General features: G+C 39.6%; 1 long non-coding RNA gene across 1 annotated transcript; it reads left to right on the top strand.

Moving 5' to 3' along the window:
* The first annotated feature begins 13239 nt into the window (after positions 1–13239).
* LOC120307634 lies at positions 13240–53036 on the top strand. The gene is made up of 3 exons (XR_005556590.1): positions 13240–13342; positions 31119–31256; positions 52925–53036. It is a non-coding gene; the product is annotated as an uncharacterized LOC120307634 (long non-coding RNA).
* Positions 53037–72089: the final 19053 nt, after the last annotated feature.

Below are 72089 nucleotides of genomic sequence, written 5' to 3'. Positions count from 1 at the left end.
ATCATGCCCTTACTTAACTTTTTAACATTAATTAACTTTTAAAAAGATGAAAGATTTATATAATCCAAGGAGAAATCAGAGTAGCAAAATAAGGGCAGGACTTGTTCTTCAAAATCTCAACTTCTAAAAATCATATTTCATTTGTTTCAAGATGCTTCAAGATCAAATGTTTTATAAACAGTACTGAAATCTATTTTTTCCCCTATTGTTTTCTCACAGGTGCATGGTTTGTTTCCCCCCCCCCCCCCGATAAACCAAATGTTGATCCATTGGCTGCAACAAGTATTGACCGATCAGCTTGTTGCCCAAGCCTGACATTGTAAGCTGAGAGAGAGTGGTCTAAAGTCACCCAGCCACTTTTCATACTTAAGGCAGGACTAGAACTCACAGTCTCTTGGTTTCTAGCTCAATGCCTTAAACCACTAGATCAAGCTGGCTCTCATAAACAGTTTACAATACAGATACTGAAGTCAAATTGACTTACTAAGGTCGAAATGAATGTTGTATATCTCTTTAAGGTCTTTTGTTTTTCATATTTTAATGATAAAGACATTTGCCTTCCTCCAAAATTTATCAGGGGCAGACAGAGGACTGAGAATCTGTCAACAAGATTGTTCAGCATCGCTTGTGCTATTCCTATGGACCCAAATGAATTCATTCATTCAACTTAAGTTCAAATCAAATATAAGTCCTATTCTTAGAGAAGACTCAACCGAAATAGGATTTGAACAATGGTACCTTTTCATGCCCTCTGTCTCTGTTTCACTGTTTCTGATTACTTTTATTTTTTTCTATTTTTTATTTGAATAGATATGAAAAGATTCTTTTTGTTCTATCAGCCCAGACAGGTGACAGCACCTAGTCAACATTGGCTGATCTCAAAAATATAAGAAGATTTGTTTAGAATGTGGATGAGATTTTGCATACCAGCAATAGGATAGATTGGAAAGTAAAAACAATAAAAAAGGGTCATGGAAGAAGACCCATGACCCATTCCTTGTTGTCAAACAAAGTGCATCAGTGCATCCATTAAGTCATCAGGAGTTGAACCTTTCCTTAAGGAGACTTGACCATTATTTTATTATTATTTTAGTGTTCCTCTTCAGTCCGATCTTATTATAAGTTTTGATTCTTTTAATATACCCTTCCTGAATAAATGTTTTAAAACAGAGTTTCTTTCTAGAACAAAAACATGAAAGAGGAAGAGGGTTTATTTAGGTTTTGCTCATCTTTTACTTGCAACTTTGTTGTTATTCCTTCCAATCCCGTGTCTCCAGTTACCCCAGCCTACATCTAAATTATTCATTTTACTCTTAGATTTTGAAGCTTGAAATGTGCAAGACTCACAATTCCCTATCAAAGAGAAGTATTCTGTCCATACATGCAGCTGACATTTGATACAGTTTTGAGCTGTATCAAAACTTTTCTTCCTCCCCCCCCCTTAACCTATGGACTCGATTAACTAGTCTGTGCTCTCAACTCTCTTCTTCCATTTTCTCTCTCAATTTTTTTCTTTGCCCAATCTAAGGTCATGCATGTCCCAGATTTACCATTTTTATTTTATGTATTAGAGTTTTATCTCTCTTTATTATTTTATAAGTAAGTCAAGATGGAAAACATACCTAGTTCTAATTCTCCAGGATCCAGGAGAAGAGCTTTCTGTGCTGTAGCACCAGCCCTCCCGGACCAGCCTCCCTGCCCTCTGGGGTGAGGTTTGCCAATACCTTCCTGTCATTTTGCAGGGGCCTGAAGATCTGGCTTTGCTAATTGGCCAGAAGACCCAATAAGGGAGCTCATCACCAGAGGTGGCTACTGGACTAACTAGCTGACCCCACTGTCATGGTTCTGATAGACAGAGACAAATAAAGCAGAACTCCAAGGCTTGCAAATTCCTCAAAGAACATGTTTATTAGTTACAAAGTATCAGCATGGTCAAGAGAGAAACCAAGTCTGGATACATATGTAACAATTCCCCAATACAAAATTAAAAGTCCCACCCATAAAACTATGCAAGCAACTACATTCCCCAATATAATTATTTGGTGGGCTTTTTTTGCAACGCCCAGCCTGCAGTTTTGGGAGCAATCGATGACCTTGGTTCCCACGGGACTAAAAATTATTTTGACTAGCGAAGCATCTGGGCAACCCGCCTCCCTCTGTTCTATGTGGCAACCTAGAATGAGAAGAAAAATGGCTGTACCCATGCTCATTTATAGAGTTGACACCCACCTCCCTTCTCCATTTCCTGTCTCCCCCTCCACCCAACTTCTTTAATTTCATATGGTTATATTTCCATTGTTTATTTTTATTGTTTTATTCCTTTGTTTTGTTTACATTTTTATTTATTCTTTTTCTGTTTTATTGTAAGTCACTCAGAGTAGCCCTATGGCAAGAAGGGAAGCAAATAAATAAATAAACACTCCTTTCTCCTCTTATTTTCCCCACAGCAACAGTCCAGTAAAGCAGAGGTCCCCAACTTTGGCCACTTTATGACTTGTGGACTTCAACTCCCAGAATACTTCAGCCAGCCATGCTGGTTGAGGAATTCTGGGAGTTGAAGTCCACAAGTCATAAAGTGGCCAAGGTTGGGGATCCTTTGCAGTAAAGTGATTTGGGGCTGAGAAAGAATGACTGATCCAGTTTTTCATGACTAAAGCGGGACTAGAACTCGCAATCTTCTGGTTTCTAGGCCAACATCTTAACAGTGACTATTAAGCCAGACTGGCTCTTCATGTTACATGTTGGCTTCCCACACAGTTTGTTGAAACCCTAGTACCAACACTTAATGTGCAATATCTACCTCCACAGCAACCTTCCTTTAAAGTTCCAGGTCAATATTTACCCACATTTGGTGGTTCTGTCTATATATTCTGCCTACTTCTCTTGTCTAGCCAGGTTAGAAACACACATTTCCAGTGCATTTCCTCCACTGTGATTAGGGGTGTAAAATAAAACATCATACCATTAAATAGACACACAACATTGCATTTCTCTCTGTGAAACTGCCCTGCTTTAATTTTAGTTTGTTACCAAGGAAAACTACGGTTTATTCCCTGCTGGGGTTGTATCCTTTGAGTCACTGTATTTTTGTTCCCTGTTACTGGCACATCCCTTGTCTTTTGCATCATGCTGGGGGCCTCCAACTCGGTTTTTGTCACTGCCTCTTGGGTCTCTCGCCTCTTCATTATTTCCTCAAGCAGGTTTATTAAACCGTGCCATATATTACCTTCCCATGGCTCCCCCTCCCATCTTATTATCTTCTATTGCTTCTCATTTCATTGCTTTTGTAGCATTATATCCTTGTCTTAATGCTATTTTAATAGAGTTCTTGTATCTAATTTCCTTATCATTAAGTTATTGCTGTCTAACTCATTGAAGCTGTTGCCTGATGTTTCCCTTTGGGGGCATCAACAAAATGTCTCTGGAATTATTGTGCAAAACTGTAGAAGAGAGGGAGAGAACATCCCAGCACATTCCTTTTTTCCCGAAATATCTGTAAGATCAAAAAAGTCAAGATGGCAGTTGCACTAGTGCCACTGAAGCTCTGCTTGTTTTTTATTTGCCTCGACTCACATAAAGCTTCAATCACACTTGTGCCTGCTCTGTTGATCTTTTTGCCATACCTTGCACACTTTCCTACCTGTATTGGGGTTCCTCCAATCTTTTGAACTTACTTTCCCCTTCTTTTATCTCTTCTACAACCCCTCCCTCCCTTCGGTCAATTTCATCTTATTTTCCTCAAGAAAAACAACAGTTTTGTCAGGTTTTCCCTTGATCTGACAGCTGCCAATTAGTGGAATCCCTGTTTTATTTGGTCTCTCAACCTCTAGAATTCCATTGTGGCCTCCCTCCCTCCCTCCCTCCCTCGCTCCACAGTTTTTGCTCCTTCCCTTACTGTGCTGAAGGACTGGTGGAAAGGTTGGTTTTGTCGCACTCGTCCATGCACACATGCACACAAACACACATTGCTCTTATTCTTATTCCTTGTTGCAAAAGCAAAATGAGTGGGGTGAGAAATGAGAGCAGGGTGCTGGCTGGATCGCTGTTTTCTGCACTTCCGTATTGGCTACCCCATGGCCTTTCTATCCTACTTTGCTTCATCCTTCCTTGCCCCAGAAAATAGCAGCAAGGATATCTGTTGGTGTAGAGATGCTGCAAAGGATAAGATCAAGACCAGCATTTTGCAGTCCCTACAAGTACACAGCCCTGGGATGCTCATTTGAGGCCCACAAAAACTTGCGAGATCTACCCACTTCTCTTTGCCACCCAGCTAATTAGCCATTAACTAGTGACAAAGAATGGGTTCCCTTTTCTTTGCCACTACCAGTGAAAAACATCCATCTATTAAAGCCATGCATGTCATAAGAACAGAGAGGCAGTTCTTATAGGGCAATTAGGGTGCAGTTAAACTCATAAATCTAGAATGGTTCAGTAACAGTCCTCTTCTAGTGTTCAGACCAGTTAGCCTTGGCTGTTAGGGAAAAGATGATCCCACAGTGTCACGATCCCAAACAACCTGTCTCTTAGAGAGATTTTCCACCATTTAGAAATTACTGACAGAAACCTGGAACTTTAACCTGGGACTTTATTGTTGATTAAGTCATAGGCCATATCATAATACAGAATATAAAACATAGAAACATAGAATAAAATATAAAACATACAGAATATAAAACATTAATGAAAACCATTGAAAATGGAATAAAAGAAGCAGATTAAATAAAAATAATAAAATAAAGAATGCAGATTATGTTTCTGTGTCACCCCTACCATTTACCCATACCAGGCCCATAAATGCAGATCTCAGTTGAACTATTTTATTCAAATGAAGGGCCTATTTGTTTTAATATAAGGGTCCCAACAGATTGTTTGTCTAATGTGCAGTCCAAAATAATGTCCTCTCTCTTTATATTCAAACCCAACAAACATGGAAGTCCTTGGAAGGCTGTGTTAGAATACTGGTTTAAAAGAAAGAAAGCAAAGCAGTCAGTCATGATTATTACTTGAGGGGGAAACTGTTAAGTAATTCCAGGTTATAGTTTTGATTGGAATTTTTTTTAAAAAAAGAAATCCTGGAAGTAGGCCATGAAAAAACATTTTTAACTGTTATAAAAAAATAACCTTTACTCTTAGAGAACCCCTTCATTGGCCATTTCAATGCTATTTGTAAAAATCCAGAGAATAGCCAATTGGAGGCCACCCTCTCCCCCTACAAGGAATTCATATCTGGGTGGGTTTCCTATTATCTATTTGACATGACATCATTAATTCTCCTGTTTTGTTTTGTTTTTTGAAAAAGAAGGCAAAAGGTATTACCACAAAATTGTTATGTTCTCTGGTCATCAGCCTGATTTTTTTCTTAAAGACTAGGGTTTTTTTTTTGAGATGGTGTTTATTTTTCAACTTTAAACACAATGGCATCCCCAGCCAGTGTTAATTGGCAAAGCATTATTATCCATACGCCTGGTGGTATCATAAACCAGCAACCCGTGTAATAAGAGACTTGCTGAGGATGTGGTTTTCTGGATATAGTTTTCTAAAAGCTGCCCCTAAAAACATATCCTTCCTCTGACTAAACACAATTTTTGTTTGAAAGTCTTTACCCTTCCCTGCAGCTGCCACTCCTTTATTGCTGTTAGCAGATCATTCAGTGGTATTTGTTTGGGGGAGATAGCCCCAGATCTTTGTGAAGTACAACTCCATGTTCAGTACTAGTGGGTAATTACAGCCGGAAAAAATACATCTCTTTCCTTTTTTTTTTTTTTTTCAGGAGGAGGAAATGTAAGTGATCAATCTTTGCTAGAAAGGAGAAAAGAAGCGAGTAGCACTGAAGTGTTGATTGCTTACAAGCCATCCCTTCTAGCTAGGAACAGACTAACTAAACATTATGTCTGTCTAAACATTATTCCTGTTACTTTTCCTTATTAAAAAGCCTGTAATTCTAATTACGCCGACTGAAACTTGCTTCTAAGTAAACACCACTTAAGATCTTGTTATGGGGAATACAGTACTATATATATGAATCATGTAGGGATTACAATTTAAGTCTGTTTCCGTCCAGTTGCAACAAAAATAATGGACTACAGCAAGGGTATGATTTTATCCAAGCTTTGTTGCCTTTTTCTAAAATTGTTTCCTGTCCTCCAGATATACAACTTTCTGGGTGGAGATGTAAGATTAAGTAGCCTGGTGATAGCCAACATCCTCTCCCTCAATCTTCTCTTTGAGTCATAGTATGCTATGCTATGGTAACTATAATGGGAAATTCTTTGCAGGGATACAATATTTACTCTCAGCCCACACTTCAAGGACTGACTCTGAATAGAGTATTGTGAAGTAATAGAGAACAGGATTATTGATGATTAAAACAATGGGTAGTGCTTATTATTTATTTAAATCCTCCTCCCCATTCTTCAATCAAAACATCTTGTCAGAACAATTATCGATAATCAAACAAAAGACTGATGAATAAGAAAAATGGAAGATGCTCTCATGTTTGATCATTAGATGAGAAAAGGCTACTAGAGTTTGCTATTACTTTTTGCTGCCATCTATTTCTGCCTCAGGGTTGTGTTGGTCAGGGTATTTAATATTGATTTAAAAACACAACATCACAGATTCACAAATTCACAGATATATGCTGAAAGGGATCACAAGGATGATCACTTCAGCCTTCTGCCTTATTCAGGAGAACCATGCTTAAGCAATCCTTGAGAGATACCTATCCAGCATCTTTTTAAAAAACCTTCAGAGATTCATAACTTCCATAAATAGACTGTTCCTCTGCTATATAAATCTCACGATCAGGAAAGAGTGAAACAGTGAAGGAGGAAAGGGAGGAAAATATTCAGATAGTTCTCAAAATTCCCAAAATCACAACATGCTTATAGCTAACAGGTGATGGAAACTACAAGCAGTTTTTCTCTCAGGGAAGCACATGAAATCTCTCTGCTTCTCCCACTCAGCAGCAAAATAAAATAACTCCTGGTTAGGTGGGGATTAGGAAGAATCTAGCTGATTAGAAAGCTGCTGATTTTAACTCTCATAGATTTATTTTATGGGGCAAATAGGAATTTATTGATGGGTGCCCATTTTTCCTCCATAATCCTCTGAGAATGATGCTACCATATGAGCATGTATATCAGCCCTCCATCTTTCACTAATAATCTCTTCAATTTCCCTTTAGTTGTATCCCAAAGGAAACAAAGATTTTTTACTTTGGGAAGAACAGGAACTAGAGTTAGTGAGAGCAGCTGCAGAACAATGGAAAAATATGCAGAAGAAATAACACAAGCACCTTCTACCCCCCTTACTATAATAAAGTAAACTCAAAACTCTCAAAATAAATCCTAAATATATTTTAAAGCTCCCTGAGCATGAATTTTAAAAACAGAATCTCTTCTTCAAGAGACAGGAGGAGAGATTTTATTGCAATAGTAAGAAGGCTGAAAGTGGGGTTGTATAGGAAATAGCACTAACCCACTGAATCCCCAAACTACAGAACAAGAGTATATCATGGCAAGATTGCTGAGCAAGTTACTCCAACTTCATGCACCATTTTTACTCTAGAAATCATCTATGATTCAGTTGACTGTCTTGAAATCAATGATGCCTCTGACCTTATGTGCAATAAGAGTCACTACCACCAACACCACTACCATCATATACAGAAACATGCTCGCATTTCTTTGATTTCTGACCTGGTACTTGGTAATTTGAGATCCAGAAACATCAGTATGTATCTCTTGACAAACTTGTTTCTGACAACAACCACAAGAAATCAGAGAGCACTTTCTACTTTGTTTATTGAAAGACTTAATAATAATAATAATAATAATAATAATAATAATAATAATAATAATAATAATAATAATAATAATATAAAATTGGAAGGTACCTTGGAGGTCATCTAGTCCAACCCCCTGCTTAGGCAGGAAACCCTATACCATTTCAGACAAATGGCTGTCCAGCCTCTTCTTGAAAACTTCCAGTGTTGCAGCATTTACTGCTTCTGGAGGCAGATTGTTCCACTGGTTAATTGTTCTAACTGTCAGGAAATTTCTCCTTAGTTTTAGGTTGCTTCTCTCCTTGCTTAGTTTCCACCCGTTGCTTCTTGTCCTACCTTCAGGTGCTTTGGAAAATAGCTTGACTCCCTCTTCTTTGTGGCAGCCCCTGAGATATTGGAACACGGCTACCATGTCCCCCCTCGTCCTTCTCTTCATTAAACTAGACATACCCAATTCCAGCAACTGTTCTTTATATGTTTTAGCCTCCAGTCCCCTAATCCTCTTTGTTGCTCCTCTTTGTACTCTTTCTAGAGTCTCAACATCTTTTTTACATCGTGGTGACCAAAACTGGATGCAGTATTCCAAGTGTGGCTTTACCAAGGCATTGTAAAGTGGTATTAATACTTCATGTGATCTTGATTCTATCCCTCTGTTAATGCAGCCTAGCACTGTGTTGGATTTTTTGGCAGCTGCAGCACACTGCTGGCTCATATTTAAATGATTGTCCATTAGGACTCCGAGATCCCTCTCACAGTTACTACTATTGAGCAAGGTACCCCCTATACTATACCTGTACATTTGGTTTTTCTTGCTAAATGTAGAACCTTGCTTTTTTTCACCATTGAATTTCATTTTGTTAGATAGTGCCCAGTGTTCAAGTCTGTCCAGATCCTCCTGTATCCTAAGCCTGTCTTTTGGCTATTCCTGCCAGCTTGGTGTTGTCTGCAAATTTGATGAGTTCCTCATCTATCCCCTTGTTCAGATCGTTGATGAAGATGTTGAAGAGCACTGGGCCCAGAACAGAGCCCTGGGGCATCCCACTACACGCTTCCCTCTATGTAGATGCGGTTCCATTGAGGACCACATGCTGAGTACAGCTGGTCAGCCAGCTATGGATCCATCTGGTGGTGATGCTGTCTAACCTGCATTTTTCTATCTTATCAAGTAGTAGGTTGTTGATCTACTTTGTCAAATGCCTTACTTAAGTCCAAGTAAATTATATCCATAGCATTCCTCTGGTCCACTAATTTTGTCATTTGGTGAAAGAATGCAATAAGATTTGTCTGGCATGATGTGTTTTTGACAAACCCATGCTGGCTTTTAGTAATGACTTTGTTTGCCTGTAGGTGTTCACTGATTCATTGTTTGATTATCTTTTCAGAATCTTCCCAGGTATTGAGGTCAGGCTGATAGGTCTATAATTTCCTGGGTCTTTCCCTCCCCCCCTTTTTTGAAGATGGGAACTACATCAGCTCTTTTCCAGTCTTCTGGTAGTTCCCCAGTGCTCCAGGATCTTTGAAAAATATAGTTCAGTGGTTTTGAAATCATATCAACCATCTGGTCCTGGTGATTTGAACTCGTCTAGGCTGGACAGGTGTTCACTTACCATTTTCTTGCCTATCTTAACTTGTATTTCTATTTTGTTTTTTAGGGCACTATTTTTGATAGGTTGGTCTGTTTTTTCCCTTTGTATAAAGACCGATGTGAAAAACGAATTAAATAGTTCTGCTTTCTCCCTGTTGCTTGTCACCTTCTTGCCACTTTCACCCACTAATGGGCCAATCGTTTCCTTCACTTTTTTCTTGTTTTTTACATGTTGAAAGAAGCTTTTTTTTCTTATTTTTGACTTTGGTTACAAGCCTTAGTTCATTTTGAGCCTTAGCTTTCCTCACTTCATCTTTGCAGGCTCGGGCTATTTGCTGATATTCTGACTTAGTTATGTGTCCCTCTTTCCACTGTCTATACTTGTTCTTTTTATCTTTCAATTGATCAGAGAGTTCTTTATGCAGCCATGCTGGTTTCTTTTGAGAGCTGCTATTTTTCCTCTTTGTTGGTATTGTGCTAGACTGGGCCTTTATTATCTCACTTTTCAAAATTTCCCATGACTCTTGAGTTGTTTTCCCCTGGAGGATTCTCATTCATGGAATCCTTCCCAAGCCCTCTCTAAGTTTATTGAAATTAGCTCTCTTGAAGTCCAAGACTCTAGTTTGACTGTGTTCTATTGCTTGTGCTTCCATAATGTTGAATTCCAGTATTGCATGATCACTTCCTCCCAAGGTTCCTATGGCTTCAACACCTTCTATCATTTCATCTCTGTTAATGAGAATTAGGTCCAAAATGGCTAATCCCCTAGTTCCCTTCTCTATTTTTTGGGAGACAAAGTTGTCTGCTAGGTTTTTCAGGAATCTGTTTGATCTTCCACTTGGTGCAGAGTTTGTCTCCCAGTTGATGTCAGGGTAGTTAAAGTCCCCCATTACTATTGTGATGTGCTTCCTACATAACTTAGTTAGCTGACTAGCAAAAAGTTCATCTGTTTCCTGTGTTTGGTTGGATGGCCTATAGTATACACCTATGGCAATGTCGTTTCCCCCCCCCCTTTTATATTGACCCATATGCATTCAGGACAGTTTTCATCATTGTCGTGCTCTGTTTCTGTAGAGATGTAGTTATTTCTTATAGAGAGAGCAACTCCACCTCCTCTTTTATTAGGTCTGTTTCTTTTAAATAATTTAAATCCCTCTAGCTGTGTGTTCCATTTGTGGGTTTCATCCCACCATGTTTCAATGGCAACAATATCATATGTCCCCTCATTAACCTGAATTTCTAGTTCACCCTGTTTGCTGTTCGTACTCTGTGCATTTGTGTATAGACATTTGAGTCCTTTATGACCAACCCTGTGTCTACTTACTACATAACATGTGTGGTGCCTGAGTTCCCCTAATGTCTTACCACCTATTTGGTTAGTGCACTTTGTGTGGCACTCGCTATTAAGAGCTTGATTTTGCTTGACAGCAAGGTTGATGTTCTTGTCCACACACACATCTATGTTACATGCACTGATAGCCCTATAATTTTTAGATTGCCGGGGACAGGGATGTTCTGTATCAGTTAGCTCACTGTCCCCAAGCTGACTGTCTTGAAATCAATGATGCCTCTGACCTTATGTGCAATTAGAGTCACTACCACCAACACCACTACCATCATATACAGAAACATGCTCGCATTTCTTTGATTTCTGACCTGGTCCTTGGTAATTTGAGATCCAGAAACATCAGTATGTACCTCTTGACAAACTTGTTTCTGACAACAACCACAAGAAATCAGAGAGCACTTTCTACTTTGTTTATTTGAAAGATGTATATAGCCACCCACCTTATATGTCCTAAACTTGGATGGCACACATAACAATGATAAAACATTTTAAAAAGCTAACCATAAAGTGAGAAAAAACCCTGATGCCTCAAAAGCAAGGTCTCCTCCATACATCCATGTTCAATTTCACTAGATCTCAGCCTCACTCAACCCACACTTGTGGGAAGGGCCAGCTCTTCAAGTTCTTCTAAAAGACAAGAAGGGTGGAGGCCTCCTAGATATCAAAGGAGTGAGCAGTCCATAGGGAAAGGGCACCCACAGAGGAGGAGCACTTCCTGTGCCCCAAAAGAATAAAACATTTTTGGGAAGGAATCTGGCACATACCTCCCCCCATATGACCTAGTAGGACAGATAAATATCCTCAAGGAGAAGCAGTCCATCAAATAACCTGACCGCATGACATTCATAGTTTAAAGGTGATAACCAGAACCTCACCAACATCCCTTATACTTTACTACTTTTAACCCAAAGGGACCCATCCAACCCAGTGGTGGGTTTCAAATATGTAAACAACCGGTTCTCTGTGTGAATGCCACTTCCGAAAGTCCATTCTGGGCCTGGGCAACAAAAAATTAGCTGCCAAAGAGGTGCGAACCAGCTGAATCCCACCACTGATCCAACCCAACCCAAATAAATACCAGACAGAAAAGCTCACATTTCTATTCGTTATACTGTATAGTCTTTCCAGGAAAATCATACCAATTCCCCCGATTGTATGAATTTCCTGCCTGTAGCAATTCTGGTGAATGTCAGAACCATCCTGCTAGATCAGAAAAGCAAAGATGGATTTAAAAACCGAGTATCTGTTCCTATCAGCTGTCAACAATAGTTAACCTTCAGAAACTCATAAGTACCACATGGAAAGAACAAAACCCCGCATGGCTATTTGAAAGAACCGTTTCCTCCTCTTCTTCCCAGTTTCTATGCTTCACGTCCTGCAGGAGATAGCCTCCCTTTGCAGTTCCTCTCAATGGCTCTAATCAAATGAGCAGATCTGAACTTGAAAAGGATGCCTTTTCTTCAAGAGGTGGCACATTTTCTTTCTTTTGTGAGGAATGTAGGTGAATGGATTTCTGTTTCTGTAGTGAGGAATGAGCAATGAGCTTTTTTGTTCTCATGCAGAACATACAGTTTATATATTATCCAACTTCTTGGTTTTTGCCAAGAAGTTCCTGGAAGGTCAGACTTTCACTGTCACAACAATAGATTTGAACTCTCCAGGAATTCAACAGTCAGTTTTCTGTTCAATGTCTATAGAATGATTCTGCCTGGAGTATTCCAAATGCTTGTCAGTATAATACATTTACCTCCTAAGTGGGAAAATGTGGCTATTAGTATGTTGCAAGGTAGTCTCCAGATCTTGCCTAGAGTGACCTAAGAATGAAAGTACAACTTCAAGATGAGAAAGTATGACTCTTACAAGAAAACACATTGGAAGATAAATTAATCACCCAACAGAATGAATGAAAAGTGAACTTTAAAAGAAGCATACGGATGCTGTTTCTCACAGAAAAACAAGTGGAAAAAACTATGTTATAGTGTGACGCAGAAGTGCATGCTAATGAGAAATGTGAAAGGAATGTTTCACTAATGAAGTAAAAAATCAAGGGAGATTCACAAAGATAGATATGGAGAGATATAATGGAGATGTTGCTGTAAACTAGACATAGTTATGCTTCCCTTCCTTCCTGCTTGTCTTCATGTCTTAATTTCTCTATATTGCTATGTTGTTACTCCTCTTCTGTCTTTACTACAAAGACAAAAATGTGACATATATATTCTTACTGATCTGAGAATCTTTGGTTCCTGCCTTCCCAATTTCAATCCTTCTGTGGAATCATGAATCTGGCAGCTTCTAGAGGAAAATTACCAAAATATTTGCCAAATTTTGCCAAAGGAATTACCCATGAGGGAGAAGATAGACAAATGACAATACTTTTGTGACTACATTAGCATGCAATACATACTTGCATCAGACATTGACATGTATCCAAGACGACGATTTGTGTGATGTTGTCACTGCATTTATGTCATTGTGCTGCCAACATCACAGTTTTCTGTAGACATTGTTGATGGCTGGCTTAAACTCAGGGGCTGGAAGGCAGTGTCAAGTGAGAGGCCAGTGTTTTACAAAGATTATGAGACCAAGCCAAAAGTAACTAGGATGAAGACTGAATTCACTGGTAAGGTTGCCTATGAAATCTTCTCAAAAGATTAAATTCAGAGTGTGGGAGGCTGGATGAAGCAAGTATCCCCACAAATGAAATTACAGTATAATTTTGCCAAAACCTATGATTGCAAACAAATATTTACATTACAATTACATGGTTGTACAATGATCAGTGTTTCATATAGTGAAAGAAGAACTGCATGATTTGAACCGCACTACAACTTACATAAGAAAAGTAAGCTTGGTCATCCAAAAAGAAAAATGTTACTTGTTCTGGGGGAAGCAGTGCTGATGCATGAGCATGCCTAAACTCAGTGTGGAAGAACTTCTTTTTCACTTTGCTTAGCCTTAGATTAATCTTGGTACTAAGAACTGGGCTGTTTCTGGCAGCTGAAAATATAGTCCTATGACAATTTAACTTTAGTGTGACATCAGTGTTACTAATGACTTTTATTAGGACCATGAATATTGTGATGGTTATAGGGGAAAGCTGTGATGCACTGAATGTAAAGTTATTAACTACTTCAGAGCAAAATATAAGATGAAGGAATAACAAATTGCCCTTTTAGAAATCTGTCATGTTGGAAATTTATTCATTAGACCAGGAGTGTTTAACTGGCAGCCCACGGGCCGGATGTGTCACGCACAGGCCATGCCCACCCTGGCTCCGCAAAGACAAAAAACACCACAATATGTCACAATATGACATGTGACATGATCAAGTTTCACACAAGTGCATTAGACGATTGGATTTCCAGATTGGATTTGGCTAACAATGTCTATTTTACAATTCAATATAAGCAATTATAGCTCATTAGAGTACTGAAATAAAGCAGGGATCAAAATAGTTCATTATTTGTACAGGACTATTTCCCCACATAATATAAATAATACAGATCCTGCAAATCTTCCACCAGGTTGAGAAAGTGCTTGCCTGCAAAACCTGATACTATGTCATTTACATCACTTTTAGAATGGCATTTTATACAAGTGCTTGTTTCTGTGTTTCCTTGCTGCTCTCTGCCTGTCTTGATTTTTGCAGTCCAGATCCCATAGCCCTATACATGCAGGAGATAGGAGATCTTGATGGCCAGCCAGTTCTTCCCACAGTCCAACAACTCAGATTTTTAAGAATGCAAACACGGGTGGGAGTAGCCATTCACCCTTTTCTTATGAGAATGGGGATGGGGAGGACAAGGAGCTCAGGTTATGAGGCACTGACTGAATTGTGATTCTTGCAATCTCCCATTCATCATTTGGAAGCCACTCCGATAGCTTTACAATGTTTTCTGCCAATTCTCAGGGCTCCAAGTTCAGCAGGAATGAAGATGATTGCAGGATTGAGGAGCAGGAACAGTACTGCAAAGAAATGCCCAATAACTATGATATAGGCCAGTGGTTCTCAACCTGTGGGTCGGGACCCCATTTGGGGTCAAATGACCATTTCACGGGGGTTGCCAAACAACACAGTCCGTCATTTTCCCCCTTTTCCTTAGCTGTGCTACTCCCTTTTATTCTATTGGCTTTTGAAAGCCAATAGAATAGACTCTCTTGAATAGAGTCTAATTCTATTGGCTTTCAAAAGCCAATAGGAATTGTCCAGGCTGTCTCTGCCCTGCTGAGCCCGCCAAAAGTCCCATTCTGCAAACGGTGCTGCAAGTTGTCTGCAGCAAAGGCGAGCTGTCTGGAAGCTTCCACCTCTCCCTGCTGAGCAACTATTAAAAATGTAAGTAAAAGAGGGCCAGGGGTGAGAAGTGGGAGGCCAGCGGGCACAGGGAGGGTTGCTGGCGCGCGTGGGGCCCGGCGGGTGCCTTACCTCCCTTGGGCTGGGCCAGCTGGTGGCCCAGCCGGTGGTCAGCCTGTGCCATCCCTGCCGCTTGCCAGCTACGCCTCGGCCAGCACAGGTGGCGGCACCACGCATGCGCAGTGCTCCCGGGCAGGGAAAGTCCTCAACTTATGACCGGTTGGGTAGTCCTCAACTTACAACCGGTTGGGGGTTGCGGCATTAAAAAGGTTGAGAACCACTGATATAGGCAATCTAGTGCCCTCTAGAAATTTTAAATATAATTCCGAGACTCCCCAACTACTGGTCATTGTCATGTCTTCCTCTGATAAGGAGGATTTGACATCTCTTCAGGATCAGGAATGCAGGAGACAAGAACACCTCAGCCAATTCTTGGTGGGGGAGGAAACCTTGAGAAAACCATTTCTCATAAAGAAAATATTGCTCACAGCTCAGGTGATGAACTGGTAGTAGCCACTCCTTCTCCGGGTCTTAGAGAGCAATGGCAACCTGCAGCGACTGGAATGAAGTCAAAGTGAATATCTGAAGTTCATTGCTGGCAAGGACAGAAGTTCTCCTGCAGGATAATTAGGTAACTCATAGAGAGGATGCCCTGCTTTGCAGATTTATGTCTACCCTTTGACTTCCCACAGCGATACTTGCAACTGAGCTTCTTCCCTGAATAATTTGTGAATCTCTATTGTGTAACTGTAACCATGAAAAAGGACAAGACTTTTGCCCATCTCTTCTCAACATCTTTTTCGGAACAAACTGCTGCCATAAAACTCTATGAAGTATCTAATTTTGAAGTACAGGCTATGCTGTTAGTAAGCGGCTATTAAACTTGGATGCCCTCCTCAACTTCTCTTTTCTTTCTCTTTTCTCTTGACTTGTTTATGGAGATTCTCAGTCATCCAGGTCATGGATGTCCCAAAGGTGCTTTTTCAAAAGGCAACTGGACTTTCTTTGTTTTTCCTTGAAGACATTTCACTTCTCATCCAAGACGCTTCTTCAGTTCTGAATGAATGGTGAAGAATGGAAGGATTTATATTCCTTGCAGTCATCTGGTCATTTTCTTTTGACTTATTACTAAAGTAAATCATAGTCACATGACTACATGCCTATAGACAAGTATGCAGACAAGAGCTCTGGGAAGTTTGAAAAGGCCTCTGTTTAAGGTACTGCCTCTCCCTGATTATGTCTGTCTGTCCCTTGAGATCTGGCAGAAAGACATGCTCCAGGTTCTGTTTATTAGGATGTGCCATCTGGCAGGACTCAGAAAGTCAGTCTTTTCTGTCATGGCATTTGCCCTTTGGAATATCATACCCCAAAGATTAGATGGGCATTGTTGTCTTTCCATAAAGTCAAAGATATGGTTGTATCACTGAGGCTGGGGATCTGGATGTGTGGCAGATATTGAGAGGCAGGTATTGATCTGTTGCTGGTTGTTTTACTTTTTACCTTGACTGCTGATTATACCATATACGCGATATTTCTATTATATGTTTTATCGTAATTTTAACTGCTGTTCAGTTAAATCCAGAGTCATGAGTTTGAGATGGGCAGGCGTATAATTCATTAATTAAATTCAAAGGTGCTAAAGTTGCCTGGCGATGGTGCTGGATTTAGAATCTGAAGCTAACTTCATGGTATAGCTCATTTTAATCTACAACACTTTGGAGGAATGATGGTTATAAATATAGTAAATCCTTCTCACTCAAGAAATTAATTAATTAATTTGCTAAGTACACTACTACCTGCTACCCGTTTTTTTTAGTTATAATAAAAATCCGTTAGAAATATCAAATGTTTTTAAGTAAACTTAAGTCCTTTAAAGTCATTTTAAATATCCTGAAAGCAGCTTTAAAGGAGTTTTAAACACCATTTCCAGTTTGCAGCAAAAGCTTAAAAGGCTTGGTGGCATCTTAACTGAGGATAGAGGATATGCTATAACTGGCATCCAGATACTGAGAATGCCATTTCTTAGGCTGGCACATAGCAGGTGCAACACCCTTTGAAGGACACGCTTCCTGGGTTTGGAAATATTGGCACTTACAAAAAAAGAAGTATTCAGCACAATATTCAGGTCCTATGGCTTTACTGTATATGTTATTACAATTTTTGAACTTAGCTTGGTAGCAAATTGGTATCCAGAACAATTTCTTAAGAACATTGTGGCAATGTTTTGTTGTTGTTGTTATTACTGTTGGATGTATGTTTTTTTGTTTTCTCTGTTTTGCATTTTATTCTTGTTGATAAAACATTATATATATCTGGTGTTTGTCATCTTCCAGCTGGTGTTTTCAGCTTCGTGCTTTGAGCAGCACGAAGCTGAAAGCACCAGCCTGAAGATGATGAATGTGACTTCGTCGAAACGTCGCCAAGACACTTCCAATTTTACGCGGGAGAAAACCCGAACAACCAAAGACCTACACACACACACACACACACACACACATATATACACATACACACACACATATAGATATATAAACACTGTGGCAAAAAAGCAAGATTCTGGTAGTGCCTAGTATCTTTCTGATAGCTACAATGCTTTGGTCTATCAGAGTTTATAGAACAAATTCAAAGTTAATTCATACGCAGTATAAAGCAATGATCTAAAGTTTCCCAGTATATGGATCATAATGACAAGCTTACAGTATTCTGTTCATGACCAGCCAAAATGGTGAAGTAGACAGAACTAAATGATGAAGTAGACAGGAAATTATTTGTTCCAATGCCTCTGTTGATAGTGATTGTTCTAAAGTAGAACAGTAGAACCAGATTTTACACCTCCTCCTTCAGAGAGAAGGTAATATGGTTCAAAAATTTAACCTTCCTAAATTCCAGACAAGGGCTTTGCCAATCCACAATGGCTCAACTTATTAGCTTTGGTGTTGCCCAGTATCACAGGTCTGGATCTGACCATCCTTTTATTATGATGCCAAGTGTTACCGAAGGGGATTTGGCTGTCATTGGCATATTGATTAAACTTTATTCCAAATCTTGTCATTTTCAGATACATTTTGGTAGTATTTGAGTATTATTGAGAATTATCATGGGGACAAAGTATGATCACTTTGTGGGAGATAGTGTCATACTACTGTCCTCTAGATCTAGCTTTGCACAATGGAACACAAATTACTGAAACCCTGTACTAATTCCTAATCCACAGAGCTAACTAGAAGAATTCCATGATAAACAATATCAATAGCCACTAAGAGATCTAGAAAGATCAGTTCATCTATTCTTAGCTTGAACAAGAGGAACAAAAAACTAATAAAAGGTTCTAAAAGCGCTCAGAAACATATCATTTTATCATTGTAATCACTTGAATAGATATTCATTTTCCTTAATACATGAATTGTTTTTCCATTGCATAGCAGTGCTTAAAACTGAGTTAAAGAAGTACAAGTCATATCTTTTCAGAGCCAGCAGTGACAAACTAAAGCTAGCATATTCGGGCTGCAAAAATCCAGATGACCACTAGATGGCAGCACAGAGATCAGGAAAGCTATTTTGTTACATCTAATGATTTTCTAGATCGGGGTGTCAAACTGCCGGCCTGCAGGCCAGTTTCATCATATCAGAGCTGCGCCCACCCCATTGCCGGCAATGGAAGCTCCGATACATTGCGCAACGTCACGTGACGTCTTGAGTTTGACATGTCTGTTCTAGATCCTTACATTCAGATATGGTAGCCTTACTATATGCATCAGTCCACTAAGATGCCCGAATTAATTATTTTGGAGATGGATAAGTCTTTTTCTACCACAAGAGACTTAAAGTTCAGAATGTTTCCTTTATCCCTGAAATTCAAAGGCAATTATATTACTCTCAAAGAAGCAGATCTTTTCAATAAAAATCCACTAGCATCATTGACTTCATATTAAGACTAATTTGCAGCTGACCAACCACTTTCATTATAGACCTTTTTCAGTTTCTGTTGTGTAGCATAAATGCTAAGGTGAGTGGCATTGTAGTGCATTCTCATCTGACCTTTAAAATTATTAGGATATTGATAAATGTGAGGGCTTTCAATGTTTTATTGAATACACAAAATATAGGGGCACAATGTGTCTCCTACAGATGTAACTGGCTCAAAAAACATATGTGCCTGTAATTTTGGGGGAAAGTTTGGAAATCAGCTCATAATACACCAAGTTAATGATGCTTCCTCTCCATCTTAAGTCCAAGTATATTATAACAAAGGTTAGCAAAGTTATTTCTGTGTCACAGATAGAAAATCCCAGAAGTGCTTCTCCTTTGTTGCTCTTTTTGTGACATCAGTGCCTCAGGCCACTTCCCTGTTCTTGCTTAATGGAAGAGCTGAACTTAAATTCTTATTTCAAATCTATCCCACACATTCAACTATTCTATATCTTAACTTCTTTACCCCCAATAATGCATCAAACCTATGTTCATGTATCAAGTTTCTTCACATTTCCCTTGGTCATCTTTCTTTTTGTGGCTTTTCTCGGTGTCAAAATTTAGTGGTATTTTAATCTAGAGCAACTCTCGTTTTGCTTTTTCCATCAACATTGCACATACAAAAGCCATTCGGCATGATCACTGGATCTCACTTAACCCATAGCGAAAGTTCAGCATGTATTCATCCCCATGAGGGCAGCAGCGTGGAATAAGAAATTTAGGACTACTAATTTGTCACATACAGTTCAAACGTGAGAATCATGCCATTTTGCACTAATTATTTTAGGTATTTATAAAATTTACATGTTTAGATAATTAAATCCTACTACCAAGCAGACAATTATCTCAAAATCTAGGACACTTGTATTGGCATATTAGCCCTTGCAGAATAGCCTCCTCCAGGTGGCCCTAGACTTGCAGTGGTAAGGAAAATCCTGGACTGTACTGAGATGGATAAATTTGATGTCCTCCAGAGGTTTTGCTGCAATTCCTATCTGCTCCAGCCACTATAGGCAAGGACATGGAGTTGTGGGAGGTAATTCAAATCTTCTAGAGGACGTTAAATTACCTACCTCATTATGAGCTTCCTGAGAACAAACTTTAGACTAGGGAGGGCTGAACAGAAATATTTCATCTTTCTTTGGAGACTGGGAAATAAATTGTGTCTGCCTTCCTGGCATAATGGATCAGAAAGTCTTATGGTCACCAGATTTGGAAAGCAGGTCAGAATCTGTCCTGGACATTTTGTTTACTTTTCCCCTCCATCTCTGTGTCAGAATAGAGTCTATTCTCTCTGTCACAAGCTGAAGCACCTCTGCATTCTCTCAATGGTTGCTTGAGCTACTCTTTTCAATTTTGCTCAAAATTGCCAAAACGGTGGCATCTCTGCCAAATTCATGTGCCAGAGAAGTAAAAAACGCATTCAAATGCAGTTTGGATGTGGGCTACTGGCCTTGGTATAAACAATCTATTTATTTTAATCTCCCCAAGCCTTTGTTTGAAATGGATACGTAAGGGGAAAATAGAGATAAATTATCCCTATTCTTCTAGGCAGAATGCAATGACCCTGAACAGAGGCAAGCAGAGGAGACTAGCTATTGTTCCCATTGCACAATGCCTGCCTGAATCAAAACAGAAAGAGATGAACAAACGCTAATTTTTCCTTTCTGCCACAAGATACCAGAGTGAAAATGCTAATGGCATCTGCAGAGGGCCTGCGATAAAAAGTCTTGTGTGTTTGTGTGTGCAAACGTGGTTGGGTTTGAACTGAGAGATAAGCTTGCAAACAACGCAATTAGAATAATTAAAATGCTAATCAAAGGAGGGCATCCAGCTGAATGATTCACAGACAGTGAGGGGTGGGGAAGGTGCAATGTTGGAAAAGAAGGGCAAGTATGGCATTCGCTTTATTTTTGTAAAACACCAGAAAGGAGGCAGGCAGGCACAGAAACCTCAGATCTAGGGATGTCTGAATTCCAACAGGAAAAAACTGATGGTGTCTGTTCAGGCAGGAGGGAATTCCAATCTTAGAAGGATGTTGAAACCACATTCAAACAACTAGACTGGCTAATCTCACATGGACTTTGTTGATTTCTGTCAACTGACATTTCTCCTTGAATGAGGTCTGTATAGTCAACTCAGTTTCAATGACAGCAAAAGACTGGGTTTATATAACCTAAACCCAGTTAACAAACCCAGTTATTGTAGCCACCTATCATGTTAATGTGATGGGCTGGATGACACAATATCCCAAGATAACGGGAAGATCCCCAAAACAGACTGAAGCAGAAACTATCTGACCCTTTGTTTATCTTAGTGCAGCCAAACACTATCATCTTATGAGCTGGGTTCATTCCTGATGGATTGCATTAGGACCTTCATCAAAACATAGAATCATCTCACAAAATCATATGGCAACAACTAGGATTACTGGGATCCTGAACCCTTTGGTCTGTATAGTCAGTCATAATGTTGGCCATTGAATAAATAGCCTAAAACTGCAATCCAACCGAAATATAACCTGATAGTTTACACTCCCTCTTAGCTACAAGAATGCAATCATAATGCATTTGCTATTGGCTGGACTGCATGCTGTCCTGTGATTAATTTTGTTTTCATAATCATTGTTAAATTGCATCTAAAGCACCAATCAAAATATAGACATGAACGAAAAGAAATCACAAAATCTCCTTTGCCACTCTTTAATAATGTTGGGTCTGTGACTGAAAGGATGAGCAAAGTCTGTTAATAGTATCTAATTCACATTAATGTGATTCAGTGCTCTCAGAGTACACCCAAGCCATTGTTGAGATTAAAAATTCATTATTTATCACCCTATACAAAGACTTCCGCAAATACTAATGGGCATCACTGTTATTTTCTCATGACAGATGGATAAAAGACTAACAAATCTTGGACTATGACTTCTACTGGGTTCATTTTACAGTCTTCTAATACTTGTTAATTTATAGAGTGCACAACAATGAGGAAATATAAGTGCTTAACATTGTGATAATGACTGTAACAGGCTGGCTTATGTTGCTCAAATAGATCAAAACTGGAACATTTCTTAGAGCTATGCTGGATCAGAGCCAGCTCTGAGGGGCCTACAGCAAAATCCTTCTTTTTCCTACATTAGTGAGCTTACCAGGCAATGGTGGAGAATAGCAAATAGTCCTTTCAGTTTCCCATAATGCTTTTGGTAAATAAACGAGACTTAAAGGCTTAGGTTGAACAAGTGCCAGTACTCGCAGTCCAGACTAGAAGTATGATCTCCAGTTGTTTTTCAAGACATTGAGGCTGATGGAGAAAAATGCAGGCAAACATGAGAAAAATTATAAGCCCAAAAGATTGTTTTGTGGAAAGGATTTCTGATCCAGAAACAATAGGCTTTGTATTAAAAATCCACAAGAAATTGTTAACATGAGATCTGAAGGTGGATCGAGCTTGCAATTAATTTCTTAGATGTATGAAGTGAAAAAGGGATCTCTTCATTAACTTACATGGCTTCGGTGTGTTAATCAAAGAGCCAACCTCTAAAAAGGTTCTTGGACTGTCCATCAATAACAACATAACAATAATTCCTGTTGGGAATAACTACAGAGAAATACAATAAGGGAACAATCTATTTGCTGTTACATATCTTGACTGCAGCTGGTTTACGTTCACGCAAAAATGGAAGAGCAAAAAAATTCCCACAGAGGAAGAGATCCTATATAAAATATTATCATGTGCGGAAATGGACAGGCTCACAATGGTATTGAAAGACAAATGTAGATCAGTTTATTTCGAAACCTGGGATAAATTTTATTGCTGGAGGGATTCGAGGAGGACGGTTGGGATTATAGGCTAGCGTTAAGATAGAAATATATGTAATTTTAGAATAAGTATTGTATATAAAATTTAGATATATATTCAGAGATGAAGAATCGATTGTAAAATGTGGAATAATTTGATAAGAATGTATATACTGGAATGTCACGTTATATCCAATGTTTTGTTTACTTGTATTATAAATAAAATTTTGAATAAAAAAAGAAGATAATTTAAATTGTAAGAGGTTGCTTCTGAAGTTGGGAGAACAGCCACATGACTTGTAGAGGACTGAAGAGTTGCAAACAAGTCTGCTGATTATAATATTCTTATGTACCTGAAGTATGCAGGTACTCACAAGTATGCAGTCTCTCCAGGTATTATGCAAGAGGTGTGCATATTATAAGAACTACTGTATATTTGATGAGTATCAGCTGAGGAAAAAAACCCCAGGAATGAATAATTCTGTAATTGTCTTTAATTTGCATCCTTTCCCCCCAAGCTTTCTTGTTTCCCATCCAATTCTCTAGTGAAGAGGAATGTTAATTGTCTGTGATAATCTGTATGAGGATTCCTTACTATTTTCCCATGACTTAAGGTATGGAAAAAGTAGTAGCTTCTTGGGAAGTTCAGATTATACAATTCTGCTATGAATACTTTCTGAATTCTTCAGAAAGACAAAGCAAAAAGCTTAAAACCTTTACCCTAAATAGCTCACTACAGGATCTAGGATTGCTGGCCGGTGGGCTGAATTAAAAAGATATAAGCAAATAAGCTAACATAATGTGGGTGTGCATCCTTCCTTAGTTACTACTGAAATTAAGGGCTCTTCTTCATTCCTCCAGCTTCTGAGTCTTCTGAAAATATGCCAGCGACATTTATTTTGTCCTGATAGCCAAACTCTATTCTGCATCATTGATTAGCCCAGCAACTGCTGTTGTCCTCACAGATGTAATAGGGAGTCTTCTAAGTTTAATGGATTCATTTTGGTCTGTTTGCCCTCCCATCCAATCTCACCTGTTAGTGGGAAAAACAACCACTCTGTGGTGGGTAGCTTGGTGACTTTGATAGGGTGCAGGAGACTGGAGTCAAGTGTCAGGTGTCTCTCATGGTCTAAGCCAAAATTACTGTGGAGAACAGCATCCAGAGATAATTGGAGGGTATATCATGACGCAAAATGGCCAATAGGAACTGGGATGTTCCCAATCTATAATGACATCACCATCAGCAGGGAAGTATCGTAGATTGTGTAGCAAGATTTATTTGGAAGGAGAGGGAAAACACTATAATACTTGATACCGTATATGCCAGCGTATTAGGCGACCCGGCGTATAAGATGACCCCCGTCTTTATACCCGGGCCACATTCTTAGAACGTCGTCTTATACGCCGGAAACTACCAGTATTTCCGGCGTATAAGACGACTCGGCGTATAAGACTATCCCTGTCTTTGGTGCCGATTTCAGCGCTCGCAGAAGTTGTCTTATACGCCGGCATATACGGTAATTGGAATGACTGAATTGGACTTTAAACTGCCTCCATAATACTAATATCATGATATTTCCTCAGAAATGGTTAATGAGCATTTGAAATGTTCTCCATTTCAATGTGAGGGACTAAATAGAAACTGACATAATTCCAACCAGAGCTCTCACTTCTTCCCTCATCTCAGTGCTGCTATTCAGGAATGTGAGGATGACATGGGGTAAAGAGTGAGAAATCTGGTTGAAATTATGTCAGATCCTATTTACTCCACACATAAGAGTCCCTCACATTATGGGGAACACTCCACCTAATTCCTCCATCAAAGGCCAAGATTTTCTTTATATTTTGATGATTTATCCTAGCTTATGTTCCCCTCAGTTTCACACAGGTTCTTGGTAAATCAGGCCTGCTTCCTCATAAGATTATAATTGTAGAAAGATGGATTTCTTCCCTGCCTCATTACTACCAAAGCAGTTTTTCTACACTTTGGCTCTGTTCCATTATGGTGGAACTTTGCCACCTAAATCACACAGCATCCCATTAGTCTCCTGATTTCAGCTCATTTTCCCCCTCAGGGCTTGTTCTTTCTGCTTTAATGCTTCTTCTTTCTCCCAAGTCTTCTGTTCATCTGTTCTTGATGATCTATATCTTTCCTCAGCTGGTGCCCCTAATCATTCATTTTTTTTCTTCAAACCAGCTCTCAAAGACTTGGACTCAGCTGTTTAATTGGCTCTTAATAATAACTGATTGATTGGATGTACAGTTCGCTAAAAGACCGGTGCATGTGCAATATTAGTTTTGAGGGACATCTTACAATTGGCTGAAAACATTAGACTTTCTATCCCTAAATTTGTATAAAAAAATAAATGAAACCTCCACAAGCTAGCACAATTGACTATCACTATAATCAATTTTACGTTGATTAATATTTGCATTTTACTTTGAGACACATTTGTCCACTAACTTGGCTTCTGACAGAATTTATAAGAAAAATCCTTAGAACAAAACTCAGCAATTGTTTGACATGCCAGTTTATAATAGCTCAGACATTTTTAAAAAATGGCACATCATCTTTGGAAATTTTAGCAGTCTCTTCTCCAAATGTTGCTCCTAAATGCCAAAATATCACAAGATCTCAACTTTCTCACTCAAAATCCAAAAAGATTCTCTCATAAAAATGAAAACTCTCATGAAACTCAGTCATTCCCCCCCCCTAAAATTAAGTTTAGTGTTTCATTTTCATTTTAAGGCTAAAACATGGCAATATTAATATTTTCTGAAGTCCATATACAATTGATATTGCTATTATAACATAAGTGATCTTTTACATTAAAATTTAACTTTTTGAATAAGGATTGAAGGAGGACAACTGACCTGAATCTCAATGCAAACAAGGTGAAGATGCTTTAATCAGCCAAATGGCAGTTCACAATCAACTTGTCTTGTTCAAGATTACATTCACTTTGAGGATTAAGATATATACCCAGAAACAGCCCTGATGCCACCCAAATGGCAAGGTCTTGGTAGTGATGAGGAATACATTTACACATTGTATTAAGAGTAGCAACAGAGCTGGAAAACAAATGAACAGCTCATAATGCAAGCATGATCAGAGTTGGCATCAAATAATAATAATAATAATAATAGTAAAGTTGGAAGGGACCTTGGAGGTCATCTAGTCCAACCCCCTGCTCGGGCAGGAAACCCTACACCATTTCGGACAAATGGCTGTCCAGTCTCTTCTTAAAAACTTCCAGTGTTGGAGCATTTACTGCTTCTGGAGGCAAGCTGTTCCACTGATTAATTGTTCTCACTGTCAGGAAGTTTCTCCTTAGTTCTAGGTTGCTTCTCTCCTTGATTAGTTTCCACCCATTGCTTCTTGTCCTGCCTTCAGGTGCTTTGGAAAATAGCTTGATTCCCTCTTCTGTATGGCAGCCCCTGAGATATTGGAATACTGCTATCATGTCCCCCCTTGTCCTTCTCTTCGTTAAACTAGACATACCCAATTCTCGCAACCGTTCCTTATATGTTTTAGCCTCCAGTCCCCTAATCATCTTTGTTGCTCTTCTCTGTACTCTTTCTAGAGTCTCAACATCTTTTTTACATCGTGGTGACCAAAACTGGATGCAGTATTCCAAGTGTGGCCTTACCAAGGCATTGAAGAGTGGTATTAATACTTCACGTGATCTTGATTCTATCCCTCTGTTAATGCAGCCTAGCACTGTGTTGGCCTTTTTGGCAGCTGCCGCACACTGCTGGCTCATATTTAAGTGATTGTCTACTAGGACTCCGAGGTCCCTCTCACAGTTACTACTATTGAGCATGGTGCCACCTATGCTGTACTTGTGCATTTGGTTTTTCTTGCCTAAATGTAGAACCTTGCTTTTTTCACCATTGAATTTCATTTTGTTAGTTAGTGCCCAGTGTTCAAGTCTGTCCAGATCCTTCTGTATCTGAAGCCTGTCTTCTGGAGTGTTGGCTATTCCTGCCAGCTTGGTGTCATCTGCAAATTTGATGAGTTCCCCATCTATCCCTTCATCCAAATCGTTGATGAAGATGTTGAAGAGTACTGGGCCCAGAACAGAGCCCTGGGGCACCCCACTACACACTTCCCTCCATATAGATGCAGTTCCATTGAGGACCACTCGCTGAGTACGGCCGGTCAGCCAGCTACGGATCCATCTGGTGGTGGTTCTGTCTACCCCACATTTTTCTATCTTGTCAAGTAGTAGGTTGTGATCTACTTTATCAAATGCCTTACTGAAGTCCAAGTAAATTATGTCCACAGCATTCCTCTGATCCACTAATTTTGTCACTTGGTCAAAGAATGCAATAAGATTTGTCTGGCATGATCTATTTTTGACAAACCCATGTTGGCTTTTAGTAATGACTTTGTTTGCCTCTAGGTGTTCGTTGATTCGTTGTTTGATTATCTTTTCCAGGATCTTCCCAGGTATTGAGGTCAGGCTGATAGGTCTGTAATTTCCTGGATCCATTTTTTTTCCTTTTTTGAGGATGGGAACTACATGTCCAGACACCAAAAAACATGGAAGAAAAAAAAGAGTTTTTGTAATTATGTTCCTTTCAGCTCTGGTTTATGGCCAGTTCAGCTCTTTAAGAGAGCACCTGGCACCTGGCAGTGCAGACATACTCATTTCAGAGGCATTTGTGGAAAGGAAAGTTGAAAGGTGAAACCTGAAGTATATTAATTTTGGTTTTTAAGGGCAGGAGATGAGAAGGCTGCTACGTACCACGTCCAGCAAAGTTGGTGCTAGCAAAGTTCAGAAAGAACTGAGTCATCCTCTCTGTTGAATTTATTGAAATTCCATAGTTCTTTTTGTGAGGATCCATGAAATCCTATACAATTTAGATCCAGCAAGCACGGTACAAAAAAAGGTGTTGGGACTCTCGAAATACTAGCTATTGGTCTTTAGAAATTCAGAAGGAGATATTGGTTCCAATATTAAAAGCTTTCTCTGTAGCTGTTCCTTAGTTGTAGAACTTCCTGCCGTCCAAAATTAAGGTAACTATTTTTTTTATTTCTTTCTGTTGAAAAAGGTTTTTTTTTTTTTGTTCTGGCAACATAACATTCTATTTAGAAAGGTATACTCGATAGACAGTGTTGTTTCATTAGTGTGCTTTAATTTGTGCATTAATTATGCTTTGAATTTTGATTTTTTAAAAATGATTTGATTGTTTAACTACTTACTATTAGCTTTATTGGGTAGTGAAATTGCTAGTGAAAAAAATGAGCATAAATTAAATAGATAATGGTTTCATTAGTAGACAGTTGTGCAACAGTGAAACTTTTTTTTTTAATACCACTACAGTTAGAATGCCATGATCTACCAAATATGGGCATGAGTTAGAACCTTTGCTTCCACTCCCCTATGACACTGGATACACGGGAACAACACAGCAAGTTCTCCTGCAGTGCCTGTATTACACAATCAGGCGTACCAGTCTCATCCTACCATTGGTACCATTAAATATCCAGGACACACAAGACATTTCTACACCTCCCTGCTGTTTCCAGATACTAACCCTGTTACAACACATAATGTTGCCAGAATCTGCACCACAGCCCTTAAAATCCATCAGATTTTAGATCAAACCTGTGCCATAAACTAGGCTTAATGAGCAATTAGTCTGTTATTTGAGACTGTTCTGCACTGTGATGCATTTAGATGATATATTAACTTTTATGCTTCCCTATATACATCTAGTGTTCCTACCCCTCCCTTTAGGTTATTTTTTAGAATCTTGTTTTAGGTATACTTTTTATATCTTTCAGTTTTTTCAAAAATAGATTTTGATGTATCTTTTATATGTACTTTTCATATCATCCCTCTCTCTTTATACTGGTCTCTGACCGTATTAAAGATTTGATCTGATTTGCTTCCACAATTTCCACAATAGTCTTCTCCATTTGATAATCTTCCATCTGAGAAGATTATTCACTAAATACACCATCTATGCACTTTCACAGTACAATAATATGCCACTTTAGTTTAGAGTTAATGGTGATGTAACTAAGACTGAGAAGTAGTGAATGGTTCAGGCATAACACCAACAGGTAATGAAAGAAGATGAAGAGTGCTGAAAATCCTCAGAAACTCAATGAGAAAGACGTTCTCTGAACATGACTTCAGTCTAAGTCTTTCTAGTCCAAGCTGAATGTTTGGCTATCACAGGAGTTTTCAAACGTGGCCATTTTATGACTCATGGACTTCAACTCCCAGAATTCCTCAGCCAGCGTGCCTGGCTGAGAATTCTGGGAGTTGAAGTCCATGAGTCATTAAAGGACGGAGTTCGAAGACTCCTGGGCTACCTAATATCAAGTACACACCATACAGATTATACTAAGCTCTAATGTGATTTGCCTGATTTTAAGAATGTAGCCATTATGTTTTGCTAACTATGGTTTATGATAGAAAGTGCTATCTGAGTTATGCTATATTCAACAACCATGACTTAAGTCAGGTCGTGAACTTAGCCATAGTGTTGGGATAGAAAAACTGGCATCCAGATAGTGTTGCATTATAATAAACATCTTTCCTGACTATTAATTCATCTGTCTACAAGGGCTGATTAAAGGTGAAGAACAACAGTTTTTGGAGAATTAAAAAAAGAACTTTATCTTTAATGCAGAGGATCCTGGGAACTGCACTAGGAAATCCTCTGTAAACTGTTATTATGTTATTCTGAAGAGGAGGAGATAATACAAAACTCTAGCTGTCCTGTCATGAGCTGTGGTGGCACAGTGGTTAGAATGCAGTATTGCAGTCTAATTCTGCCGACTGCTAGCAGTTTGATTCTCACCGGCTCAAGTTTGGCTTAGCCTTCCATCCTTCTGAAGTGGGTAAAATGAGGATGCAGATTGTTGGGGGCAATACGCTGACTCTGTAAACCACTTCAAGAGGGATGTAGAGCACTGTGAAGCGGTATATAAGTCTAAGTGCTATTGCTATTGCTATCTAGCAGTGATCCAGATTTTTGCAGTCCATATGTGATAGCCCTAAGTGATCGTAATATCCAGCTTTCTAGTTCTCCCAGGCAGATGAGATGTATCTTAGCACTAGCAGTGGCATTTCCCCCCTTAATTATTACTCTTTTCTTTTCTTGCAAGCTTGTAGAAGGAAGCTTGCAAATAGGTGATGTCATCTGAGTCCCTCTATATTTCCATGAATGAAATGGTTGCATAATCAAAAATCGTCTGAAAATGTCTTTTGTTTATTTGCTCTGTTGCTTTTAGATTGCTCTAGGGCACAGCATTCAGAGACATCTAATGGTTGCTAAAAAATATTACAAGTAAAAAGATTGCCATACTTGATAACTTTCAGCTGGATATTTGTGGGTTCCCCCCTCCCTCCTAAATAAGGTATAACCCCACATCTGTGCACTTGCAATGTCCTTGATTGGGAAACAGAAAGAGGTTGCAGCTTGGCATGACCAGCAGTAAAAAAAGACAGCATTGATGTTCTCTCCTGCTGTTTAAGGAATGGAGCATAATCACACTGGAAAGATTAAAAAGCTCCATGGGCTGAATTCTGCAGAGAACTCCCTGCTAGGAACTCTGCATTTCCAGGACTGTGTTCATACAATGTCTGTGGAAAATGCTTTTCAAGCCAATTGTGTGACAATAGAGCTTTGGACTTTAAGCCTCTGCATGGTATTTTCAGCTTCTGCTGTTCCTAGACTTCTCTACACAAGGTTTAAAAAAAAAATACCAGGAAATCAATTTAGCTTTATTAGCTTCATCTTGCTACTGGATAGGATACTATCTCTAAATATAAATTTTCCTTTTTTGGCATTATACTCCAACCTTAGTTCACATGCATTTCTTAGATGAGCAACAAAGATTAAAAAAACACCCCCATCCGATGCCAGCCTAGTGCAATTAAGAGTCTACAGTCATTCATGAGTACACTCTTCCATTCTCTTCCATCCAGAATCTACAGCAGGGTTGGTCACTTGCAGGCTACATGTGTGCCCCCCTCAACTCGTTTCCACTTTGTGCCAATTTTCAGCAACAATAGTAATTATCCCTTGCTGTTCCTATGCTAATTTTGGCTTGCATGATACGCTGCTTTGTAGTAATAAAAATAATAATAAAAAGGATGTCATCACAAATGTTCTCTGCGCTAATGTGTGGGGGTGAGGGGAATTGTTCTAAATCAGCCAGCTTCTAAAAGAAGCTTCTTCTTAAAAGACAAGCTGCACCTTCATTTCTTTTCTTAATGCCAATTCTCATTTCCTTCTTTCCCTTTTATGGTCAGACACTGCAAGAAACATTCTCTCCAATTCCATGCCCAGTTTCACAGAAAAGAAGAAGGAACACGGGGCGTGTTGTGACATGGTACTGGTCTGTACACCTACAGCGACCTATCCATCTCAGGCCAAGTAGAGAGTTTCAGGTAATTAGTGTCACAGACTGAAAATGGATTGGGAGAAGGGTTGGTATTCAGTAGCAGAGAACAGATATTACATACTTCATGTCTAGCAAACATCCAGTCTATAACCCCAGAGAGACACTGTTGTTGACAATGCTGGGCTAGAGAGACACATTGACTCAGCTGGATTAAAAGCAGGTTAGTAGAGAAATCATCATAGAAATCTGATGAGATGAAGATAATGGGATTTAGTTATTTTAGAATACAGGCTATCTAAGAAGATTTTATGAACTTGTCCTAAGGAAAGGTGGAACAAGGAAATGCGTTGTAAAGTAGTTGTGCAAATAATCCCTTTCTGTGTTCAGATGTAGTTCATCCTGTAGCTTGGAGGGGGAACATGGCCCCAATCTATTGCAAGACTCTGTTGAATGGGTGGAAAATGGCCATCATATATAACACACTGAGCTCCTTGACAGAAGAGTAGTATATCAATAGAATAAGATAGTAACAAAATGATTCTGTGCCATGTCCTGTTAGAGGGCTCTTCTCTGCATGTAGTTTAATAAACAAGTAATTGAGGTTTGCTAGCAAGTGCTATCTCTGTTGTCATGACAACCTATGACTTGTGAAATAAAGCGTGGGAAAACAGAGGGGCCAAGTGCTGGCTGAATTGTTAAGAACATGAGAAAAACCTACTGGTTCAAACCAAGGATCTATTTTATTCAGTCTATCCTTACAATGGCCAGCCAAAACATCCTGGGAATCCCACTAGTGGAAAATGAAAGCAATAACTTGCCACTTAAATTTCTCAGCAATAGGGGTCCAAGGGTACACTTTCTCTGATCCTAGAATGTCATCATGCCTACTAGTCAGTGATAATGTTAACAATCAATAACTGATCTAGCCTCCTTTCTAAAAGGAGCAAGCTATGGAGTACGTTCAATTAATATGTAGCAAGAGCAGATGGCCGCATCTAATCAACTGTAACTGTAACTGTAACTAATCTTTCTAAGTTCCTAATAGTGAGGACAATTAACCAGTGGAATGGTTTGCCATCAGAAGTTGTGGTTGCTTCATCACTTGAGGTCTTTAAGAAGAGATTGGACAGTTACTTGTCTGAAATGGTATAGGGTCTCCTGCTTGAGCAGGGGTTTGGACTAGAAGACCTCCAAGATCCCTTCCAGCTCTATTCTGATTGGTTGATTAATCTACAAAAGTTAAGCTGGATCAGACTTGATTAGTACTTATAAGGGAAACCAAATCCATATAATAGGATAGACTGGGAAGTTCAAAAAACATATTAGAAAGCAATGGAAAGGAAAACTATATAGATATGTACTTAATGCAGAAAAATTGTAACATACTATGAAAAGATTTTCTACATTAGATTGTGGTCCTTCTGAATCAATATTTCCACAAAGACCAACCAGAGTTCTTCAAAAATTCCTGTGTGGGAGCCAATAGAAACACATTTCTTGTATTGATGGCTCTTGACAAAGTGTATTCTGTAACATGCCACTTCTAAACATGAAGGCTCCATTTAACTATACTGTAGCATTTATTATTTATTGAGATCTTCCTTGCATTTCTCTGTTCCCTTTCCAACTGTCTAAGCTATTGGCCATCTTGTACCAGGAAATTCCATAACTGAATCTGTGTTGTGATTCCCTTCCTTCCTTCCTTCCTTCCTTCCTTCCTCCCTTCCTTCCTTCCTTCCTTCCTTCCTTCCTTCCTTCCTTCCTTCCTTCCTTCCTTCTGCCAATTTATTGAGTGACATCAAGTTCTAATTTGGGAAGAGAACAAATATAGACAATTTCCCCCACACAATTGATAGCATAAACCCCAAGCATTTTAGCTACTGCCAATATAAATTCTACATTATGTTATCTCAGGTAAGCAGAGAATTTGTATCTCAGACAGAAAATGGGAGATGACTAATGCTGTTTATATGAGATGAGGGCTGAAAGAATTCCTTGCAGTTACATCATTGCTCCCCCCTGCTCAGTTCAAAATAAGGCCTCTGCTCAAACAAAGCTGCCAGCAAGAACGCCATTCAGTCCTTTAAGGTGCCATGAGATTCTTTCATGTATACTTTGAATAGCTCTTTGTAGAAGGTTTGTCTAGAGATGTTCCCTAGCATTTAACAAATCATGCAGACATTACTATCTCATCTATAATGATGGCAGCCCAATCTGTAGAAGAGATATACTTTTATTTCCTTAGAACTCTTGTGTAGCTCCCAGACATTATGCCAAGTTTAAAGCTGAACTCCCCAATTGATCCTAAGTCACAGCTCTGTTTATGTGGAACTGGACATTGTGATGTTAGAAGAAGTGAGAGCATTTCTCTGCATGTCTTTGATGGAATTTTCTAAAGCTACTGCATGTTTGATGAAATTGCTGCCTTTCAACCAGCCAATACCTTAAGAAGCGGTTATAACCTACTTGTTACTAGTAATCTTTTAAATTTCCTTAGATTTCCCAACTCTCTATAGCAAAAGAACCAAAGCAGTTCTTCATTCAATGTGTTAACTGACCTTTGTGAATTCTCATCAGTTTATTTCACAGATATCTCGGATATTTAGGGCTGCACTGCATCATCTTAACTTCTTTGGAGGCCTCGGAATTGAGGAAAGGACTTTCACTCTTCCTCTTTTTCTTCCTCCTCCCTCATGTACTCTAGCACAGAGGTCCCCAACTTTTTGGGCACCAGAGACCAGTTCCATAGAGAGAGGTTCTTCCGCGGACCGGAGGGGGCATGGTTTCGTGTGCTGCCTGCATCCTGCGGATGGAGCGTTGCTTGTTTGCATGGACTGGCTTCTGGCATGCCGCAGCCCAGTGCCGGTCCACAGACTAGGGGTTGGGGACCCCTGCTCTAGCAGCAACCAAGGCAACACCAAAGTGCATGCACCATTGCCATTGCCATTTTTCAAGCAGGCACTGCAGGCATGGATCCTAAGAGTGTTAGCTCTTCTAGATCCTTGACAACAGGAGGACAGTTATTTAAAGCTTCATGTCTTTCCTGATCCTCAAGGAGCCAGGCTTATGACTTGGAAAACTGCCATTCTTGGTCATTATTGATACGAAGAATGCTTTCCCTTGTTTCTGTTTCCCAACTGGGGAATCTCATCCTAGGACTGAGATTTCAAACAAGTGAGAAGAATGATAGGCTGATATTCTGTAAATTACCAAGTTTCAAAACTTTGGTTTTGAACAATCCAGCAAGACTACTAGTGCTCTGACAAATCAGCCATCAATAGACACATACACATTAACAATATTTATATACTATGCAAAAGAGACAATCAACCAGCCAAAAAGGGAAGCACCCTTTCACCAGCAATCAGCACCCAGCTCGGCATAGATTAACTCCAAGGTTAACATCAGACCAACAATCAAATAAACAACACCCTAATCAAGAAATTGCCAAAGAAGCCAACAGTAAACAGCCCAACCAAAGAACCTCTAAGACCATCCCCCACCTACACTGACAGGGCAAGGCACCAGAATATAAACCGAGAGCAAACTGCACTCCTTACTAGTACTGATGATGTTACCTAGTTTGGGTAATGAAACAGCTGCAAGAAAACAAGCAAGGTTAGAGAGCACCAGGGACTCCTCATGTCAATCCTGAGCTACACATATTTTTCTTTATTAGTACCTATATCACTCAAGGTACAAATATATTTATTACTCATAGAACCACTCATTACTGTTGTGGATGATGAAACTGAAGATTCATCAAAAGTTTATCCTATTACTTATTTTTGCTTCTGTGGTCGCAAGTTAAGTTGTTTCCAATTTTTTATTTTACCTTTGCCATCCGTCTGGTAAACTCGCAAGATTCATTTTTCTTGCCAGGCACATGTATACATAACCTGAGCTAGACTGTTGTTTCTCATATAATATATGTGGGTATGTGCATAATTCTGTATTTGTTTATTTATTTGTTTGTTTGTTTATTTATGTCATATTTATGTAGTGTATATTGGAGGTGGTGACCCTTTGAGAACTGTATGCTGACAATAAAGTTATTCTATTCTATTCTATTCTATTCTATTCTATTATATTCTATTCTACATATAAGCATACATACAAAGACAGAGAACATAATTTGTCTGGTCCTGCATTTTTATGAAGATCCTTTAAGGCTAGAATGAAATATCAATAGGTGTTACAAAATGGCAGAATACAGCATGTGTTGAAGTCTGGCGATCTAATGAGGCTTCAGCCTAAAATATCTTTATACTTGAAGCTAATCTGTTACAGCAAATCTATATTAAAATAGTTCTCTGACATCTTAAATACTACTGCTATTTAGTATTTGCAGTAAAGTTGAAATTCCCTGAGGTAAAATGAAGACAGGCCTTTGCCAACCCAGGTGGCCTATCAAATTGGTCTTGAAAGGGAATTGCTTCAGAGCACTGTATTTAAAGTCCTGTGGATTGTATGGAGTGTGAGGAGCACAATTGCTGGAGTAGAGTCAGATAATAAAGGCTATTCTGCCATTTGTAGCAAATGAAAAAAGCAGGCCAGGCACCAAGATATTGAGGAAACTTCTGGAGTGACATAACAGTCCCTAATCTGGCCTTGCTGGGTCTGTTAATATTCCAGGGCATTCAACTCCCCCCAAAAGTGTCTGCATCCTGTTGTGTCTTTTCTGTTGGTCAAACAAAAAGCAGTAGTGTCAGGAATAGGTGCTTAGGCTGATTACCTGACTAGAACTTCTAATGAACTATTTTTTTTTTCCTTTGATGTGCTTGAGTGGCCAATGTCATTTGAAAACAGGTGTAACATCATCCAATACAGTGGTGAGATTAGAGCCAGTTCGCACCACTTCGGCAGAACCGGTAGCTAATTTTTTGTTGCTCGGCCCAGAATGGACTTCCAGAAGTGGCATCCACACAGAGAACTGGTTCTTCACATATTTGAATCCCATCACTGATCCAATATCTTTTTAATGGCCCCCCCATTGTACAGAATATAGCACACAAACTATTGGTGGGACTCCAATCATCAACTCATCTGGATCCCAGAATGCTGGTCCACCTGTTTTCATAACATGTAAGTCCAATATTGCTAATTATTGTATGTTGAAGTTGGATGTATTAGTATAGCGGGAATGATCTTTTCTCTTATATAAATTTTTAGTTGTACTTCTGATGGATTTAGCTTAGTATCTCTAAAATGCTGCTGACATTCATACTGCAATATAACTGCTAGAGCAGAATCTGCATTGATTCAGCTTTGCCAGTTCCTGCATGAGCTACACTGCTGATTTCATTACAACTTTTATGCTTCAGATTTCAAGATTAGTGATTTCTGTTTCACTTCCACCAACAAATGCTAAACCAATAGCATTGCACTGTGCTCCTTTTAAAATAATGTTTGATTATTTACCTCTAGCAAATGATTTGCTTTTCATTGAGTGATAGACTCTCTCTGCAGGCTTCTCCTTTAAATCAGCTTTGCACTGGTGTACGTGAGCTCTGCCTCAACGATAACACAGCTAATTTTGATCCATTACTGTCTATTTGAATGCTATTGCAAGCCTATTCACATTTGATTTTATCCCTGATTGCAGCCTTCTAGCTGCAATTTCAAATGCCCTACCTATGTTAAATCTACTTCTGTTTTAAGTCCTTTTTAAAATGCTTTCTTTCAAAATGCCACCGGTTAACCAATTTCCCAGTGAATCATTTAGTTTTTCACTTGCAGTGTTCAGACATCTGCTTAAGTTCCACTGCATATCCTGCAACGAGTCGCCGTCTTTCTCTTTGCACTTGTGAAATCTGAATGCTCTACCAACAATGATTATTTTGTTGCCAGATGAGCTGGTAGCAGATAGTCCTGATATGTTCCCCCCCCCCCCGGCTGGGTGAATAAACACAGGATGCCTGGTTGAAGTGGAGGTAGAATTTATTCAAAAGCAAAATGAACACACAATTCAGCTCTTGAAGGTGGCCAAATTTTGAAGACAAATTTTGGAAATATTTACAGAGGAGTCCAGTCGTTGTTAGTAGAGGCCTTGGGGGTTCTGCTCTAAGCCCGGGAGGAAACGCCACCTTCCCACCCTATTGTATGTTATACCTATGTGTATTTTTTGTATTGGTTGTGGGTGATGGCTTTGGATCTCGGGAGTTTTAGGGTACGTAAAGGATTTTCATGTCCTGAGATGATTTCCTGTGGTTTTAGTTATATTGCTGATATTGAGTTATTTCCTTATGTGAGGTGCACATAATCAATTGCAGCCCAAATGTCAATCTGGGTGGAAAAGTTTAAGTGGTTTCTTTGTATCTTTGTCTTGAGTTCACTGGTGGGTCGCGGGTGGTTGGGGTTGATGTATGGGTCAGAGATGTGATGGAGGCTTTTATCTTCCAACAGTTCATACATTATTTTCTACTAGTTGTGGAAAATTAAATTATGCAGGTTTTTTTTAAAGTTCTTTAGCTTCTTAATAGGCTGTACATTTTGCCTCCCATTAACATTCAATAAAATGACCCCCTCCCTTTTTTTTCAACAACTATCACACTTGCTTCAAAAATGGTTCAAATCTCTTTGTAAATAATGTACAGTCATCTGTGGCACAAACACATTAATCTTCCTAATAAAAGTAAACAACCTACTGTGCTCTTTTCCTTTTGTCTTTACTCATGGTGAGCCACTGTTTGTTTTTTTTTACTGTTCTTTCACCTCGTCTGGTGACAAAGTGAGACTTGAAAGGCTTTTTTTACAATCCCACTTTGTCATCACTGTTGTCTTTTCTCCTACTCAAATAAAAGACACTGAGGCAGGTTTTCAACTGCTGGCTTTACTGAACTTCTTGAAGACCTAAAGTCCAGTCAGCCTGCAAGAATGAAACCACATACAGGCAAGCTGAGGTAACCTGAGTAATAATACAAAATTACAGGAATGCTATAACACCAATAACCACAATTCCCCCATACAACATACACCTCACCCCAGGAAAGCCTTTGGTCCCTCTAATTCAGTGGTTCTCAACCTTTTTAATGCCGCAACCCCCCAACAGGTCGTAAGTCGAGGACTACTCAACCGGTCATAAGTCGAGGACTACTCGACTGGTGCGGCACTATTTGCAGAACGGGACTTTTGGCGGGCTCAGCAGGGCAGAGACAGCCTGGACAATTCCTATTGGCTTTTGAAAGGCAATAGAATTAGACTCTATTCAAGAGAGTCTATTCTATTGGCTTTCAAAAGCCAATAGAATAAAAGGGAGTAGCACAGTTAAGGAAAAGGGGAAAAAAATGGCGGACTGCGTTGTTTGGCGACCCCCGTGAAATGGTCGTTCGACCCCAAATGGGGTCCCGACCCACAGGTTGAGAACTGCTGCTCTAATTCCAGCAGCCTTCCCAAACCTTACACTAGAAACCAGACCTAACTATGGAGACCAAATTTTGTTTTGGATGCCAGTGCTCACAGAGCATATCCCCATTTAGCCACAAAGCCGGATGACCCATTTTATCTGATACTATCGAAAAACCTGTGCAGTGCACCTCCCAGTCAGACTTCCTTGGTATAAATGAGACGTTGTTGTCCCTGCAGCCAAGTGCCTGGGTTTGGCAGCCTGCCCAGGAGCAGTCTAAATCTCATTCTGCAGTTTGAGGCTTGCAGACAGCTCTTTAACACAAAGAGCCAAGCTGTTATCTTCTCCCTTAGGGCTACCATCCCTTTCACTTCTCAAATGCCAAATTATAGTCTACATTTAATTTCAGTGCCACAGGGAGATTCATGTCAGGGGAGGGCAGCTTCTTCATTTAAAATTGGCTACATTAGATTAACAGTGATAAAGTTTGGGGCAGGGAGGGTTATGGCCAGGGAATTAGACAGAAACAACTTCTTATTTAACCCATCATCTAATTCTGAAGCCTGGTCTTCCCAAACTGGTGCCCTCTGGATGTACCATACCACACACCCAGGAAATCTAGCCAGGCTGCCAGATACTTCAGAGAATTTCCTGAAGAGGAAGCTTATCCTTTGCCTGAGGCTATGATGTGGCATTTGAATCACCAGCTTAGTGTTTGAAAAAGAGCAACATTCCCACCAATGGATAACATTCATAGTATATTACTACAAAAAAGAACGGTGTTGTATCTCCATGAAAAAAATATTGCTGGCTTATTTAGAGTGAGATTCTGTGCCTTCCTTTCCCTGCCCTCCTCTCCTCCTCTCCCTTTGCTCTGTGTTGATTCTTTAACTTAGATTACATGCAGAAATGTTTGCAAGAAGAAAATTCATTATTTGTGTTGCACAGGGAATTTCTGTGAGTGCAAATAACGCAGAGCAGGACTTTTCAGAGGATAGGATTGTTTGCCATGATTTAACATATACACACTGCACATGTGAAGGGGACATCAGCATTACATATGCTCCATAGTCCTGTTTGCATTCAGCCGACCAGTTAGTTGCTCCCCTAGCTAAGGGGTTCACCTTTATACCTCCAGAGAGCACATTCTCCAATGCTCCATGCAGCTGAAGAGCAGATAATTTGCTAAGTCCTCCTAGTCACCACAAATGAGACTGGAAGCTGTCACTTGCTGGCTTTCTCGCCTCATTGTTGTGAAATTTCTTAAGAACAAAATCCTCAGTGGCCTGACTGGAGCTGACAATATTGCGGACAAAGTCCTGGAGGTTACCCACTCACTGTCTTTCTCTTCTGCTGCTCTTTCACCACATCATGTTTGTGTGGTGGTGCTGAAAGCTAAAGTGATGACAGAGCTGGAGTCCTTAGCGAGGCACCATTTTTGCCCGTCTGTCTAGGGTTTTGTGGGGCAATGGGTAATTAATCCCCTGGTCAATGGCTCAAACAATGCCCCATTCAAAGGGGGTTCCTTTACCCAGCCCCAAACAGCCCAGGGTTGTTTGGTTAAAATGAATGCCTTCTGGGTTATTTGGCTAGGTGGGATGTTCACTCAGCATCTTTATGTCTGTGACTAAGCTTGATGAGTGAACAGGACTAATGAATATAGCTTAATGTGTGGATTGATTTTTACATCAGGCAGCAATGCATTTATAGGATTCCTGCACCGAGCAAGGGGGAAGCACATATGGCGGGGGCTTAACATTCATACCACCCCACAGCACACACCCCACCGAATATATTCACACACCCATGGCTCACTGATATACACAAACAGTTGCTGGGAAGGGAAGCTCTTTTGTTTCATCTCCCCTTGATTTCTCATTGGTTTTAGCAGCAAGGCACTGCAGGCTTGAGCAGAGTTGCTGTGAGATGGGAGTCTTTAATCTCACTCTATCGTCGCTCCAGCAGTCTTGTTCTGGCAACTCAATCAGCTCTGCGGTCAGCAGCAGGAACACAGCAAGCGGTCACTTATTCCAGGCCCTGTGCAGGTCACAGAGAAACTGGAATGGCTCCACGCAGGTTAGGTCACACATCTACGAATTAGGTCTCGAAAGTCATTCGTACTTTAGAAATCACTATTGCATAGAGGGTATCTGATCCTGTTAACTTAATATATGCATTTATACTGAGAATTCTTGCCCTGAGTAGGGGGCTCAGAGGACTTCCCAGGTCCCTTCTCAGCCTATGATTCTATGAATGAATAAATTAAAGGGCTTAGGAACACAAAGTGATTTAAACACAATGATGTGCAATCCAGCCAAGTTACATTTTTTGGATTTCAACAGGAGAATTCAAGTGTAGGGATTTATTTAGCTCTCTAGCACATCACAATATTTCGGGTAATATTACAGTGTGTTATTTTGCTCTAGATGCATCACACGTAATGAAATTTTGAAGACATAGTCAGTGTGGTCTACCCTACAGAAACAGTGGGATAAGCTAGAAGTTTAGCTTTTCTCCAAAACACCTGAGGGCAAAACAAGAAGTAACAGATGGAAGCTTAACAAAGAGAGATCCAACTAGAATTATGGAGGCATTTCTTGTCATTGAGAGTAATTAATCACTAGAATGGTTTGCCACTAGAAATGGTGGGTGCTCCATCACTGGAAGTTTTCAAGAAAAGATTGAGCAGCTATTTCTCTGGAATGGTATCGGGTCTCTTGCTCAAGTAGGGGGCTGGGCTAGAAGACCTCCAAGGTCTCTTCCAACTCTATTATTCTATGATTCCTTATCCTGAAGCAGTGGTGGCAAATCTATGGCACGGGTGCCAGAGGCAGCACTCAGAGCCCTCTCTGTGGGCCCGCACGCCATCGCCCCAGCCCCACCTCCCCCCATGGGCCCCTCCTTACCAGCAGCCCCCCTGGAGGAGAGTCACCCCCGGGCACAGCCCATATGGCAGCCTGTTGGGTCAAGACTCTGCCCTCACGCCCTGTCGCATGCAGTTGATGCTGCGGAGTGCGGGCGGAGGGTCTAGCTGCCATGGCGCTGCTGGGCTGCCTGGGCGATCTGTGGCAGGCCGTGGAGGTGGTGAGTGGCCCTGTGGGTGGGCAGGGTGGGGGGCAGGGCAGGGTGGGGCGGGGCGCATGACAGAGTGGGGCAGGGGCAGGGCGGGTTTTGGGCACTCGGTCTCTAAAAGGTTTGCCATCACTGTCCTGAACTATTTGTTTCAACCCTTGTATGAGGGTTTACATTTTCAGGAGAAGTATATACTGTAGCTTTGGGCATTTTTCTATGAGTGATATAGAGAACAATCCATTTTAAAGGTATATTTTCCTTTGGGGCTACACAAAACTTAGTAGTGCTGAATTTTCAGCCTGTGTTAGTCCTGTACAGCACAGTCTGAAACACCTTACTTTGTCTGCTGTGGAAAATGAATGATATACTCCGTCTATTTTTTAAAGACAATTCTCTCTTGTTTACATTGTTGTTCAGTTGAGTAGATGCTCAGAGTTGTAGCAGTTTTGGGAACCCAGGAAACATAGTGTCTTTGCAGTCCCCAAGCTACAATGAATGAGGACTTTTTAAAAATAGTTTCTAATGTCACCATACCATATAGTGATACAGCTGGTTATCTGGCTAAGGAAAAGAGACCTGCAAATTGCTCCTTCTAGACTTTCTTTTAAAAAAAAAATCAAAAGTGTGACAAAAGTGTGTGGTGGTCCCTGAGCTACAGGGTCCTGGGCAATTGCCCAATTTGCCCCTGGCTGAGAGTTATTCTGAAAGACAAACAAACAATCAGATAGTGATAACTTCCCATTATCTTTAAAGAGGCAGACTTAGAACCTTGAATCATAGGATTCGTAGGGAACTCAGCAGTCTTCTAGTCCAACTCCCTGGTCAAGGCAGGATATCTTATACCAGGGGTAGGCAACCTTGGCTCTTTTATGACTCGTGGACTTCAACTCCCAGAATTCCTGAGCCAGCCATAGCATGCTATGGCTGGCTCAGGAATTCTGGGAGTTGAAGTCCACGAGTCATAAAAGAGCCAAGGTTGCCTATCCCTGCTTAATACCATTACAGTCAAATGGTTGTTCAGTCTATGTTTGAAAACCTCCAGTGATGGAATACCCCCCCAGCTTTGGGAAGCAAGCTGTTCCATTGATTAATTATTCTCACAGATGGAAATATTCCCCTTACTTCTAGGTGGGATCTCTCTTTAACACATTATTTCTTGACCTGCCTCTGGTGCTTTGGAGAGTAAGTCAATCCCATCTTCTCTGTGACAGCCCCCTCAAGAAGTGGAAGGCAGTTATCATGTCCCCCAAATTCTTCTCTTCAGTAAGCTAGACATACCTAGCTCTCTCAATCGTTCAACATACAATTCAGCCTCTAGATCCTTTATCATCTTTGTTGCTCTTCTCTGCACACTTTCTAAGGTCTCAGTGTCTTTTTTGGTATCATGGTGACCAGAACTGGATGCAGTATTCCACATGGGGCCTCGCTAGTGCAGTATAAAGCAATATTATTACTGATCTTGATTTTATCCCTCTGTTGATGCAGCCCAGGATTACATTGGCTTTTTTGGCAGCTGCAGCACATTGCTGGCTCATACTTAAGCAGTGGTCCACTAGAACACATAGATCTCTTTAACAGTTACTACTGTTGAACCAGATACCACCTATTTTGTACCTATGCATTTGTTTTTTCCTGCCTAAGTACAGAAGTTTACTTTTTCTCCATTAAACTGCATCTTGTTGTATAGACCTAATGCTTAAGTCTGTCAAGATCCTTCTGAATCTTGAGTCTGTCTTCCAAAGTGTTCACAATTCCCTTCAGCTTGGTGTCATCTGCAAATTTGATGAGTTCCTCTTCTATCCCCTTTTCTAGATCATTTATGAAGATGTTGAAGACTACTGGGCCCAAAACATAGCCTTGAGCTACCCCAGGGCATGCTTCCCTCCATGTAGATGTAGTTCCATTAAGGATTACACACTGGATATAGTTGGTCAACCAACTGTAAATTCATCTGTCTATCTCACATTTTTCTATGTTATCACAAAATAGGCCGTGGTCTACTTTGTCAAATGAGTTACTGAAGTACAAGTTTGCTAAGTCCATAGCACTTAATTGGTCCACTAATTTAGTCACTTTATCAAGGGATATAAGGTTTGTCTAGCATCATCTGTTTTTAATGAACCCATGCTGGCTTTTAGTAATCACCTTGTTCGTTTCCAGGTACTTACAAATCCATGTCTATGGAGATTCTCAGTCACCCAGGTCATGGTTATCCCAAAGGTACTTTTTCAAGAGGCAACTGGACTTTCTTGTTTTTCTTTGAAGTCATTTCACTTCTCATCCAAGAAGCTTCTTCAGCTCTGACTGGATGTTGGGGAATGGAAGGACTGATATTCTTTGCAGACAGCTGGTCATTTGCATTCTTTTAGAGAGTCATTGAGGCCACTTGGAGGTTTATCTGTGTCCTTAGGGTCACCTGGGTAGTGCACATGGGTGTGGAGCCTTATTGGAACTGCTGAAAGGACTGTGTTGTAGACTGGAGATAGATGATATTGAATCCTTCCTCCTCTGTTGAGAAAGGGCTGTTCAATTTATGTCAAAATTGATCTATGTCAAAATTGAACAGCCCTCTCTTACTATTTCCTTGCATATTTTGTATCTATTCTACCTCCCTTGATGCTGGTTTTGATAGGTTGAGCTATTTTTTTTTTCTTTTGCATAAAAACAGATGCAATGAAGGAATTAAGCAGTTCTGCTTTCTCCCTGCTGTCTGTCACCTTCTTGCCTTCTGCTGTCCTCAGTGAACCTATCATTTCCTTGATTTTCTCCTTTTTCCTTAGATATTGAAAGAACCCCTTTATGGATTACTGCCTTGTCGTGGCGAAGGGGCTTGCGTAACTCAATGAAGCTATAAGCTATGCCATGCAGGGCCACCCAAGACGGACAGGTCATAGCAGAGAGTTCTGACAAAATGTGATCCACTGGAGAAGGAAATGGCAAACCACTCCAGTATCTTTGCCATGAAAACCCCATGGACAGTACTAAAAGGCCAAAAGATATGACGCTGGAAGATGAGCCCCTCAGGTCGGAAGGTGTCCAATATGCTACTGGGGAAGAGCAGAGGGCTAGTACTAGTAGCACCAGAAAGAATGAAGCGACTGGGCCAAAGCCGAAAGGACGCTCAGCTGTGGATATATCTGGTGGTGAAAGGAAAGTCCGATGCTGTAAAGATTTTTTTCTCCATAGGAACCTGGAATGTAAGATCCATGAATCAAGGCAAGCTAGACATAGTCAAAAAAGAGATGACAAGACTGAACATCGACATCTTAGGAATCAGCGAACTAAAATGGACAGGAATGGGTGAATTTAACTCAGATGACCATCAGGTATACTACTGTGGGCAAGAATCCCCCAGAAGAAATGGAGTAGCTTTCATAGTCAATAAAAGAATAGGAAAAGCAATACTGGGATACAATCCCCAAAATGACAGAATGATCTCAATTCGAATCCAAGGCAAACCATTCAATATCACAATAGTCCAAATCTATGCCCCAACCACTGGTGCTGAAGAGGATGAAATTGACCAGTTTTATGAAGCCCTACAGCACCTTATAGAATTAATACCAAAAAATGATGTCCTTATCATCATGGGGGATTGGAATGCTAAGGTAGGAAGCCAAAAGATAACCGGAATAACATGCAAGTTTGGCCTTGGAGTACAAAATGAAGCAGGGCACAGGCTGATAGAATTTTGTCAAGAGAATACGATGGTCATAACAAACACTCTTTTCCAACAACCCAAAAGACGGCTGTACACATGGACATCACCAGACGGTCAACATAGAAATCAGATTGACTATGTGCTCTGCAGCCAAAGATGGAGAATCTCTATACAGTCAGTAAAAACAAGACCAGGAGCTGACTGTGGCTCAGATCATGAGCTTCTTGTTGCAAAATTTAAGCTTAAATTGAAAAAAGTAGGGAAAAGCACTAGGCCACTCAGGTATGAACTAAATCATATTCCTGATGAATATATAGTAGAGGTGACAAATAGATTTAAGGACTTAGATCTGATAGAAAGAGTGCCTGAAGAACTATGGATGGAAGTTCGCAACATTGTACAAGAGGTAGCAACTAAAACCATCCCAAAGAAAAAGAAATGCAAGAAAGCAAAATGGCTGTCTGAGGAAGCTTTGCAAATAGCTGAGGAAAGAAGGGAAGCGAAAGGCAAAGGAGAAAGAGAAAGATACACCAATTGAATGCAGAATTCCAGAGAGTAGCTAGAAGAGATAAGAATGCCTTCTTAAATGAACAGTGCAAAGAAATAGAAGAAAACAACAGAATAGGGAGGACCAGAGATCTCTTCAAGAAAATTGGAGATATGAAGAGAACGTTTCATGCAAAGATGGGCATGATAAAGGACCAGAATGGCAGAGACCTAACAGAGGCAGAAGTGATTAAGAAAAGATGGCAAAACTACACAGAAGAACTGTACAAGAATGAGCTTAACATCCCAGATAACCACAATGAGATGGTCACTGACCTCGAACCAGACATCCTAGAATGTGAAGTGAAATGGGCCTTAGAAAATCTGAGCAACAACAAAGCTAGTGGAGGTGACAGTATTCCAGCTGAGCTATTCAAAATCTTAAAGACGATGCAGTAAAAGTGCTACACTCAATTTGCCAGCAAATTTGGAAAACTCAACAGTCGCCACAGGATTGGAAAAGGTCAGTTTACATTCCAATTCCAAAGAAAGGCAATGCCAAAGAATGTTCAAACTATCGCACCATTGCACTCATTTCACATGCTAGTAAAGTTATGCTTAAAATCCTACAAGCTAGACTCCAGCAGTATGTGGATCGAGAACTACCAGAAGTACAGGCAGGATTTCGAAGAGGCAGAGGAACTAGAGATCAAATTGCCAACATACGCTGGATCATGGAGAACGCTAGGGAGTTCCAGAAAAACATCTACTTCTGCTTCATTGACTATGCAAAAGCCTTTGATTGTGTGGATCACAACAAATTGTGGCAAGTTCTTAAAGAGATGGGAGTACCAGACCATCTCATTTGTCTCCTGAGAAACCTATATGCGGGTCAAGAAGCAACAGTGAGAACCGAACACGGAACCACTGATTGGTTCAAAAATGGAAAAGGAGTCCGGCAAGGCTGTATACTGTCGCCCTGCCTATTTAACTTATATGCAGAGCACATCATGAGAAAGGCAGGGCTAGATGAATCAAAAGTTGGAATTAAGATTGCCGGGAGAAATATCAACAACCTCAGATATGCAGATGATACCACTCTAATGGCAGAAAGTGAAGAGGAACTAAAGAGCCTCTTGATGCGGGTGAAGAAGGAGAGTGCAAAGGTTGGCTTGAAACTCAACATTAAGAAAACCAAAATCATGGCATCCGGCCCTCTCAATTCCTGGCAAATAGATGGGGAAGAAATGGAGGTAGTGATAGATTTTATTTTTCTGGGTTCAAAGATCACCTCAGATGGGGACTGCAGCCAAGAAATTAAAAGACGCTTGCTCCTGGAGAGGAAAGCTATGGCAAATCTAGACAGCATTCTAAAAAGCAGAGACATCACCCTGCCAACAAAACTGCGTATAGTCCAGGCCATGGTTTTCCCAGTTGCAATGTATGGCTGTGAAAGTTGGACCATAAGAAAGAAGATGGTAGAGGACAGGAAGACCTGGAGGAACATTGTCCATGGGGTCGCGATGGGTCGGACACGACTTCGCAATTAACAACAACAACAACAAATTGAAAGAAACTTTTTTTTGTGCTTCTTTTGGCATTAGTTGCCAGCCTTATTTCAATATCTAGTTTTAGTCATCCAGATCATGGTTGTCCCAAAAGTGCTTTTTCCAAAAGGCAGCTAGACTTTTTTAGCTTTTTCTTTGAAAACATTTTACTTCTCGTCCAAGAAGCTTCTTCGGTTTTGGCTGAATGATGGGGAATGGGAGGATTTATATTCATAGCAGACATCTGGTCATTAGTACTCTGAACGTCCTTCGTTAGCTCTCTGAGAGCCATTGATGCCACTTGGGGGGTTATCTGTGCTCTTAGGGTCACCTGAATCAGAGTGCAAATGGCTGTGGAACCTTCCTGGGACTTCTGAAAGGACTGTGTTGTAAACAGAGATATCCAGAAAGTGCAGGACTCTCGGAGAGCTAAGGACCAAGCTTCAGAGTGCTAACAACCAGATGAATGCTATGAATATAAATCCTTTCATTCCCCATCATTCAGCCAGAACTGGAGAAGCTTCTTGGATGAGAAAGGAAATGTTTTCAAAGAAAAAACCAAGGAAGTCCAGTTGCCTTTTGGAAAAGTATCTTTGGGATGGCTAGTCTTAGCTCATTCTGGATTTTAGTTTTTCTGATTCCTTCCTTGCAGATTCAGGCTATTTTATTTTAGGTCAGTGTTTCTCAACCTTGACAATTTTAAGGCACGTGGACTTCAACTCCCAGAATCTCACAGCCAGCTGTGGAATTCTGGGAGTTGAAGTCCACATGCCTTAAAATTGTCAAGGTTGAGAAACACTGTTTTAGGTTATTCAGGCTAAAATAAAATATTCTGTTTTAGTTATGTGTCTATCTTTTCATTTTTTTATATTTAATCTTTTTGTCCCTTCATTTGTCAGAAAGCTCTTTGTGCCACCAGGCTGGCCTTGTGTGATGTCTTTTGTTTTTCTTTCTCTGTGGAATCATTTTTTTGCCTGGGCTTTCATTATCTCATTTTTCATAATTTCCCAAGCATGTTAAACTGTTTTTCCTTTTAGGATTCCCATCCATGGAATCCTTCCTAGTCTCCCTCTTAGCTTGTTGAAATCAGCTCTCTTAAAATCTAAAACACTAGCTTGACTTGTGGATGCATTATGGTGAATTCAAGTATGACATGGTTGCTCTCCCCCAAAGTTCCTATATCTTCTACTTCCTCAACCATTTCATCTCTATTAGTAAGAATTAAGTCGAGTATAGCTCTCCCTCTAGTTCCCTCTTCTACCTTTTGTAGAAGTTATATCGTTTGACTTCCTGTCCTTTGCTCCATTAATCTGCTTCTTTTATTTTTCAAAATGCTAATGACATCAAAGTAGCATCCAATAGTTGGAATTGACTGCATTCAAGCTCCTATGTTCTCTGGTCAGGGATAAGGGATGAGCCCTCTGGAAAAGGCTCTTACTGGTGCATTCTCATCCGTTTTTATCTCATTTCAAAGCATTATTAGAATTAATTAGATTAATGGGGTTATTATTTTGAATAGCAAAGGTCCTCTAGTTCAGAAATGCATCTGAAGAATGAGTTACAGCTCAAGAAAGCTTAAGTCTTTTTAATAAAATGTATTAGTTGAAAAAAAAATGTTGCCAGATTATTGATTCTTGCAATTCAGAGAGGTTATCTAAATCAGGCAGCAACCAGTTTTCATGATAATCCTAACTTGTGTACATCTCCTCACCTACCGAGATACTGTGGAATTTACTTGCAGGAAAAATGGGTAGGACTGCAAGCTAAAAATGGTTCTGCCTTCATTCTTAACAGTGAAGGGTGCTCATTTCTTTCCCCAGCTGAATATCTTGGCACCCAGAGCTCCCATCCAAACCAAATTGTCTCCACATATTTCTACCACAAGTTTAATAAACCAAAGAAGCTAGATTACACCCTTATTCTGCTTGTAGATCTACCAGTACAGTATAAATTTTCTTTCCAGTCTGAACAGCTCATGCAAGGATATCCAATGAGGAACTTCTATAAGAACATCCTAAGAGCAGGCATTGCTACTGACTTCATTTACAAACTATTAATATCCATAGCATTCATACAGAGTGTCTCATATTTAATTTGGCTGACTCATTTGGGAAAGCAAATACCATTACATTCACTTATGGGCCTATTTCTAAATTAATGTGCCCTATTCCAAATTTAAATATTAAAGATGTGGACTGTGTGGGATCATCTCTGGTGCAAATTTCACTTTTAATTCTTTAAAAGGGAAAGTTACTGTTTAACCCACTTTGTCTCTCTTGGTGTACATCCCAAGGTTACATTATTTTCATGAATTCTTCATGGGCAAAGGAAGAAGACATGGACCTGACAGACCGTCAGTCTGCTGTAGGGGAGCAGACTCTGGCTCCTTGCCAGCAGAAACTGATCTTTTGCTAATGAGCAGAATCCAGCACAGGTGGCTAATCACCCTGATAGTGATGAGAAATCAGGAGACCTTGGCCATGTGCCAAGTCTGGAAAACAAATACAGCAAATGAGAAAAGCCAAACAAAGGTGGTTTTTGTGGCTTCAAAAGAGAAATGCTAGTCGATGTTACAGACAGCAATGGAACATTTAATCATTGTCCCTTTCAGATTTCTCTGATTACTATAGTTCTGAACCTGAACCAGATTACTGTTGAAAGAAAAATCTTCATCAGGGTCCAGTCCAAGCTGGGAATAAACAAAATGGAGACTGCTTTAGAAAAAAGGTTGCAGTTTATTGAAGAGGAGAGCCAGACAGAAAGATGGCTCTGGGAAAGTTGGCCACACATAGTAGGGAGTGGTGGGTTTTTATACCTTCTTGAGCTTTTGTTTGGAGTTGTCCCTGTGGCATGAACTTTGACCTGAGTCTGAGTGTGCCTTTCTGGTACTCTTATTATGGTGTTGGTTAATCCTATTATGTCCCAAAGGTCATATCCTGCTTCCCTGGGGCTGTGGCTGATGACTGTTGGATTTTTTTGGTGTGAGGGATTGTTGATTCTAGGGATCTTTGTCTTTCTAATCCAAGATTCCTGGCTCCAATCTTTCTGACAAGATTATCACTTGGTTTCTATTTGGGGCAGAGAGACTTGGGAGCAGGGTGTTGGTTTCTGCCTTTCAGATCCTTTGGGGAAATATATTCTGCCTTTTTAATATTTCCCAAAATATTTCTTTCTCTGGATTCTTCCCACATTACTTTGTCCTCATGATGACATTCACTAGCTCTTGTGATTAATATGGCTCATTACGATTCCTGTGGTTGTCTGGAGTCAGAGCTAACATTTCTTTGCATTTTGTTTCTAGCCATGGTGCTGGAATATTTCCTTGCCCATAAACTTCAAATCCTAGCTATGAGTGTTAGTTCTGGATTCTGGACCTGTAAAAATTGAATTGTTCTTGTTTATCCTTCTCATTTGATCCTATTCCTGGGATTTGAGGGGAACGCAGTCTTTTTAATTAAGTCTTATGTAAATTTCTGCCTGTTTGCAGACTAGGAAATTTAATCAGGAGACTCACTGATGTAGAATATGGGCCCTTGGAGTGGCCCCAGGGCCCCTGAAAATTCTGTTGTTTACCAGCAGCATATATAGTGCAACTTCTCCACTTGTCTCTCCCTCCTCCTAGGACAGGTAAAAGAGGAGGTCTGTTTTTCTGACATGCTTCTTAACTGAGAATCAGTCAAGATGTGAACAACAATTGTATCTGTGTGTGGATTTATACTTGTTAAAATGTAGCTGAAAAAATAAACGACAAAAATATGAATATTTAATTGAATTAATTTATTTTCATTTCAAATCCTCCCCTTTCCATGATAATGATTTTAAGGGTGCCCTGATTATTTATGAGCTATGTGGCCTCGGATGTACTATTCAAAGGCTTGCATGGCCTTGAGCCAACTAAAGTTGTACACTCTTGTTCTACGTACTTTTGATCTTTATGCAGAAGGATTTTATCCCACAGGCAAGAGTGGCATCGCCATACATAGGATTTGACAATGTTAATATCTAAGGGCAAAAAGCCATTCACTGGTTTTCAGAGCAACTAAATTTGACAAAGATAAACATTATTGGGAGGGACTAAACTTACCAAATACTTTAGAGGGCACTGTTGTGCCATATCAAAACCTAGGGGTCATCATAGTAGTGTTTATGTTCTTTCAGCCTCTGCAAAAAGTTGTAAACCTGTGTTGTTGTAGCAATGGTGGAGGATAAATGTATATATCTGAATATTATATACACTTATTGTCATAACAAATAGCAACTCCTAGTCAATGGCTGGTTTTGAGAAATTCAGACCTCATTAGGACTTGGCCGGGTAATAATTAGGAATTATTAGAGTTGCAAATTAAGCTGAGTAGTGAAAAAAACATCCCCCAAAAAACAAAAAGGCAAAGCAGTTCTGCGCTGTTGCCAAGAAAGTAAAATAGATGGTCTCATGTGGTGCCTAAGACATGAGATTCACTTGAGGGCATATTTATCTTTTCATAATACCATTATTACTCTTAAAAGCAAAATTAGATGGTAAATATTGCAGCAGTTGATTTAGAATGAAACTGACGTTGAAAAGTAACATACTGTAACTAGAGAAATTAGAGAGGCAGAAAAACATACCAAAGCCATTTACAAAAATTCTAAGGGGAGGCCCAAAAATAACAGAAGAAGAACTGCACGTGGTCAGTAGTCAAAGCCAAAGTCACTGGAGTCAGTTATGGGGCAGGATGTGAGAAATGGAATGTCCACTTCAAGCATCTTCATAGTTTAGCATCAAATAAAATAAAAGGAAAATATGAATGTGTCTTGGAAATTAGGACCCTGTGTTAGATGAGTATCTAAGGCAACAAATAATATTGCAGCAATGATTCTCTACCCCTTTGAGGAACAGATTTTGCTCAGAATCTCACCTTCAAGCCCTTACATCTTTAGTTAATAAGACACATAACAACGTCACATGTCTCTGTCTGAAATTTTGCAGATTTATCTATCAGGGTAAGATGGGCTTGGGCCAAATAGTCAATGCAGGTTCCTATGCTTATTAAGGATGTTGATTGCAAAGATATAGCTTACGTTACAATATGGAGCTACGTAATAACTATTCCCAAATATTATAAAATAAGAGATTTATGATGAACTATAAAAACCTATTCCTGCCAATTGATCATGGAAAAATCCTAAAATTGAAATACATTAATTAAATCAATTTTATGTGCTGCTACAATCACAAGACTCTCAGCACCAAAAGATATAAAAGTATTACCTATCAGAATGGATAACAGAGTTCATTCATTTTAGGTAAAAGAGATATCTCTATATAGGTCAACATTATTTTGCAAAGAACTGCCAAAACCTTTAGGCCAGGGGAGAAGAATCTTTTGCAAATCAAAACAAAAACCTTGAACCTGAAAAAGAGCTTGTTCTTTTCATTAAAAAAATCCGTGCTTTGCTAGAAAAAATAGGTAGCCGTAGCAGTGTTTACTTCTTATGAATTTCTTGAATTTACTTTGACAAGATTGTCAGCACAGCCTTGCTACCTGGCAAAACTGTCCGTCTATTTACTGGTGTCCTCCCCCTGGTAATGCTTTGTGCACCTTCTGTCTTATTTTTTTCAGGACAATAAAGAAGTGAAATGATTTATGGGCCCATGATCCTAGAGATTTCTCTGGATAGAAGATGGAGATTAATGGCTTCATGAGATTAAGTATGTTTTTAGTAATCAGTGACTGCACATGCGGGCAAACTGTAACTTAATAGGAGTAAAATATTTTATCTTTAGGAAACTTTATTACAAATTAAAACATTTCCTGTTTTCAAAAGTCATGTCATGCCGATCTGGCATGTATTATGGAGCCCTGGCTGCCAATGGAGGAGGGAGCTTATCTGTCTCAGCAATCCTTCCTGATGATCGCAACAATACATCTTATTTGCTAATGTGATTGGGTTTTTTTTTTATTTATTTGCAGTGTTATTAACATGTTTCATACTTTCCACTCTAAAGCTGTAAGTCCACTTTCAGATCATCATCATAATCCATCTACTTGGGTGTTCTTGAACATCAAAGCAATGGTTAGGGCTTGGCAGGACAAATCCCCAAAGAAGATAAAGTTGCCAAGAGAACTTTATACACCAACTAAGTCATCAGGGGTTTAACTCAACCTGAGGGAGACTTCACTTAAAAAATACACTAGATCAGGAGTGTCAAACTGCCGGCCCGCAGGCCGGACGCATCATCTGGAAACCACGCCCACCCCATTGCCGGCAATGGCAAAACTGTCCCGATAAGTTGCATGACGTCACATGACGTCACGAGTTTGACATATCTGTACTAGATAGAATTTAATTTGGAGTGGTTGTAGAACAGGGATGAGGAACCTATCACACATGTGTCAAAGCTGACACACCATGGCATTTTGGGTGACATTCCAGTGTTCCCCAACCACTAACAATAACTATTCTCTAAAGCACAACCCGTTCTTGGGTGATTTTCAAATGCTGCAGAGGCTGAAAAAGAATGGGATTTGCCCCAGGTAGGCTGCAGGGACCTGTGAACAGAAAGAAAACATTACCTGAAGATAAGCAACACATGGACATTTTTGTAGGGCAGCAGTGGATCTAGGGCTGAAGTTGAAGCCAGGGTTGAGTGCTGCTGGATGTCTAGATGTGTGTTTGTGTGTGTGTGTGTGTGTGTGTGTAAGATAGAGAATTATTTCTCCTTGGTGGAGAGGGTAGAACACCAGCAGTGTGTGAGGCATTTTCCAAATTTTTGACATGTTGAGCCCAAAGATTCACCATCACTGTTGTGGAATGGGTTTTCAGGAATGAAGTCACACAATGCCATTGTGTTCTTACTTAAAAGTTGAAAAAAACAAGTAAATAAAAGTCCCACGTTTTTTGAAATCACTTCTCATTCAGTTTAATGCAAGGGAATCTAATTTATAATTTTTCAAAACAGAAGGAAGTTTTGGAGAAATACTCTTAGCTGTGATTTTTTTGCATCTACTGGTTGACAAGAACCCAAAGTATAGGTTTGAATGTTTTGTCTTTCAGGATGCAATCCTCCCATGGCCAATAATCTCCTATGCTTCAATTAAGCCTCATGGAAAGTGGGGGTGAGGTGTTAGTAGCAGTGCATCAGTCACTACTGGGGGGGGGGAATCCTGCTCTTGAGAAATTGTTGCAGAATTTCTCCTTCCCCAGGAGAAATTCAGATAAATCACCCACCTACTATACCTCTCTGCCCAGCTGTAAGCACAACCTGTCCTGTATTGATACATAAGAAATACCAGCACGAACACTGGTTAAAATGAGGAACAAATGTAGGAGGCTGGGTTACTGCCTCCGGCTGTGGAAATAAGCAAATCACTCTACTATATGAAGCAGGTTTGTCTGCTAGATATCAGCAAATTACGCTACAAGACAAGGAAACACATCCACTATACCTGCTTCTTGTTCCAATTCTCCTGCTCAGCCTGATTTAAATCCTAATTTAAATCCCCTGATATTGAACCCTGCTGCATCTGGCTCAGTCACAGAAAACTGTGAATTATTAAAAGGATCATAATGTGCTGAGTTCAGCTAAATATAGAATAAACACTTTATAAAGCAAAATAAAAAAACCCCAGTCACATTGCAATTAAAAACATTAAATGTGCAAAAATGAATCAGAATTAGTACTCTTAAAAGCCTGGAATTCTTTGCAGCCATCTACCAGGACTCACCCAGAAAGTTATTGTCTGAATTAAGCTTGCTTTCCTCCCCCCCCCCCACCCTCACCCCACCCTCCAAAAATTTGAGGAGAAGAAATTCAGTGAAGGCTTCAGTGTAAGCCAGGCTAAGGTAGTACAGTGCTGAAGCCTGAGGTGCAGAGAACGGTGGATCTTCGGATCTTGTTAATATTCATCTTGCACTCAAACAAGATAGAAACCCCACTGTGCTAGAAGCTGTATAAATAAGTAAATATAATGTTGCAAAAGATAAATGCTACTCAAGGGGAGGCATAGAGGGTACAATTCAGCGCATAGTTCAGCTATGCATCTCATTTCATTTCAGTGTGGTCTGCATAGAGTTCTTCATAAATTAATAGAGGTGATGTAGCAACAGCACTTGATTTGTTTTTCCAGAGCTACGTGATTATTCCCATTGTACAGTGAAGCCTTGCAATCAGAAGGCAATTTCTCAAAAGTAGCTGCTTTGATGTTTAGAGCGTTTAGATAGTAGCCCTATGTGCTACTATCTAGGAGCCAAGTTTTCTTTTAAATCCTTGGGACTTACTTCTGAGTCAAAATCAGTGGTGAGATTCAGCCAGTTCGTACCACTTGGGCAGAACCGGTAGCTAATTTTTTGTTGCCTAGGCCCAGAATGGAGTTCCGGAAGCGGCATCCACACAGAGAACCGGTTGTTCACATATTTGAACCCTGTCACTGGTCAAAGTACATAAATTTAGACCATAAGCGACTTAGCCAAGGGAATACTAGGTATCTGAGCACTATCTGGAAGAAACCATATTTCCTGTGTCAGGATCAAACCATTTAAATCTTTTCTGTATTACTTACTGTATTTTATCAGTTTACCGGACACAGGACTAATATTATCTGGTTGCCTCTACCAAAGCAAAAACAGAGGAATTGATTCCCACATCGGTCAGCAGAATGCAACTGGACATCCAGAAAGCACCCTGGGCATCCAGTTTGTATCGGTGTCCTGAATCCATGCAAAATTCACCCTTCCTGGCTACACCCCTGTTCTGTGCTGGCACAATCATACTCTGCCTTGGGAACAAATAGTCATGTAATTATTTCTCCAGGGCACTCTCCAAATCTTGACTGGAATTGGTTGGTATAAAGGGAAAATAACTTTTAAAAACAGTTTATGGACCATGAAAGGATGCAATAAGGAAAAAGGAATGGCTTTTATTTTAAGCAATAATTTAAACCAAATGTTGATTGAGCTTTGCACTGTGTACATATAAAATCATTTCAGAGGTGGAAAAAAAAACACCTATCAGCCCCAGATTTAAAATCCAGATTAGATAGCATCTTTCCAAAGCAGAAATACTATTTCTTAGTACAGTCCATGCCTGGAAAATTCCAGTTTCAATTTTGTGATATATAGTTTTGCGCTACCTTCACATTTTAGAGTTTTCTTCATCTTCCCAGTACCATATTGACACATCTAACTACCTGAAACCAAAGAGGGGTAAACATGGGACAAGCTCAAAACATTTGTCATCTCTACCTTTCCAAACTTATTTATTTATCTAATTTCTATAATGCTACCATTAAAAGTTGCATTTCTCAACTTTAGCAAATTGAAGATGTGTGAACTTCAACTGCCAGTATTCTGCAGCCTAAAGAATTCTGAGAATTGGTCCACATATCTTAAAAGTTGCCAAGGTTAAACAACACTGGCTTAGATGTGTGCTAAAATCTGGCAACCTCTTTGTATCCTATACTCCTTTTTAAGAAGTAACACAGGAAATTGTATGGTTTAGCTCTTCAGTGATCCTAAAAAGTAGAATAGCTGGAGTTGTAAATAGCGGAGGAACCATAATGTTTAATAGAGATATTTGAAAGATTGTTAAAATAATAGCTGCCTTGCATCTTACAGCTTTTTCACCCCTCTCCCTTCTAGCAATGCTATAAGGTATGTCCTCTTACCTCTCTTTGAAGGAAACTTTATCTTGAAGGGCTCCCTAGATCAAATTTGATTTAAAGATAAAGAATTATAACAAGAGGGAGCAGAGACCCTGTAATTGACATACTTTTCAAATAACCCATTCCCACTCATTTCATCTTGCTTTTATGTTTTCTAACTTTTCCAGCTCCCTTTAACAAAGTGGACAGAAGTATTCATCCATGTTTGTTTCTTTTCGCAAGCATTTAATCACATACTACACTATTTTTGAAAATGTTCTACCAATTTATTTATTTATTTACAATTTGAGGACACTGTACAACAGATAATTACAAAACAAAACAACAGTAAAAATCATCAACACTTCATCATCTACTTTTCTTGGATTTGGGAAGGAAGAAGCTATCCTTGATACATAATTATGAATGCTTCACTCCATTTTCTTTGTCAAAGATGACTCTCTTGGGGTTTGGTACATTGATTTTCAGATCTGTACTCCTTGGTGCATCATTCAATCTATCACTCTCTGCAAGTCATTCAGGATCTCAGTAAACAACATAATATCATCTGCCTACAAAAGTATTCTGCTAAGGCAAACTTTGCAAATTACTCCCCCTATAATTTCTGCATCTTTAAGTGGAGAATAATGGTGTCCTTCCAATCATCAGGTATGGATGTATTCATCACACATACATTAAATAGGTTGTACAATCACCCTATAAGCAAACCATACTGTATTCATATTTTAGTATCTTTAGTTATTCCATCTATACCTGCAACTTTACCATTTTTCAGCCATCTTAAATCATTGACATTATTTTCTTTGAATACAGACTTCTGTAGTATTTGTTTCAATTTATCTATTTAACACAGCAATAGCATTCCTTTACAAATCTCTAAAGAATTATTCTTGTCATTTCCTCATTTTAGTCTCATATAAATCATTTCATCACTTTACTGTTTAATTCCATTGATTCTGCTTATTTAACACTCTTCACCCATTTCTAAAACAATTGTTTATTTCCATAATTAAATTAATTAAAAGATTAAAAAGATGCATAAAAATTAAGAGTTTTTGCAGATGATTTGATGTTCTCATCTTTAAAGGAGTTGAAAGAATTTGATTTATTAGCAAATTTTTAAGATTAATAAACAGAAGGCAAAGATGACAAAAGATGAAAAAAGTGCTATTGCTATCAAACAGAATTGCTAAATAAAATGGTTTTAATATTGAGAAGTAGGTAAAATATTTGGGCATTTTTATGATGTATATGAATTGTATGTTATTTCAAAATAATTATGTTAAGATATGCAATGAAGTTTAAAAAGACATGTTAAGATGAAAGAAACTACAACTGTCATTGCTCAGGAGAATTTCTGTGATAAAAATTAATATCTTATCCAGAATGATGTTTTTCTTTCAGACAATACTTGTTTTGACAGTCACTGTACCATTTAAACAGTAGCAGAAGGATATATCTAAATTTGTGATGGGGGGAAAAACACAAGTTAAATATAAGGTACTACAAGATTGAAAGGAAAGAGGATTGGGTTTACCTGATTTGCGATTGTATTTTGCAGCTTGCTGATTGGTTTGGATAAAAGACTGGTGCTGAGAAACACTTTGGAGTTAGAAGAAAAAGATTTTAGATTTAGCTGGCATAGATATTTGTGATACAGCAAAACTAAGGTCAATGTGGATTTTAAAACTCATTAAGGTAGATGTGCCATATAGAGAATATGGAATAAATACAAATCCAGGTTGTACCTGAAAACACCTCTCAGCATAAGGAGCATTTTAAAAACCTGAAACAATAAGTAAACTGCAGTGAGTAAATTTTGTCAGGGGGAATGTAAAATAAAATCAAGTCAAGAACTGGTGGCAGAGGGATAAAGGTATCAGTGTTTATCTTATTTATAATTATTAGAAAGATTTAAAATAAACAAAAGAATTTATGGTTTTGAACATTCTAAGAATGAATCTGAAATAGAATTGTATATAAATGATGAACTTGTAATTGCTAAAATGTATTTCACTAAAATTTAAAACAGAAGAACAAGTGAAAGAATTTATGATAAAGATGGCTCAACGTTTTGATTATAATATACAGATGGAACAATGGGAAAATATGTGGCTGAATGGACTGAAATATAGTCTCTATTATAACCTTAACATAAGATTATTTTTAATTTTTATAAGATGATATATCATTGATAGATGTCATCAGAGAAATTGTCTAATATGCACTTCACGTTTCTGTTGGAAATCACAAGAAAGAACATTTAATCATCTTTGGTGAAAATACAAAAAGCTAGAAAATTCTGGATTCAAATATATACACTGATTCAAAGAATGTTAAAGATTAATGTACAATTGAAACCAGAAGTCTTTCTTTTGGGATTGATGGACAAACAGCTGGAAATAAAGTCATTGAACTTTGTTTTTGTATTTAACTGCAGCAAGATTATTGTATTCACAAATACGGAAAGATTCAACATTACCCTCATTGGAGGAATGGTTGGTGAAAATGACAGAATATGCCAAGAAGGCTAAATTAATTTCTTTTATCAGCAAAAATACAGTATTTACATTTATTGCTGACTAGAAAACTCTTATAGACATTTTGTGTGAAAGGGGGGAAAGGCATCTTGTTTCTTTTTTAATTGGTCTTCTGTAAATCAGTGTCCATTTTTTCCCTCTTGAAATTAAAAGATATCTGTTACTGCTGGCAAGAAAATGACATGAAGCAGGAGGAGGAAGAGGGGAGGAGAAGAAGGAAGGGGAAAGGGACACGGGATCCTTCCAACTCCATCACTGCCTGCTCCAATTTACAGAGGAAAATTGCAGAGTGGGTATGGACAGTGTAATATTATATATAATTTAAATTTTGGAAGAAAAACAAATAGTTGTGATGAAAACAGCTTGATCGGTTGTAGCACGGCATGTATATGTCATTGCACATGTGTCATCATTTCCCCCCCCCCCCAAAGTTGGCCAGAGATGCCCGTAGGCTTGATCTAGACATCATATTCTCTATTGTCACTCTATCAAAATACTAAACCATCTAGGCAACAATTGTGCTGTTCCTGGCTAAAGTACTTTAGTATTTCTCCTTGAACATATTAGAAAGAGTTACGTTTCTCCTATTGGTGGATATCATCATAAAAAATCATTTCATTTAGGAATTTATCGTGAAGAGGCATTTAGAATTATTGGGACTTAACATACTGTGCAGTCTGGCAATATTACCTAAGTATTAACAGTCTTGTTTTAATATCAATAAGAGTATATTGAAGGGCACCTTAATATCTTTTACTTTTGGTCTGGAGAAAAGGCTGGATAACTTCAGACAAAGAAGCAAATGGGAGGGCACAAGTGAGACCTTTCTATGTGAAAGAAAAAAAAATAACAAGCTAATGAAGTTAGACAACTTCATGAATGTCTGAGTGCTAAATTGCCCCACAAATATTTCTTCCACCTAGCTAGCATTATTACCATCCATCTTCCTCATAGACTAACTGCAGCTGTCCAGGCAGTGCAGAACGATCCAAGCCCAGCTCAGAAAAACTCTAAACACAGCTGTGAAGTTTCAGTAAGATTTTAATTTGGATAGTATTTCCAATTAGCGTAGCAGAACCACATCCTGTGATGGTACAAACTAACACAATTCCACTGACTTTCACTGCAACAAAACCAACTTGTTCCAATAAGCATTCTGGCCCATTAGTTTTTCTCTCCTGTGTTCCTAAGATGCTATGGAACCATTTTGCACAAAACAAGGACGAAGAGTGACATTAATTGGAAGAAAAGAGAAAAAGAACACTGATATGGCTGGCTCCTTAACTAGTGCATATCACAACAGGACGATTAGCATGACCAAGCCCACACAAATTTACATCAGTTGGGGATCCAAGCTATGGTGGAGAGTAGGACTAATGTGAGTCACATAGGCAATTTATTTTTCAAAGGTTTTCTGTTTTGCTTTCCTGTGCTGCCTGCAAAGGCTGTTAGAAGCACCTGGAATTTTTAATGCAAAGGAAACTATGAATGCAACTTCAGCCTTCCATATATAGATACAAATAGTGGGAGAAAACTGTAGAGAACATTGTATAGATAGACACTCACATGCATACAGAGCTTCATTTTTAAATAGTCTGTGTTAGTTCCCTCTGAGAACATGAATGTCTCAGGGTTTCAGAGAGACCAAATCTGAAGTGCACTTCTTTGCCATCAGACTAAGCAGAATCAGAGTTAATTATGCACCTCTTGTCTGATTTATAAAGGATTTTATTCACTTCTATTGTTCCTTTATTAATGAATCAGAAACCAACTGTAGTAAGCTGGAGTGGGAGAGAAAACCACTTTCCAGGCAAAATCCATTTACTACTATATTTCATTTGCAAACCACAAGCATTTCTAAGCCGTTCTGCTTTTCTCCCTGAAAGCTGAGATCCCCAAAGATTTGATAGTCGTACAGAATCTTTTTCATGTTTGACTGCTCTACATACATATCCCAAACTATGCCCAGAGAGCATGATATAACTAGAGGTAACCAAATTCCCGTTCTAACTATGAGTTCAGAAGGATGCAGTAGGAAGACCAAAGACAAAATTTGCAGAGCTATACATAGGATTGATTCAAAACTATTTCACTTCTTATCATAATGTTTATACTAGAGATTTAGTTCCTTTTACTATAGTACTTTTGGTATCCCTTACACATGTGCGCTTAAGCAGCACATATCATTATTTTATTATATTTTCTATACTGTAACAGGAATGGAAAAGTTTTGAATGTTAATGAACTGCTTCTATGCCATGTTGATCCTGTCCAGAATATAATTACACAAGAAACATACAAGTGGTCATACCAGTGGATCCAATTTGACTTCACCTTGAATCAGTGGTGTAGACTGTGTAAGAGCCCCTCCCAACAGGTACCTTGCAAATGTGTTGCAGTTGGAAAAAGAGATCATCAAAAATAACAGCATTGTCCTTAATCTGATCTCATTGCTTTCCATTTTAATCCATGTACATTAACCTATGATCTTGTTGGATGTGACGGCTTTTTTGTTTTTTTAAAATGGAGTGAATGGATTTTTATTCTACTCTTGATCTAAGATAAGCTTTCTTAAAGAAGCAGGTTTTGTCCTTTGCTGAAGTTGGCATTTTGACTACTATTTTTCCATCTTTTATGTTTATCTTGTCATTATCATGTCATTCTCTATAGTGGTAATGCTGGAGTAAACACAAAAGATTTTTTTTCTGGGCACCTTCTACAAGGTAAGTTCTTAGAACAAATATTTTACCTTTCTAGTTAGAGGTATACTCATACAGTAATAATATATTGATTATTTTTTATAATTGAGAGATACTGCAGTAAGGTGATTAAGGTCCTGGAACAGGAGCAGGAGATACAAGTTCTAGTCCTCTCTTAGGCATGGAAGCTGACTGGGTAAATTTGGGCCAGTTACTCTTTCTTAAGGAAGTTGAAAAACACTCCCAACCTGAGCTGGCATAGCATGTAGAGCAGGGCTTTTCAACCTTTTCACTGATTGTATCACTTTTAGGATATGGCAATAGTCAAGTACCACCTGGCAAGGTGTCAAAAACTTGATGACCAAAAAAAAAAAACAAAAAACCTGTTCAAAGTTGCAATTGCACTGAAATGACTTATGACCATTTTTCACACTTATGACCATTGCAGCATGCCCAGGGTCATGTGATTTATATTTGGATGCTTGGCAATTGATTCATGTTTATGATGGTCACAAGTGTTCCAGGGTCATGTGATCCCCTTTTGCAACCTTTTGACAAGCAAAGTCAATGGCAGGGCTCCTGGTGGCCAAGTGCTAAGGTGGGACTTCCCTCCCTCCCTCCTTCTTTCTCATTCCCATGTCCTTCTGAAGGAAGAATTTGAACACCCCCCCCCATATTTTCTCTCTTCCATTTATTCATCAAACAAAGAAAAACCTCCAGAAACAGAAAAGACAAGCTGCTGAGTGAACTAGCTTAGAAAGGCCCTTTAAGAATTAACTACTGGCTAGAAAAGAAAGTTAAGGAGCCAGCAGCTGGCACTTAAAAAAAAAAATGTAGTAAGTACTGGCTAAGGCAGCCTCACCAAATGACTCCATTCTTAAGTAAAGGAATGCTACAGGCAAAATCCATTCAGGAGAAAAATACTTCAAAATCCCTTGCAGCAAAACTTACAGCTAACAATAGCAGAGCAATAGAAGCTAACATGAGACATCAGCCAAATAGAAATTGCCAAACACTCCTTAAGAACACAAAGACCTCATTGCACAAATCCCAGAACTTCAAAGTCACAAAAGCACATAAGAATACTTCCACTCTCCATCTCCCTCCCTCTGTGTCTCACCTCCAGCTGATGCTACCTTTCTTCATTCCTCGTGGAGGGCAACCCCCTCCCCTGCTGCATTTCTTGCCTGTTTGTTGCTGCCAGCACAGGTGGCTGCCACAGAAGTTATAGATCAGCTCATGGCCAGCCTGCTTGATCTCCTCTCCCCCCACCACCCTCCTCCTTCTCCTTCAGTGCAGCTAGAGCTGACTCCACCTCCTCCCAGGGCTGTCTCTTTTTTTCTCTCTCCCTCCCAAACTGCCTCCTTTTATAGCCTCTCCTGTCTCCACCCCTCTCCTCCTCCTTTCTCATGGGGGAGGGTGAGCCAGAAGTGAGCCTGGGGCCTTTGCCATGCCCCAGCCACTCTGCAGCTCCGGAGGACTCTCTCACAGTAAGTCCTTGTCTGTGCTGGCTCTTTCCCTCCCCCACTACACTTGGCTAAGCAGGGCTGTGTACCACCTGCCACTCGTTAATGTACCACAAGTGGTACGCGTACCACTGGTTGAAAAGCCCTGGTGTAGAGTATACTCCATAACCTTTCATTAAGAGGCTTTCATCTTCTGATGGATTAATTTAGGCAGTTCTTAATCATCTTCATTCTCATAATAATATTAAATTGCAAAGAAAATTCACAGCAACTCTCACTGGCACACAGCATTCCCACTCTATATATTGTTTGCCGTTTTGCAAGTGAATGATGGATGTATCAGCGAACAGAACAAAATTCAGAGGCAATTTGCTTACCATTCAATATATAAAACCATACTTTTGATTTCTGGTGGCAATTTAATGGAAGTATGCTCATTGATCTACATGTAAGAAAGATCTGACTAAAAATACAACTCCCTCATATATCATTGGTACCTGAACTAAACAACTCTCCCACCCAGCAAGGCAGAGAATCAAAGATCCTCAAACTGAATGAACAACAGCTAAAATAACATCACAGGAGTGCTGGGAATAAAATATCAAAGCTAGTAGCTACCTGGAGCCCTATAAATCTGATGTGCCATTCGACCACCATGTAACTAAAATAGACTTTGGGGTAATGTGCAAAAATGTTGCTATGACTCACCACACTAGCACATAAATATAAACTGATGGAAACACAGTAAGTAAAGTACCAGCAAGTTCTAACTTTTTGTGTAATTCTAATGTCACAAAGTTTGCAAAGGGCTTTATGGTGGTATGGTATCATAGAACTTCTATTTTCTATTTTGGAGTTACAAGGCCAAAAACAATTGCATGATATAGCTGGGTGAAGAGACAGAAGCTATGTAACACAACGCCATATGGATGGCACAATCTGAATCATCTAATTATTTTGTGACTATCAGAATGTTTGATACATGGTTATCAATAAAATATATGAAAGCAATGAATAGCCATATTCAGTCATTCTGCTCTTGGGTTGAAAATGAGGGCCTCTGGAGGTAAAGTTGTGGGATCTGAAATTGGAATCATTATGGGCAGAGGTGAATGTGCTAGGGGCATTAGATAGGCCATTTCATGAGAAGGAGATGCCATATTATTGGTATAATTTACTTCTTAGCCAATTGTCCTGATCTGGGTCTAGATAGCTGAACTGTTGGGTGCCTTGGTCTCCAGCTACTGCTTATAAGTGTCAGATTTATTTATAAGAAGTGCAAGTCCATATATGATGACATGGTAAATGTGCAGACTTAATATATATTACTAAGACTTGCCTGAGCAAACACAGCTGGAAATCCACATAGCTGGATTTCCAATCCTGCATGATTCCAAGGCTTCAAAGGACAGGTAGCTATAATTGTATGTGAGATTCTCATAGTGAGAGAGAATTACTGGTTGCTAGTAATTGTGCATGGAACTTATCTGCAATGAGAAGTTATGGTGCTAGTCTAGCTACCAATCTCTTCTTGATCTTAACTTGGGGCTGATGTTGAATTTCTCAAAGTTTTTCATTTTGAATGATTTCAACCTTCATTTTGAATGACTTCAACCTTCAACCTTCATATTTTGTGTAGCTTGCTTAAATAATTGTTATCCCTACAACACATGGAAGGATAGATGCTTGGTTTGAATTTTACATTGCTGCAGATGGAACATAATTGGAAGATGTTGCAATTAATATCCAACCTTTCCTATGGTCAGATCATTTCATCAAATTATGGATCACAAGCCTCACAAGTACAGTAGATTTACTGTATTAGAGTGGTCTGCCTTGGTGCCTAATAGGTCCAGTGGGTTTCCAGAAAGCAATTCCTGATAATTTGATGGGCAGTTTCATCTCATGTGCAGTCAATCAATGGAACATGAAAGTAGCCGAAATGCTGAAATACTAGCCCCAAGTGGCTCCTTAGCTGAGAAACTAAGGTAAATAAAGTGATTTGAAAGATGCCTACAGCAATTGCAGCAGATTACTGTGTACTGGTAAGATCTTTCTTCATTCCAGTCAGGATTCAGACCTGGCCATGGACAAAAATGTCATTGGTTACTCTGTTGAATGACTTTTTTTTTAGGCCTTAATGGGGGAGTATGCCTCTCTTGGTCATATTAAATCAATATTATTCTAATGTGCCAATGGCCCAAATCAGAGCTGATGCCATCACAACAAAGATGAGTTTGTTGCTGTTTTTACTGGGTTTTTTATTTTTTGTATTTCAATTCTATTTTTATTTCATGTTTCCTGTTTTCAAGTCCCATGTAGCTGGCAAAACCAAGGAAGCAAGAAAATCTTCAAGAAGATATCCTTAATGGGGTAAAATAGATTCTTTAAAATTGTAATAAAATACTCAGCCTTAGTTATCGTGAGTTAATTCAGGTAGAATCTCTTTGAAATACATTCTTCCAGTATCCCTCCGATCTGGACTGGACTGCCTCTTCTCAGATAAATGAAATGTTTTATCTCCCACTTTCTGCCCACAATCTTTCACAGTTGTTTGACTTGGGACAGGTTATAAGTATTATAAATAAAGTATTATAAGTATTATAAATAAATACAACAGAACAAAACATTAGATACATTCGGTACAAGAAAATGCACAGATAGAGTATTGCTGATGGGATATGTTCTCCTATCATCAGTAACACAAGCCAAAGTTTGAAGAATAGCACTCTTTATTTATTTTGGGAACAACCAGAAACAACAGATACCCTACAACTTCTAATAAAACTCTTTAAACCACATCACTGAGTGATTGGATTGTATTGTAATTTTACAAATTTTACAAGCTGGTTTTGCCATGGGGCTTGTCAACAGCAATTATATGTACAATAAAAATAGAATTGAAATACAAAAAATAAAAAACCAGTAAAAACAGCAATAAACTCATGCTAAAGGAATAGTACACATACACAAAAGTAACATTGTATCTAAGGAAGAGGAGCACGGAGTATGGAGCTCCAGTCTTCTTTGCCGTTCATCACCCCATATTCAATTTTCTCCTTGAAAGCAATATATAAAGTGCAAGGCTTGCAGGCTCATCTCTGCTACCTCTCTCCACATGTAGAGTTTATATGCAAGGTGAATGACTGAATAGGGTTACAGTACAAATTTGTAGGTGACATATACACACACACACATACATTCCAAAGTCTCTTATCCCATCCATGTATGGTTTGTTCCAGTATCCCACTTATCATTAGATTGTCCCAGTTCCTCAACATCTGACATGGATCATGTTAATTCACATAACATCTGAGCCAGCATGATTCTTCTAGTTTGTGTCATTCTCATATTTGAGGTAAGCAGATAAAGTGTTAAGGGGTCTTTTCACAAGGATCCCCAGTGGTAAGATAGGTACCAATCATGATTTGAATCCCGGATTCATGTATCAAAGGCAGCACTTTAATCACAATGCTATCCATCTGCACCATACTGGAAGACAATTCTGGAAGTCAACTCATGACAGTCCACACAGTTGACCAATCAATATGGCGTATTCCAGGATGTTACTTTTCCCCTTAATCACATTACAGGACTGGATATGGGTACAAGTTAAAAAGAGTAGAGGAAGTAACATCAGTCATATCCTCTACATAGATGACATCAAGCTATACACAAAGTGGAAATCAGACATCGATTCACTGATCCGGCTATCACAGATCTACAGTGAAAATATTGAAATGTCATTCAGATTGGAGAAGTGAGGCTGGATGATAGTCAAGAGAGGGAAGATAGTTAAGACTGATGGACTGGAACTACTTGCGGACCACATAGCAGACATACGAACCAGCTAGTTTGTAGGGAACCATAATAAGGAGGCAAGAAAGACAGCAACATCCAAGTACCACCAAAGAATAAGATAGGTGAGAAGAAAAAGATCCATGCCATCAACACATATGCCCCCCCAGTCATCAGATATCTTGCCAATATATTGAGCTGGCCATAACAGGACATGGAAGCTGTTGGTGTGAAGATCCAGAAGCTCCTCACAATGTATAGGTTTCCACTCCAAATCTGACACCAAGATACTGTGGCTGGAAAGGGATAGACTAAAAGACACCACATAGCAGTAGGAGAACAGGTACTAAGATCCATAGAGGCAATGGTCTACCACATTAGACAGGTCCCCAAATGCAGACTAGCAGAGAGGCCTCAGAGACAGTCATAATGGCAGGATGTACGATGCAGGGAGGAACAGCTTTGTCAGGTCTGCAATCTTCAGCTTAGTGCCTCACTGGCATCCTACCATCAAAGACTAGGGGGGAGAGGGTATGGGGGGGGGTGAACAAATGGGCAATAAACCTGTGTCAATATGTGCTGGGGAATAGGGAGGAGGAAAGTGACAGATTGATGAACAACAGAGAAGCTCAGAACCAGTTTGTGCCAGCCCTCAAGGCCGTGCACCCTAAGAAGGAATGTGGATTACCCCAAACATCTCAACATTCTCAAGACATTTAGGTGAATCTTCATTGGCTGAAGACAAATTGGTCATGGGGGGAGGACTGGGGTGAATGGAAAACATCTGCATCTTCAGCGCAGGAAATTTAGTTCTAGCCTGACTTTACTGCAGCCAGCATCTTTTAGTAAAAGGACCTATCACTTCAACCAAATGGAGTTGAGAGTCTTTCTTTCCTAAGGGATCAGACTGAGAGAGTCTGACAAGCATTCACTGAATGGCACAATCACGTAGCTGTCATTGTGTGCAGGAACATCTGCAGAATGTATGGACTAACACTAAAGCCTCTCAAGTCCAAATGGGAGATTCCACATGCAGAATAAGAGAACCTATGTAGGACTTCCAGATCCAGACATACAGACATGTATTAGCCAATGAATCAGACATTGTGATAGTAGACAAGAATGAGAAGACAGCAGTAGTGATAGGTGTAGCAGTGCCAAATATTAGTAACATCAGGAAGAAGGAGTATGAGAACCTGGAGAAGTACCAGGGTCTGAAGGAGGAACAAAACAGGATGTGGAAAGTAAAAGCCAAAGCAGTCCCAATGGTGGTAGGAGTCCTTGGGACCGTGATTCCTAAATCGGGAGAATAGTCCAACAGATCCCAGAAACAACATCAGAGGTCTGTCCAGAAGTGTGCAGTGCTAGGACAGCTAAGTTACTGTACAGAACCCTAAATTCTCAGGCCACTTGTAGTAGACTGAGATTGAGGAAGATACAAAACGCTCACAGGGGTGAAAAGGAAATTTATATACCGTATATATAAATTAGCACTAGTCTTGCTATGGCTTCCTTTGAACCATCCTTTCATGGGTGGCTGAATTCATTTCTGTTTGCTATAAAGGCTAATGATAATGATAGTTTTTCAGATTTAGACTGGGAAATACTGAGAGCTGAAATCCACATATTTTAAAGTTGCTAAGGTTTCCTGCTTTCAATTGTGGCAGTAGAGAAATTGGATAAATAAGTTTGAAATGGTGGAGACAACATTGGCACAAATGCTCTGAGCTTGTCCCGTTTATTCCACTTTGGTTTCATGTAGTAAATGTGTCAATGTGGTATTGAATGTATGTAATGTGGAACTATATACCTATAGAACTGAAAATGAACAATAAAGGAGGAACTGGGGATTTGCCAGGCACAAACTGTACCCAGAAAGAGAGTATATTTCTTCCTTGGAAAGATTCTCTAACCTGGATTTTAAATCTGGGGGAGATAGGTATTCACTCTGCACCTCTGAACACTCTTCCTTCGGAAATGTTGGAAGCCCAGAATGGCTTCCAGCCCTTCCTAACCCTTTCCATGCGTTTTCTCGATTTCTGTCTCGAGCTGCAGAGCGAGGCATAAAATATGCCTGAGGTGATTAAAAACAAGGAAATTGCTCCGCTTCCCCACGCCTCCTGCCTTCCCTTCAGCCATGGCAAATAGTAAAGAGTTAGGCTGGTTTTCTTCCCTGCTGCTAATGCATTGGAGAGATCATCCGTCCCGGTTGGCTGAAAGAAACCGGGACCGAGGCGGCTGAAGTAATTTGCCTCTTCCTTGACAAGTGTGTGTCAGGAAGGTGCAGCGCAGGAAGAAGCGACAGTCGGGCCGCACTTCAGCCCTCCCAGGCCCTCTTAATGGCTGCTAAGGGGGCGAGAGAGACGTGACTGAGAGGGAGCCCGGCTCCAAGTCGGGCCGACCCGGGAGTCTCGAAAGAAGAAAAGGCCCAGGGGGCCCAGCGCGCCGCCCTTAATATTCAGCGCTGCGCTGCATCTTCCCTCTCCTGGCTCCACCTCTCGAGCCGCCTTTATTAGCGAGTCCAGACTCAGGCTGGAAGATGCTTTTCGGAAGGCGAAACTTCGGAGGCTGCGCCGCAGACTCGTCTCCTCTTTCGGCTGTTGCCTGCGTCAAGACTGACTGGGAGCCGCGGATAGCCTCCGCCTAGTCTGTCTTTCAGCACATTTGCCTGCTTTCCCCAGCGTTACTTTCGATTGCCGTCCTTTCTTGTCCCCGTGCGTTCCCCCCACCCCCACCCCCTTGTTTCTGCATACAGTGCTCGTTAGTCTCACCATCCAGCCAGGCTTTCTCCTCATCCCGCCTTTTCTCCCCCTTTTATAATGTTTTTTTTAAAATATTCCAACACCAGTAGTCTCTGGACAGTTGCAGCTAATACCTTGCATTCTATTTAAAGCCAGGCCCCATCAGACTGGAGTATGGGGAGCCTCTTCTCACTTTGTCAAGAAAAGTGCAGCATTGCCTCACTATGTGCAGCCACCACTTTCTTTTGATTAATGAATGTTGTTTAATTCAGAAGCAGACGTTCCTGTGAAGACAATATCGATTTTGCATGTCTTTAGCTGGCTTTATTCTGCATGCCAGGTAGCCTCGAATAGGCTGGTCTGTAGCAGCCTGGATTTTCAAAGAAAGTGATAAAATCCTAGGGCTGGAAGACCTTCATGATCGCCCCCCCCCTCTTTTTTTTTTTAAATACAGGAGGAAATCCGACTACAGCACCACAGAGATAACTGTCTAACATTCACCATTTGCTTGAAAACATGCCAGGGAGAACACCTCTCTGGAATGAACTCATTTCAATATCATTTAACAGTTGCAGGAATATAGGCAGGTCTTTTTTCTAGCCCTGCACATTTTGAAATCTATCAGCCACTTCTTCTATTATGTATGCATGTGTCGTTCTCATATAACTGGTGGACTACAATTGATCTTTGATGGATAGATCTCAAGTTGTGCTACCGGTTTGTCATACATAACCCCAAAACATTTAGTTTACAGTCCCTGTTGCAACTGAAATATACTACATGTTTTCTCATTTAAGCAACCTGCTTTTATACATTCTTGCTATACAAATTTTTCACAACTTGTTTCTGTTTCTCCATACCTCCAAAACTGGTTGATTGCAGCTCTATGCTGCAAATTTAAACTTTTTCTGTGTTTAAAGTAACACATTTTTTTTACTACCAGTTGTCAAATATGGGGCAGGCTGATGCATACCATACAGAGGAACTAAGGAATAAAGAGTATGTTTTCCCTGTCTCCTGTATCTTGATCAGCCAGATCTGCCATCAGAAAAACAAATAATTGGCCATGGGATGGTGATGGAAAGTAGACTGCACACTTGAAAGGCTGAGGCAAGAAAGGCTGCATATATTTTGATCAGGAGTCAGGGTCAAACTATACCCCAAAATGCTATTTGTTCTATGATGAATAAATACACATTTCTTTATTATCTCACCATAAGAATCAGAGCACATGAGATGGGATATTTGGACTGAGAAAAAAATGGACAATAAAGTATTAAATGCCTCTTTTCTCTACAATCGAATTAGGTACTCCTCTGCCCGTTGTCAGTGTATATGAATTAAAGAAAAAAAAGCATGAAGGGTGGATTTGGAAAATGGATTATTTGGCCCTAAAGATTGGAGAGCAAAAATCCTAAATATAATGTCAGTCCCAGGGACCATATGTGCTTTTCTATACACTGCCACTGATCAATAGCAGTCAGATTTTTATTTTCACACTCCAAGTTTCACAGCAATTAATTTGGTACCACTGAATCAAGCCTGTGTTCCAGTGATTGCATGGGAAATGGTCATATCTTGCTCTATCCCCAGTGATAAACTTAATCTTATCTTAACCTTTTTGTTGTTTTCCTTTCCTCTACTTCTCTCAATCTTGCCAATATTTTCTCTTGGTCATTGCTTCAAGGAAGCAGTCAGTCTGTTTTATCCAGAACCCGTTGATAATTGAACATTTATTTATGGCAACATTTCTATACCTGTCTACATCTCATGATTCAAAGCTGCTTTTGTATTAAAAATTAAGATATAATATACATCACAATTACAAATGGAATTCAAGTCCACCACAAAAGTCCATTGGAACAGAATGGTTTTTATGG

The sequence above is a fragment of the Crotalus tigris genome, unplaced genomic scaffold (assembly GCF_016545835.1).
Source record: "Crotalus tigris isolate CLP2741 ecotype Arizona unplaced genomic scaffold, ASM1654583v1 scf7180000017800.2534000, whole genome shotgun sequence".
NCBI classification, from domain to species: Eukaryota; Metazoa; Chordata; class Lepidosauria; order Squamata; family Viperidae; genus Crotalus; species Crotalus tigris.
The sequence above is the reverse complement of the archived record's forward strand: the minus strand, read 5'-3'. Positions and strand labels throughout refer to the sequence as shown.